Source organism: Gossypium hirsutum, chromosome A13 (assembly GCF_007990345.1).
Source record: "Gossypium hirsutum isolate 1008001.06 chromosome A13, Gossypium_hirsutum_v2.1, whole genome shotgun sequence".
Lineage (NCBI taxonomy): Eukaryota > Viridiplantae > Streptophyta > Magnoliopsida > Malvales > Malvaceae > Gossypium > Gossypium hirsutum.
In genome coordinates this window covers 58,315,677-58,387,765 of record NC_053436.1, presented here as the reverse complement: position 1 = coordinate 58,387,765, position 72,089 = coordinate 58,315,677, and the positions used below count along the sequence as shown (strand labels likewise).

The 72,089-nt window shown below is 35.9% G+C and overlaps 1 protein-coding gene across 1 annotated transcript; it reads left to right on the top strand.

The window, feature by feature from the left end:
• The first annotated feature begins 42,213 nt into the window (after positions 1-42,213).
• On the top strand, positions 42,214-42,903 carry LOC107894686 (uncharacterized). Its single transcript, XM_016819938.1, has 2 exons — positions 42,214-42,634; positions 42,782-42,903. The coding sequence occupies exons 1-2, from the start codon at positions 42,214-42,216 to the stop codon at positions 42,901-42,903; spliced, it is 543 nt and encodes a 180-aa protein (XP_016675427.1).
• Positions 42,904-72,089: the final 29,186 nt, after the last annotated feature.

The window sequence follows — 72,089 nt, the reverse complement described above, 5'->3', positions numbered from 1 at the left end:
TGGTTAAATTAATATATATGAATTTGATTCTATAAGATTTAACTAAACATAATATACCAAAATCCTTGTTATAATTATTGTAATTATAATTTACAATCGAATATTATTATAATTATTGTAATTGTAATTTTTCTGTCAAACATTAATATAATTATGGTAATTATAATTATTATATTCAGTTAATTATTATAATGAATTTTGATTCATATTAAGATATCAATTATTCTCAAATCAGGAAATATAGGGTTTTTAAGAAAAACCTTATATACTCAAAATATAATGTATGAGGTCTAGCAGTCGTCAATGAGTTTTTCTCTTTGAAAAAGTTTGAGGGAGTTTTTACCATTCGTTGTTATACTGGGTGGATTACGTAGAGGCCGAAACTTTTTGTAGTGGCTTGGAATTTAATACAATTACGTAGTCAATTTCACAATAGTTATCTTTGATTTTCTAGATGATTAAAGGTAATCGTTCATACCCTTCTCACCTCTATTCATTCCTCGCACATGGATCCCTGGATGTGATCACCAAATTTATTTTTTCATTGCACCATGGGGTGTACCGGTGTTCCAACAGGAGTTGTGTTTGCACAGAAAGATCCTGTCAAGTGTGTAGGTAAACTGTAGGAGATTTAATTATCTATAAGACCACGCCAAATGAGAGTCTTTCCAAGATATAGTACACCCAGTTTGTCTTGGTATTGTTCAATTGAATCTCATATCGAGTTAGATGGGAGTTGTTGGGATTCTGCAACAATAGAATGCATAGATCAATGTAAAGAGTAGAGTAGCAAAATGAATGAAAGATTACGTGTACTCAATATCAAACCAACTAAACCAATCATCATGTGCAACATGGTTGTCATTTTTCAACAGGAGTAAATTAGATTGAATTGACCTCCCCATGACTGGTCAACATTGAGGTTAATCTTCGTCAGATTTTCTTTTAACTACCCTGGATTTGGTAGAGTAATAATGGACCAATAATATATTTGTTTGAAGTGGGCACTTCGAATGGTTTTTGGCTATCTGCTTTATGCTCAGGTTCTTTCTAACCTCAACATTCTCTTCTTCCTCTTCATTAAAGTAGAACTAAGATAGATGGTTCAGCCTTCTGGTAAGTCTTATAGCTCTGCATGATACAACTATAGAAGGGAAGAGTGTTATAGGAAGACCCTACATAGGGGTCGCTTGTAGTTGAAATATTGGTAAATGTTTGTAATGAGGATTCTAATGGAAATCTTATGATCATTTAAGTAGTTGCTGATGTTGGATCGAAAAGGACTACTAAAGCAAAAGCTCTAGGCCGAGGTAAGGTAGGTCTCTGGTGAGTCTCTAAACTTAACTCTTTCATGTCATGCAATTATGCGAATGCAAGTCTCTAAGAGATGTCTACAAATATGTAAATGAGGTAAACAATGTAAAGCATGATATGTCATTGTGTGGTATAAGGTGTTGTCACAGGCATTTGTGTAGTCCTTGTCTAATACTTCTTTATTATATGTGTTTAGTACCTGACAATTTCGGGTTATGTAAAAAGGTAAGAAAGAGATCCATTTGTGTTGCATCCGTTAGGATAGGTATATTGCTAATTGGATAGGTAGATCATTGTGAAAATGGAGATTTATTTTGTAGCGCCCGGTAAAGTAACTGTAATGCTAATTGAACTCGCAGATCACGAAATAAATTTATGGAAAGTCCATGGCCATGACATCATATGATAATCTATCAATATGGCGTGAAGGTATAAGACCATGTGGGAGAAGCCCCATGGCATTCACAGAGATCGTTCATTGGGACAGTAAACATGGATTTTTGAAATGCCTTTGTGGCACATTATTTGAAAAGCCTTTGTGGAGAATACTCTGGAACGCCTTTGTGGCGAATTCTCTGGAACACCTTTGTGGCTAATTCTCTGAAAAGCCTTTGTGGTGAATACTCTGGAACACCTTTGTGGCGAATTCTTTGGAAAAATTTCGCAGCAAACTCTTTCTGGAAGCCTTTGTGGTGTGTTACTTGGGAAATCCGTAAAGTGCATTTTATAATGATCAAGTGGAGAGAGACTAGTTTGCCTTGGGTGAGATCTGGGTATGATGGTGAAGCATATTATGACAAAATACTTGATAGAGTAACCACCTGATGAATCCACCTTAGTGATCTGCCATGACAAGGAACTTGGAACATCTGGAATGTAGGTCGTAAAAGGTTCCACCATATCTAAGAGCTATCGAATTCTATAAGGAAGTTATTTGGAGTTTTTATTATGAGAATTAAACTGATATATTCTTCCAATAAGTCTGTTTGTATTGGCTGATTCTAAGGTATAAGGCACTAGGTATTCTAGTAATTGTTGAAGTATGTAGAGGAATCCACTAAGAATAGTATCCACTAGGTATAGGTCTGAGAAATGTATCTAACTACAAACTACAAGGGAATGGTGTAATGGGATTCAAAATTATGGTGTAAAGTCTGAGATCTGGAAATTGAGTGAAAGGAGAATAAGACAGTTAATTGCAATGATTGACATAGGGTTACCTACCAACCGAGAATCAGAATTGTATCCACCAATGTTTGAAAAGGAACTCAAACTGTAAAACTTCTGACCCGTATTTGTTGCCAGAATAGGGTTACGAGACATCACTGACCAAAGCACCTTTCAAAACAGTCATAATTCACATGCTTTAAAACTTCACTATTCAAATCATATATGTGTACTTATCATTTATGGCACTTGAATAATCTAAATATAAAATAACTTATTATTTTACAAATTATATGTGCATACTTTAAAACATGCAAACATACAACATTTCATTTCATATAACTAACATGTACAATTATGTCTATTTTATCTGTCAAATATTAACATACCATTTATTTATTCAGTACATAAGTTTATTAAAATAAATAAATCATTTCACACCAACTAATATTTAAACTCATACACAACCTTAATGTATTCAATTACCAAATCAAATTACCTATATATCTAACTTTTCATTTCACTACTTATTCGACTAACTAATTAACCTATCATTATAACAATTGTTTACCTAACTACAATAATTGCATAACATGGAAACATATATAATATTCTACCTAGCATGTGCCAAATATATCATCAACTTAACCAATTAAACTACCCAAATAAACTGACCAAAACATTCAAATAGTATACTCATTATTTGTCTTAACCATTTGTACCTAATTAGTCAACCACCAACCAATTAATTGAATACATATTCGGTCATTCATGTTAACATTCAAGACATAATATAATTATAAAATTTTACTATATACCAAATCACATACATATCTATATGAATCTGAAACCTTAGCCAAATATACATATACACATTATTTATCATTTCTAAACCAAAATATCCAAGTAAACATGCCATTTGAACCAACACAAATACCACATTCATTAATCAAATTTTCATAGCCTAACTTAGTCCACAAATATTCCATACCATATTTATACATTAACATATAAGTAAACACTTAATGACATGATTTAAACACACTTACCGAATCACAAATAGCTTATAACCCTCACCTATATTTCAAGTTATGCATCTCAATAACAAGTCATTAACAATCCATAACTTAAACACATTCAACAACCACATGTATCAAGCTTTCCAAATGAACTAATCATAAGTCATATATAATTACTTCGTGCCAAAACATTTATATATATATAGCATATCATACACTTATACTATGAAACATAATACCCGACATGAACTCATAACACATCACAACCAAAAATGCATAAACTTAAGCATCATTTCAAGCCATTTTTGCATGGCTCATATATTTACAATCTTAAAACCAACCAAAACTAATATATCAAGCCTATACATGCCATATGTTCAAAGTTTCAAACTTATAAATTACCGAAATAACGATCAATAGTGTGACGGACTTCCTTGACAATCCCTGAGCCTGTAATTAGCTTCCACAATCTATAAAACAGATGCAAACATACACATACAGTAAGTTATCATAACTTAGTAAGTTATAAGAAAATAAACAACTCAATTTAACTAAACCAATTTATAATAGCATAATCATATTTAATCTCAAGCTTAAAGTTTCATGTATAACATATACTTTCATAGATGAACTTTATCTTGGCCGAATATACATATATCTATTATCAAAGTATCATACACTTTGAAAGCCATATTATCAATATATATAACCGCATATTTAAACACTTGTATGCATATACTCATGAATCAAACTTTAATATCACATACTTATACATAACATGTGGCTGAATATACTTTACAATTACAAATATATTCACATTAGCATCATGTATATTTTGCATCACATATCAAATAACCAACTTACCTTATTTTCAAATAGATAATCAACTATCACATACCTGATCACTTAGTTCGATTTACACATTTGATCACAACTTATCATTGCCCGTTGAACCACTCAGAATTCAATAGGATACTTGAATAATCACACATATCGTACAATGCCAACGTTCCAGACGTGGTCTTACTTGTAATCATATATCGATGCACTGTCCCAGACAGGGTCTTACATGAATCAAATACAATGCCAATGTCCTTGACTCGTATTGAGCTCTTTTGATTATAAATCACTATCATTGATCTAAGCTGCACAAATTTCTTGTAGAAACGTTAGTCTGGCTCTTAACTCTTCCAAAACTGAACCATCATCTAACAAGGCCAACTGTGTGTTCAAGGTTCTCAAAGCAAACAAGGATTTTCTGCTTAGTGCATCTACGACCACATTCGCCTTTCCCGGGTGGTAGTCAATGATCAGTTCATAATCTTTAATCAGCTCTAACCATCTCCATTGTCTCAGATTCAATTCTTTTTGAGTCATCAAATATTTCAAACTCTTGTGATCTGTAAATATACGACAAGTTTCACCATACAAATGGTGTCTCCAAATCTTCAGGGCAAATACAATGGCAACTAGCTCCAAATCGTGTGTTGGATAATTTTTCTCGTGTGACTTTAGTTGCCTTGAAGCATATGCTATTACTTTTCCCTCTTGCATAAGCATACAACCCAGTCCATTTAAGGACGCATCACTAAAGACTACGAATTCCTTTCCAAGCTCTGGTTGCACTAAAACTGGAGCTTCGGTTAGCAACATCTTCAATTTTTCGAAACTCTGCTGACACTTCTCTGACCATTCAAACTTAACATCTTTCTGCAGCAACCTCGTCAAAGGAGTTGCAATCATCGAAAATCCTTTTACAAAGCGTTGATAGTAACCGACTAAGCCCAAAAAGCTTCTAACCTCAGTTATGTTCTTCGGTGGCTTCCACTCAACAATAGCAAATATCTTATTTGGATCAACTCGGATACCATCACCTGACACAATGTGATCGAGGAATCCAACCTCTCGGAGCCAAAACTCACTCTTGCTAAATTTAGAATACAATTGTTTGTCCCGTAAGATCTGTAAAACTGTTCTCAAATGTTTCACGTGCTCAGTCTCGTCCTTGGAATAAATCAGGATATCATCAATAAACACAATGACAAACTTGTCTAAGTGTGGTAAAAAAACACGATTCATTAAGTCCATAAACGCAGCTGGGGCATTCGTTAGACCAAAAGACATGACCAGAAACTCAAAATGACCATACCTCGTCCTAAAAGCGGTCTTAGGCAAGTCTGACTCTTTAACTCGCGACTGGTAGTAGCCGGATCTCAGGTCTATCTTAGAAAACACAGTGGCTCCCCTCAATTGATCAAATAGATCATCAATCCTCGGCAATAGATACTTTTTCTTGATAATTACCTTGTTGAGTTGTTGGTAGTCTATACATAGCCTCATTGAACCATCTTTCTTCTTTACAAATAATATCGGAGCACATCGAGACAAAAAACTCGATCTTGTGAAACCTTTATTCGTCAGTTCTTGCAACTGTGCCTTTAATTCTTTCAGCTCGGTTGGTGCCATCCTATACGGAGCAATAGAAATAGGAGCTGTCCCAAGCACCAATTTAATACCAAACTCCACTTCTCTAATGGGAGGTAATCTGGGTAATTCTTCCGGAAACACATCCGGATACTCACATAATATCGGTACCGATTCCAATTTCAACTCAGATTCTTTATTATTCAACATAAAAGCAAGGTAGGCTTCATATCCTTTTCTCATATACCTTTGAGCCATCATTGAGGTAATCACAATTGACGGAGTATCCCACCTGCTTGAATCAATCCGAAGAATCTCACCATCTGATCATTTCAATTAAATATACTTGCTACCACAATTTACAATCACATCATGCACAACTAACCAATCCATGCCAAGTATTACATCAAACTCATCGAATGTCAATAGCAAAAGGTTAGCTAGAAAACAATGACCTTGGATTGTCAAGGGACAATTCTTACAGACTTTATCAACTATGACCGACTTGCCTAAAGGGTTTGACACCTTAATCACAAATTCTGTAGGTTCTACAGACATATTCATACTAGACACCAATTTCATGCAAATTTACGAATGGGTTAACCCTGGGTCAATTAAGGCAATGGCACAAGTATTATAAATAAAAAATGTACCCATGATTACATCGAGAGTAAATGCTTCCTATCGAGCACGTATTACATAAGTTCTTACAGGGGCTCGAGCCTCCGATTTTGCAGTAGCATCCTTGGCAACAGTTCGACTGCCACTTGCACTTCCGGGATGTCTAGGAGGTCTGCCTCAAGAAGTAGGAGCATTTCGTTGTGGAGCTAATTCAACATCTTTATTAGCTTGCTCCGGGCAGTTTTTGAGAAAATGGTCAAGAGACCCACATTTGAAACACGCAACATTCTTTATTCGGTACTCTCCGAATTGAAATTTTTTACAGCTTTTACACTTCGGCTTTTGATCATTTACGCTTCCCACACTAGTTACCATAGGGGAAGAAGACTACGGGTTATGTCGCTTGGAGCTTCTTGCTCTACTCGAATAGTCTATTGATGAAGTGGAATGTTCTTGGTGACTTCTCAATTTCTTTGTGGGGAAGGAGTGTGCTCTGCCACTAGACCTCTTATTCGAAACTCGAGCCTCTCTCTTAGCTTGCTTTCTTTCATTATTTAGCTCTTTGGCCTTCTTGGCCCGATCAGCTAATGTGGGAAACTCTCGTATCTCAAGGATCCCGATCAGCAATTTAATTTCCTCATTCAAACCTTCCTCAAAGCGCTTACACATTTCTATCTCTGATTGGATCCACTCCGTTGCATACTAACTTAGCCTCAAAAATTTCCTTTCGTACTCTGACACAGTCTTATTTCCTTGTTTGAGTTCTAGGAACTCCTTTCGCTTTGAGTCTAGAAATCTTTGACTGATGTATTTCTTTTTTAAACTCAGCTTGGAAGAACTCCCATGTAATGTCTTCCTTCAGTATCATTGAGGATACAACCTTCCACCAATGATATGCTGTATCTTTCAGAAGAGATACAACACACTTCAAGCATTCCTCGGGTGTACATGACAATTCATCCAAAACTTGCACAGTATTCTCGAGCCAGAATTCAGCTTGTTCAGCATCATCATCAACCTTAGCTCTAAACTCTTCAGCCCAATATTTTCTAAGCTTCTCCACTAGGGCTTTACCAATTCTCGCGGGTGCCATACCCTGTGGCACTTCTCCCTCAGGCCGAGTAGGGGGTAGAGAAGGTCGTGGTATATTGGGGCGGTTTCTCAAATATTCCCCAAACTATTCATCCATCATCTTGAAAAAGGCAGCTTTTGCATCTTCCTAGCCTTCAGACATAGGCCTTCTGCTATTACTAGAAACAACTCGTTGTACAGAAGCTGGAGCATGCCTCTTGGCTCCTTCAGACTCATCTTGAGCTTGATTGGAAGACATTAACTATATTCAAATACAGTTAAAAATGGTTAGGAGAAGTCACACTATCATAACTTGTATAATGACATGTATAGATATACTTAAAACATGCTACGTTAGTCAGAGAATCGACTAAATCATAGCTCTGATACCAGTAAATGAACACCCCTTACCTGTACCCGAGACTGGGACAAGGTTCGACGCATTACCAGACACATACTCAAATTATTTTAGAAAGATACGGGTTATAAAATTTCATTTTAATTTAAAACCGATCAAACAACATCATAGTGTTCCGATTATGGACCTACGAGGCCCAAAACATACATTAAAACTGATCTGGAACTAAACTTAGAACTGTAAAAAGTTTTAGTAAAATTACTAGGGTTATGCCTCACACGCCCGTGTGGAGGCAAAGCACACGCCCGTGTGCTTAGGGACATGCCTGTGTGTCCCACCTGTGTTGAATTATTTGGATTTATTTTCCATTTCAAACCTATAGGGGTTTTCACATGACCAAACACACGCCCGTGTCCCTCACACGGTCTAAACACGCCAGTGTCCAAAAACTCAGACATTATGTTTATGATGTCATCATTCATTTTGAGGCACACGGTTAAGGCACATGCCCGTGTGCTAGGCTGTATCCTCCACACGGTTGAGACACATGGCTGTGTATGTACCCGTGTGTTTACTACCATGCAATCTGACCTAAAAGTTTACGTGCAGGGGACACACGGCTAGACAACACGCCTATGAGGCTGACTGTGTGTCACACATGGCCTCGATACACACTCGTGTGTCTACCCGTGTGGACCTGTTTAGGGCTATTTTCCAAGCCTTTGGTCACCCACTTTCATCCATACACACTTAGAGACTTCAACAATATTTAACATGGCCTAATTATACTCTTAAACAACGTTGACATAACTCATTGCATGTTAACCTCATCTCATCGGTTTAGTACATACTAAATTATCCTTTTCGTATTAGAGATTAACATAGCACATTTTACATTTAGGCCATGTTGTAGCCATATACCATTGTATGCTATGTCCACTCTCAAATTATTAGGTTCCATTCAATCATTCGTTCATAATAATCCTCATCATCACATCTTATGAAACAATTAAACTTAGACATGCATCATTGGTAGGTTTACTACCCACATCAATATGAGACATATCTCATGGCCATATACAAAAGAATAAGTATACCATTTAGGCGCTTAGATTGGCTACCCAAAAGACACATATAACAAAATAACCAAAAACCCTATGCATGCCATTACCCAAAATGAAAGTATCTATATACCAATGCAGGACAAGTCGATAGCGTGTTGATTCTCCAACTGTCTTCTAATCTTCACGAGTCCATGAGCTCTGTAAGATAGGGAAAAGAGAAGGGGGTAAGCATTTATATGCTTAGTAAGTCCGGATAACTGGAAAGTAAACTTGCCGGTTAATTAGCATACAACCATAGTTAGACAATAATTCCAACAAGCATGAAATAGTTTCCCTATCACATACACTCAATCATCAAGTTAGTCTTATAACAATACATCATGTCATTAGTATTAGATGAGCTCATCAACTCAATATTTCCATTTCTATTTCTCATGTTAATCCCGTTAAATTCCTTGGAAATCTCAATGGATAGCCCAGTTACTGTCAAGTCATACAAGTGATCATCTCAAGTACGCACTTTCATGAACCTTATATCTTACGGCGGGATTACCAGTCTAGGCTAAATCCCATGTAGTAGTTACTCATAGAGCAATGCGGGATTACCAGTCCAAGATAAATCCCTCTTAATGAAAATTACTCTCATAAGCTTGAATCTGAATTGCCAGACCAGGCTAAATTTAGTCCTCAAATTGAATTACCCGTCTGGGATAAATCCTTAACGCATCGATCACTTAAGGAACACCCGTCTGGGCTAGATCCTTTCTATTTTGAGATCATCGGATTACCCGTCAGGGCTAAATCCTTTTCTACAGCACATGCAAGATCTCATGTTATGTAAGCCATAATTTATCCATCAGATCTCCCTTTCTATTTCAACTGGGACATTTATCATCTTTTCAATTTCACTACCACATTTCATGGATTATCATGCAAAAAATATCTAATATTTCATACATTCAAGAACATATATATTTAAGTATATTAAGAGTTTACTTTGGGTTATACGAACGTACCTGGTAATTGCTTCGGTTTCGTATTTTGGTTATTCTGAAACCTTTCATTTTCCACGGTTGACCTTTGGAATTGGTTCCTTGGGGTCTATATCAATAAAATTTGACTATTAATACATTGCATTTTCATTTTAGGATTTAAAACTCACCCTCAGAAAAAATGACCAATTTGCCCCTAACCTTTCACACTTTTACAATTTAGTCCTAAGGCTCGTATAATGAAATGCATGAATTTCTAAGTTACCCAAGCCTAGTCGAATAATGCATGAAATTTCTAAGTTACCCAAGCCTAGTCGAATATTTTTCTTGCCTATAGTAGCCCATATTTTCTTTCATTTCACATTTTTCTACCCATTTTCACAACTTTTACAAAATGGTCCCTTAAGCCATTTCCATGAAAAACTACTTAGTAAAAGTTGTTTACTATCCTTTAAACTCTCATATTCCTCCATAAATCATCAGAACACAAACATCTCATGCATTGGTAAATTTTTTAACATGAACACTAGCTTGAAATATGGGTAGAAATAAAGAGAACATGTTATGAGGATCTCAAAAATACGAAGAGTATTAAAAATGGGGCTAGGGAGCACTTTCTATTGAGCTTGAAATGTTGAAAACCCTAGCTATGGAGAGCATGCAAATTTTGGCAACATGGAGAAGATGAATGACATGATTTTGGCTTATTTTTTCCTTTTTATTCTTTAATTAACCAAATGACCAAAATGCCCTTCATTACTAAACTTCCAAAATTTTCCATGCATGTCCATTTTTGTCCAAAAACTTAGAAATTGGGCAAATTACTTTGTAAGGACCTCTAATTAATATTCCAAAGCAATTTCATACAAATTTCTTCTAGAATCCAAGTTTTGCAATTTATTCAATTTGGTCCCTAATTTCCAATTGGACACCTTACACATAGAATTTCTTCATGAAACTTTAACACATGCTTATTTTCATATTATAGACCTCATAATGATCATAAAATAATTATTTTAACGTTATATTTGTGGTCCCGAGACTACTATTCTGACTAAGCCTTAATTCAAGATGTTACAAAGGTGGTGTTTGCAAGTATACGAGCCAGGTTGTAATATAGTTGCAACGAAGTAGGTGAGTAATCTAAGGATCGTATCCAAGAGAGGCGAGTACTAAATTAATAGTAACCTAAATGAAAAAATATCTAATTAGTACTTTAAATAAATTATATTACGATGACCATAAAACAAAGAAATTATCTATAAATCTAGAAAGAAGAAATAACATGCAGAAAATAATAACAAAGGAAATCTTAATCTTTAAACTCAACCAAATCTAAGCATGGCTGATTAGCTCGCTTCAGTGATCATGACTATTTTCTATTTCGGGTTTCTACTCAACAAACTAGTCATTATGTAACACTCATAACCTATCTTTATTATTGAATTAGGGTTACGACACACATTCAAACAAATGACATCATAAAATCATTCAAATATTACTTTAAATATCAATTTTCAATCCTCACATTAAGCATAGTTTGGAAAAAATCAGAGACTAATTTGAAACAAAATAGAAAAACATGGAAAATTTAAAAATTTTAAAAACAGGGGTCACACGGCCGTGTGACAGAGCCCAGGTCGTGTGGCCAAACTGTGTACAATTTGAAATTTGGGTCACACAACCATGTCGTAGACTATATGCCTGCCCATGTGCAAATCAAAATAGGGTCACACCACCGTGTCGTAGACCATGTGTCAGACCGTATGCGATTCGTAATAGGGCCAAACGGCCGTGTCATTAGAATGTTTAACAACCTATGATCGTATGAGATAAACCTGCAGCAAAATTAAATAGTCTACATTGCCGTGTGGTGTGACCGTATGTGGCACGTGGCCGACGGACAGCCCATGTCCCATGCCATGAGCACCTAAAATTGCTTCCAAAACATGGCAAAATAATACTAATTCCTTAGGTACCAAGCCAAACCAAAATCAACCATCAATATGTTATAAAAAACACATCCAAACGAGCATAAAACATACCGAAACATACAACCTAAGTGCCTAACCAATATGCCTTCAATGGCACCACATTTCATACATCAACCAATTCACATTCAAAGTTCAGAAGTTCTTACCATAAACACATGCCAAACTTACCAATTCACCCATTCTGTTCAAATACATTTCTACTATAATTTATTCACTCACAAGAAGCATAAAAAAATGGCTAAAAGATATATACATTTATATGGACCTTTGACCGCCTCCAGACGTACCAACGTCTAGAGTAGAAATCCTGCACAAAAGATAGGAGAAAACAATATCCGCAAGTATACAAGTCAGGTTGTAATATAGTTTACAATGGAGTAGGTGAGTACTCCAAGGACCGTACCTAAGGGAGGCGAGCATTAAATTAATTTTAACTTAAACATAAATAGATCTAATTAGTACTCTAATCATATTATAGCACGAAAGATAAAAAAGAGAAGATTTTTAATAAACTATGCTGAAAACATAAAAGGAAATTAAACAAACGAAAGGCAAGAAATCAAACAAGGAAATATGTATCAAATCTGGGCATGGGTGATTAGCTAACTTCGGTAATTTTTAGCAACTGTCACTTGGGTTTTCTTGTTCAATCAACTAGTCAATACCCTAGTAGGATCTTCCAATACGTCTACTGAAATACTGAGTCGACAAAAACTACTTATCTTCTAACCTCACAATCCAGACCAGTTCAGGTTTAAGGTGTTCACGGATAGACCATACAAATTTTGGGTTAATTCTCACCTTGATGACTTCCTAGGGTTGTCAAGCCTAGGGTTTAGGTTTTTCCTTTCCTGAACAATTGACTCGTTAAGAAATCCCTACAAAATAGTTAATTATTCATACTTCCACTCGCTAATCTCCCATAAGAGGATTAGTTCCTCGTGAATCTAATAAACAATGTAAACTTGAATGAAAGAATGAACATAAAGAACAGTTTCAAGAGTAAAGTTTAGAAGAAGCCTGATTGTATTGAATAAGTGCAAAATCCTCATGGAATTGATAAAAATTCTAGAATCTGATTTCTTCCCAACAGAAAATAACAAAAACGAAAATCTAAAACATAAGAAAAGAGAAAATCTAAAGTCTAGATCTAAAGAGAAACTTATACAAGGTAAAAAGGTGTCCATAACATGTGTTAGCTGAGCCTATTTATAGACTTAGAATGACTGTCATCCTTAACCCTGGTTAGTTGATGTTCCCGATCTTAAAGTTGGATTGTGAGAACCAAAACACCATTGACTCGTATTAATTTCTAGTATAGAGGCGATGTCGCGATACACAAGGTCCTATTTCGCAACACCGAGGGTAGTATGTTCAACTTTAGGGTGTCTTCAGGGGTATGTTGTGACATCCTCAGGCTGTGCCACAACATTGAAGGCATTCTTGGGTTTCTTCAGCTCTGCTCCTTATGTTGTGACATCTAATGGTCCATGTTGCAACCTAGTGACCGATATTGAGTTATCATGCCTTTTAATTATCCCTTGCACGCTCACAAAGTGTATTAACTCATCCTGAGGCCTCTTTTAGCCTCTAAGGTTAATAAAAGACTCGAATACCACATCTTATTACACTTAACTGAACTTGCTAAAAAATAATTAAAACATAACTAAAATGTTTTAAGTTCAAGCTTCTAAAGCATGAAAACTAGTTTATTCTGCTACACTAAATTACGACATATCAAACTCCCCCACACTTAAGTCATACTTGTCCTCAAGCAATACAAATAAAAAATGAAACAATGAACCTTGAGCAAGTATGGTACAATTGTTAGCTTCGGAGCACATGAATAGGCATTTCATACTCATATATAATCTTGGCATGATATATAACTGACTTACCACTTTTGATATCAAACATATAAGTTCAGAATATTACAAAAGTACACAAGCATTAAGAGTCTTTAAATGTAGGAATCCATCAATAAATTATACAAGTAATTTAATTATCCTAGTAGAATACAAATAGTCATAAATGAAATTGTTCAATATGATTTCAAATTGTGAATAAGTTTGAGCCCGGTTTAGGCCCTAGTCGGAATAGTAGTTTCGGGACCACAAATTCGAGTCAAAAATATTTGAATATTATTTTCTATGCTTATAATATGTGAATTAATATGTGTGAAGTTTTCGTATAAAAATTTGATCGTTTGTGTGCTTAATTTAGAAAAAGGACTAAATTGCAGAAAATGCAAAAGTTGTATTCTATATGATAAAGATGTCTATTTGTTATGAGGCATTAAATGAAAGGTTTTTATGTTGTAATTAGACCATGTATAAGGTTAATGGACATTAATGACCATCCATTAAGTGATTTTAAATGGTTTAATAAAGGTTAATTTGGTAATTGAGTTAATAATTTATATTAAATAAAATAAAATGAATTTTGGTTGTCATTCTTTCACCATATTGCCTAAATTAAAAAAGAAAAAGAAGGAAAAAGACTAAGCTAGGGTTCGACACTCATTTTGCCCAATTAAGGTATGAATTTTGTTCGATTTTTAATAATTTCTACGTTTTTGATATTGTTGCTTAGTAATCTATCAAGCCCATGTCTAAATTTCTAAATTTGATGATGAATTTGAGTTATGCCATTGATGAAATTGTGATATTTGTGATGATAGTTGATGGAAAATGAAAGATATGTGTTGGGTTAATATGTTTTGTATTTGAATTTTTTGATAAATTTGTGAAATTTGGACTAATTTGTGAAAATGAGAAATTTAGGGGCTAAAAGGGAAAATTCGGCTAAGCATGTGTATATAGAAATTATGCATATTTTAGTGATTTTATGAAATAGGGACTTGAGTGTCAAAATGTGAAAATATGAGGGCTAATTTGAAAATGCCATAAATATGTATATAAGAATTAAATTGAATGATTTTTTTTTGAATAAAAGAGTTAAATTTGAATGTGTATAGATCAAGAACCAAAGAAAATGGAATTAGATCGGGGAAAGTCAAAAGTAGTTGAATAGCCATTCATTTCCATTCATTTTCGTACAAGGTAAGTCTATATACAAATAAATGTGATTGAATTGATTTATTCATGCTTATATGATATTGAATTGTGATGGATGGTTATAGAAGCTGAATATGTGAAATTGAGAAAGTTTCGATAATGTGACGACGTCCGAAAGCCCCGTACAAACCATAGGAATAATTAGGATACATATGTCATAACATAGGATTCCGGTATGTGATTTTGTGTAAGACCACGTGTAGGACGTTGGGATCGATTTGAGATTTACGTGTAAGACCATGTCTAGGACATCAGCATCGTATTTGATTTCGTGTAAGACCCTGTCTTGGACAGTGGCATCGATATTTGATTACATGTAAGAATGTCTGGGACGTTGGCATTGTACGAGCTTTCTAAGCTATCTACGTATACTATTTGAATCTGTACGATTCAACGGGCGTTCTTAGAAACGAATAATTATGTGAATTTGTATCCAATTCAGGTACGTTTGAAAGGTATATCATGTTTGAGAATGAAAGGTAAGTATAAGTACATTTGTGAACATATGATATATGTAAATGAATTATGATCAAATGAGCTATATGAGAGATATGGCTATGTGATTGTATCTTCCCATGAACTACATGAATGAATTGGTTTAGAATTATGTTAAGTGATAAGTTTATTTGTATATGGCTTACTAAGCTTTTAAAAGCTTTCTTTGTGTGTTTTTAATTATTTTATAGATTATCAAAGCTACCGTGAGCTCGGGGATCGTCGAGGATCATCACCACACTGCTGAAATCTATTTTGGTACCTTTTGAAAATGTTAATATTGAAGTATGGCATGCATAGGCTAGGACTACTGTGGTATGCTTTGAGATGTATATATATATATCATGCCATGAGATATTGCTTGATTATGGTTGAACTAATGGTTTAATTTTGGTATATGATATGTGATGCAAAAATGGTATTTTTGGTGTGCATAAATGAACTATTTTGTAAGGTATGTTATGATCTTGAAATGGTTAAAAATGTGATACGAGTCATATGTTTATGGTATGATTTTGGTACATGAAATTATTATGTTTGAGTTAGAATTGTGTATAGAGATGATTAATGATATTGAAGCATAAATGATGCTTAATGTGATAATGTTTTGGTTGCATTTTGGTTGTGAATTATGTGCCATTTTGAGCTTGTAGGTATGACCCAAAATGGGTGGAAATTTGGCTATTCAAATGGCCTATTTTTGGCCACACGGGTAGAGACACAGGCGCGTGTCTCAACTGTGTGTGACACACGGTCATGTTGCATGGCCGCGTGTCCCCTGAGGTAGTCCTACAATTTAAAGTCAATCTCAAGCACGGTCTAAACATACTAGCGTGTGGTTAGCTGTGTGACCCAAGTCAGTTTCGACCATGGCCAAGGCTGTGACACCCCTAATGTGACCCAAGTCAGGAAGTGGTTTCGGGACCACAAAACCGAGTCATAAAAATAATTAACCGTCATATTTGATGCTTATTATATGTATATATGCATGTGTGAAAATTTCATATTTGAATTTTGTTAATTGTAAGTGAATTTTATTAAATAGGACTTATGTGAGAAAGTTTAGAAATGTGCTAGAAATGTAAAGTGGCCTATTAATGCATGTTATAAAAATGAAGGGTTTGCATGTCAAATTACCCAAAATTTGAGCTAGTGGCCGGCCATGCTATGGGGTAAAACATATTATAAACATTTTGTGTTAATATGTTGTGGGAAGAATAATAAAATATGAGGGGAGTGGGAGGAGAAACCAAAGTTGTTTCATCCTTGCTCCCCCATTTTGCCGTGACTTGAGGAAGGAAGAAGAAAAGGAGTTCTCTTGCTTCATGTTCGGCTTGGATGAGGATTTGGAAGAGGTAAGTACCTTGAAATTCTTGGAAAATTATGTATAAAGAAGGTGGTTAGTTCAAGTTCTAATCATTCCATTGCTTGAGTTTTGATTGTTAGGAGGTTTGATATTCGGCCAAGTAGTTTGAAGCTCTTAGTACATATATTTTTCTTCTTTCTTGAAGGTTGAAATAGGGTTGTTCTTAAGGAGGTGCCGAATGTGGTCATTGAAGGGCCTTGAGGAACAATATGTGTGGCTTGGGTTATAACATTCGGCCATGGTAGAAAATGGAAGAGATAAATGGTTGTTAATTGTGATAGTTTAAGGAAATTGTAAGTAGTTTGAATAAATGAATAATAATAATAATAAATCATCTAGTGAATTGGTGTAGTTGCCGAATTTGAACTAGGAAGTTATTGAGTAATGTGTGTATTTTAAGTGATAGAATAGAGTGAATGCTTGGAATGTGATATGTACGAATTATATGTTAAATTAAGGTTTGCTAAGCAGCTATTAAGGTGAAGTGTAAATGTTAGTATTTGATTGCTAGTGTATATATATGTAATAGCCGAAATGAAGATGCTTGATGTCATGAATAAATGTTGTTTATATGTTTGGGAATTGAGTAAAAATTTGATGTTTAATCACTTAAGGATTCGACATTGTTTAAGATAATTTACTTAAAATGTGATTTTGAATGTTATGAGTATTGGGATGTAAGTATATGTGTGTGTTTGATCATAGGAGTTTGCTATGAAATTTTGTTTGGTTGAGTGACGAATGGCTGAATGAACTATAGGCTAGGGTGGATAAATTTTTGTACATAAGTAGTGTGTGTGACTATTGGTTAATGAATATTCGGCATAATGGGGTTTATGAGTAAATGGCTAATGTGAAATATGTATGAGATATATATATATATGTGTGAATATGTGGTAGTGCATAAAACAAGAAATCGATTAAATTGGGATGGTCACACATAGGTATATTCGGCTTGTAGTTTTATAAATGTGATATGAGTATTTTGTTTGTAAATGAGTAGTAAATATGTTAAGAATGGTTCTAAAATGTATATGGATGCCGTGTCTTTGTGTTTGATTGAGAAGTAAATTGTTTGATTTAGCTCAAGAGCTTAGAGGATCAAAGTCGGATAGGGGAAAAGAGAAAGTAAACGAATAGCCGTGGATATCTAGTCGTCGACCACTTCCGAGGTAAGTTTTAAGTGATTAAACGTTGAGTAAATTCAATCATAATAGGACATAATGAGTTGATTTAATAAGATATGATGTGGCCATGATATGTCTTAAACTCAAATGGTAAGTTCATAAGTGATTGGACTTGGAAATTTAAGAGCAAATTGTAATAATTTGCTTAGGACAGCAGCAGTAACGTGATTTTAGAAAATCACTATAAATTGTTGGTGTGGAATTATAGGCTGAATAAAATATGTAATCAAAGCTTAATTAGTCTACTCTCTTATAAAAGAGACCGTGTAAGAAAAGAAATTTCCTATAAAGAGATATTTAAAGTTGTGTGAGACAGTGTCAGAATGACTCCGAAATCCCCAGTTCTGTTTTTAGAAAATCATTATAATTTGTACAAAAATGGTTATAAGATAAAATTTATATGCTTAGACTCCTTAATGAGTCTAGTTTCAAATGAAATCACATAGAACATATTTTGAATTCTGTACAATGAGAAATTTGATTCGTAGTGAAGAGTGGTCAGATTAATCAAACAGTGAAACAGGAGAAACTTTAAGAAAAATCTGGTATTGATTGGCCAAACCTAAAATTCTGAAAATTATATGGATGGAAGATATATGAGTCTATATTCAGGGAAAATTAACGAAAATTGATTTTGAGTTTTGTAGCTCCAGTTATAAATAATTTAGTGACTATTGCTCAGGAAAATAGCTTGTAGTGAATATGTGAATTTGTTGTAAACATTGATGAAACTATTTGAGTTGCTTATAAGCTATTGCTGAAATTGATGTACAAGATAAATATATGTGTGTGGTAAAGCCGAATGGCTAATGTGAAATATTTATGAGATATGTATATGTGGTAAAGCCGAATGGCTAATGTGAAATATGTATGAGATATGTATATGTGGTAAAGCCGAATGGCTAATGTGAAATATGTATGAGATATGTATATGTGGTAAAGCCAAATGGCTAGTGTGAAACATGTATGAGATATGTATATGTGGTAAAGCCGAATGACTAATGTGAAATATGTATGAGATATGTATATGTGGTAAAGCCGAATGGCTAGTGTGAAATATGTATGAGATATGTATATGTGGTAAAGCCGAATGGCTAGTGTGAAATATGTATGAGATATGTATATGTGGTAAAGCCGAATGGCTAATGTGAAATATGTATGAGATATGTATATGTGGTAAAGCCGAACGGCGACTGTGAAATATATATATGAGATATGTATATGTGGTAAAGCCGAATGGCTAGTGTGAAATATGAATGAGATATGTATATGTGGTAAAGCCGAATGGCTAGTGTGAAATATGTAGGAGATGTGTTTATATTGTGGCCGAATGACCAAATGTGAAAGGTGTGTATTATTGGATATTTGATGAGGCAAATGAATTACAAATATGACAGTCGATGTGAATGTTGTAACATGTGATTAAATATATTCCGGGTAAGACCCGATGACTACGTGTGGAGATTATGTCCGGGTAAGACCCGATGACTACGTGTGGAGATTTTGTCCGGGTGAGACCCGATAACTACGTGTGGGGACTATTCGAGCTAAAGGTGTCGTTGAAGATTCTAGTAAAGCATAAGATTATACAACTTCACAGTAACAATTGGTAATAAATACATTCAATGCGTTAAGCTGGTCAGGTATGTATTTTAAGATTATATTTAAGCTTGATTTGGACTAAATCACAAGGTCGTTATGTGATGCATATGTGAGTAAAGCAATAAGACTGTCTTTAGTATTTACCTAAAGGAACGTTCTTTATAAAAAAAAATTCAAAATTTTTACTGTTCGGATATGAGTTTCAAGTCCGGTAATGCCCCTTTACCTATTCCGGCGATGGATATGGGATAGGGGTGTTACATTTTATTGGTATCAGAGCTACGGTTTAGTCGATTCTAAGACTAACGTAGCACGCGTGAGTCTATTTATACATGCCATAAAGTGATAAAGTGATAGTGTGATGATTTTTGACTATTAAAATGTGTTTGTTGTATTGTAATGAATTTTGATCCCGATCGAGCTGTAGCAGGTTTCTGACTATGAGAATTTGCGATATAACTTCACTTGGATATGCTTAAATGTTTAAGTTGATCAGGTACGTATCATGTACTCGTATTTGAATTTTGATTTGTATTGAATTATAAGGGTATAAGTGATGCAATTTTGAAAGAGTGTTACGACTATAAATGTGATCTTTGTATGTGGCTATGGAACTGAAAGTTGAATGGTCGATAAACATGTTGTGTTTGTATTCAAGTAATGTGAATGATATACTAATGTGTATTGTTATATATGTATATGTACATGAGAATTGAGAGTTATATAGCCGGGCTAAGTCCCGAAGAGCATTCGTGCTGGTGTTATATCCGGGCTAAGTCCCGAAGAGCATTCGTGCTGGTGTTATATCCGGGCTAAGTCCCGAAGAGCATTCGTGCTGGTGTTATATCCAGGCTAAGTCCCGAAGAGCATTCGTGCTGATGTTATATCCGGGCTAAGTCCCGAAGAGCATTCGTGTTAGTGATGTATCCGGGCTAAGTTCCGAAGAGCATTCGTGCTAGTGATGTATCCGGGCTAAGTTCCGAAGAGCATTCGTGCTAGTGATGTATCCGGGCTAAGTTCCGAAAAGCATTCGTGCTAGTGATGTATCCGGGCTAAGTTCCGAAGAGCATTCGTGCTAGTAATGTATCCGGGCTAAGTTCCGAAGAGCATTCGTGCTAGTGATATATCCGGGCTAAACCTCAAAGGCATTCATGCTGGAGTTATGAGGCACTGTGTGTGCAAGTTCTTCAACTGAGCACTATGTAACACCGCGAACCCGAGACCGTCACCGGAGTCGAATACGAGGTGTTAACAGACTTTTAAAAATTTTCCAGACACTGCCAATCTGCGTAATAGTCGCTTTAAAAATCATATCTTGAGTTCAGAAACTCGGAATCCAGTTCCGTAAATTTTTCCTGAAACTAGACTCATATACACATTTACATATTTTTTCTAGAATTTTTGGTCGGGCCAATTAGTACAGTTTAATAGTCAAAATCTCCCATGTTACAGGGATCGACTACCCTGACCTTTACGCATTACGACTTGGATATCTCCTTGTACAGGGATCCAATACTGATGTCGTTTGTTTCTATAGAAACTAGACTCAGAGAGGAATCTATACATATATGGTATGACTCCTAATTATCTCTGGTTAATTTATAATGAATTTCCAAAGTCGGAACAGGAAATCCAGAAACCGTTCTGGCCCTGTCTCACGAGAACCTGAATATCTCTTAACATACTGTCCGTATGATTGTTTCGTTACTTTCCTATGAAAGTAGATTTATCAAGGTTTGTTTACATAATTTATTTACTATTTAATTCCATTCCTGCTATTTTTAGTGATTTTCCAAATCTACCTCACTGCTGCTGTCAGCATCTGCCTTTAAGGTAGACTTTACCAATTTCATGGTTTCCATGATTCAACTAGCCCTTTTTGCATAAATAGCACAATTTATGAAAGTGATTAACCATTCCCATGGCCAATCCTTGTCAAGCATATCCACACCAAATGATTATAACATTATACTCAAACACATATAAGCCATTTTCGCATGGCTATCCAAAATTATACAAGTCCAAAGGGTCCACGACCCACAACAAACAGGTAGTCCTATACATGCCATTTCGAAGTTCAACCAAAATTGTACCAAAAGGGGGCTTTGATAGTGTGGGCGACTTTGACCTCAAGATCCCGAGTCCGATAGCTGGAGAACCAAATCTATAAAACAGAGGAGCAATGAAACGGAGTAAGCAATTCATGCTTAGTAAGTTTTGAGCAAGGAATTCCAGCACAACAAAAGTATAGCATTCATATGGCTAAACGGATAATTTCATATGCACAAATTTTCGATATCATACTTGCTTCACATTACCAACCCTTATGTACATACACAAAAGATCAACTCAGCCAAAGGCCGGTAGCTCGTTTATCAACTGAGCGAACACTTATTTGTAAGGGCTCAACTAAATTCAAGCACATACGAAACATACCTCAATGTTGGGATGTTTCGAGAGTATTAACTGGAATTTTACAGCAAGTTCATTCATTCCCAAATCACGTACCTTCGGAATTTAACCGGATATAGCTCCTCGTTCAAATGCCTTCGGGACATAGCCCGGTTATAGTAATTCGCACAAATGCCTTCGGGACTTAACCCGGATTTAGTAACTCACACAAATGCCTTCGGGACTTAACCCGGATTTAGTAACTCGCACAAATGCCTTCGGGACTAACCCGGATTAGTAACTCGCACAAATGCCTTCGGGCTTAGCCCGGAATTAGTATCTCGCACAAATGCCTTCGGATCTTAGTTCGGATATTGTCACTTAGTACAAGCCTTCGGGACTTAGCCCGGACATCATTCAAATAACCATGCACATTTAACAATAAATCATGGCCCATTCGTATTTCATTTTCGTTAGCAAAACACAAACACAAGACATTTATCATTCTTGCAAATTCGGCTCAATAGCCACACAAAGAGCATGATTTTAATTTGCTTAAAACATGATCTAATCACATCATAATTTAAGCTCTTTACTCAAGAACTTACCTCGGGTGTTGTCGAACGATTCCGATAACTATTCGACCACTTTTTCCTTCCCTTTATCGGATTTAGTTCCCCTTTGCTCTTGAGCTTAATTAAACAAATAAATTGATTTAATCATTTGAGCATCGAAAAGAGGAACACAAGGCACTTAGCCCATATTTATACATTAGACATTAAAGTCACATATGTACGGAATCATGAATCAAACTCAACATTTTAGCTAATTTTTTTCCCCTTGGCCGAATATGCATGTCTATTTTGGGGCCGATTTCAACACTTAATACATTCTACAAGTATGGTCACTTGTATTGACTAAACACCCTTTTGTTTCAAGTTCAAAACTTGGCTAATACACACATATACACACTAGTAAAGCATCCTCTCCCTTTCCATCAATTTAACACATGCATTGCTTATTAACATGCAAAGTTATATTCGGCCTTAGCACACAACTTGCTAGCCGATTCTTCTCCATTTAGCAACCAATGCACATATGTGCTCACTCAAAAATGCTAAAAAGGAGGTTCAAGAATCATCAAGCCACCATCACATGCATCATTAACAAGCTTTATATTTAGCATGCAATGGCATTAACACAAAATCCACCTAGGCCGAATCTTAGCTCATCTTCATGCCTCATCACCACAACATCAAACATCAACCAAGAATGATGCATCCATGGCCGAGTGTCATTTCCATCACATAGCAAGATTTAGACCATGGGCTAGGTAGAACTCAAGCTAACAACTAAATATGCATGAATCTCAAAGAATAATATCAAACATACCTCAATCTAGTTACATGCATGGCCAAACTTCCTCCTAATCCTCTTCCAAACCAAACATGAAGCAAGAACTCCTTCCTCCTTCCTTAGAATTTTCGGTCAAAGAGGATGAAAAAGGATGAACAAGTTTTTCTTTTCCTTTCTTTAGCTCACGGCAATGGGGGGGGGGAACAACTACACACATTTTTTTTGTATTCATCATACTCCTTTTCATTATTTTATGCCCATGCCCCTTATTTTATTTTTTTCCTACATACCTCACTAGGCCAACATGTTCCCAACATGTTTCCACCCATAGCATGGCCAACCACTAGCTCAAATTTTGGGTAATTTGACATGCAAACCCATCATTTTCACAACATGCATTAATAGACCATTTTAAATTAGCCTATCATATTTTCACCATGTCTCATATCAATCCCTATTTAATAATTTCTCATGCAATTGGCAAAATTGGAGAATGAAACTTCCACATACTCATGTACACACATAATAAGCATAGAATATGGAAATCAATTATTTTTTATGACTCGGTTTTGTGGTCCCGAAACCACTTCCCGACTAGGGTCAATTTTGGGTTGTCACAACTCTCCCCACTTAAGAAATTTCGTCCCCGAAAATCTTACCGGTAAATAGGTTTGTGTATCGTTCTTTCATCGAGCTTTCGGTTTCCCAAGTAGCTTCCTCGATCCCGTGTTTGAGCCATAACACCTTCACTAACGGAACCCTTTTGTTTCGCAACTCCTTCTCTTCACGAGCTAGGATACGCATCGGTTCTTCTTCATAACTCATATCGGCTTGAATTTCAACCTCTGATGGGCTAATTATGTGCGATGGATCAGATCGATAGCGTCGAAGCATCGAAACATGAAAGACGTCGTGAATCTTTTCAAGCTCAGGGGCAAAATCAATCTATACGCAACCGGACCAACTCGTTCAGAGATTTCGTACGGCCCAATGAATCTCGGGCTCAACTTGCCCTTACGGCCAAACCTGAGTACCTTTTTCCAAGGCGAAACTTTAAGGAACACTTTATCTCCCACCTGATATTCAATGTCCCTTCGTTTCAAATCCGCATATGATTTTTGACGATCTGTGGCTGCTTTCAGACTTTCACGGATTACCCTTACTTTCTGTTCGGCATCCTTAATCAAATCAACTCCGAAAATTTTACTTTCACCGAGCTCGGTCCAAAACAATGGTGTACGGCATTTACAACCGTACAAAGCCTCGTAAGGTGCCATCTTAATACTTGATTGAAAACTATTGTTGTAAGCGAATTCAATCAAAGGTAAATACCGTTCTCATGAACTACTGAACTCGAGGATGCAACATCTCAACATATCCTCAAGTATCTGAATTATCCGCTCGGATTGACCATCGGTTTGGGGGTGAAAAGCAGTGCTAAAATGCAGCTTGGTACCCAAAGCTTCTTGCAATTTCTTCCAAAATCGTGAGGTGAATCTCGGATCTCTATCTGACACGATAGAAATAGGTACCCCATGTAATCTCACAATCTGAGAAACGTACAATTCAGCTAGTCTATCCAATGAAAAATCCATACACACGGGGATAAAGTGAGCCGACTTAGTCAGTCTATCGACAACAACCCAAATCGCATCCTTCTTACTTGTTGACAATGGCAGTCCGGACACAAAGTCCATTGTGACTCGATCCCATTTCCACTCGGGTATCATGATCGGATGAAGTAATCCTGAAGGCACTTGATGTTCCGCTTTCACTTGTTGACATATTAAACATCTCGAAACAAGGTTGGAGATGTCTCGTTTCATACCATGCCACCAAAACCAACGTTTCAAATCGTTGTACATTTTCGTACTCCCCGGGTGACTTGACATTCGGCTACAATGGGCTTCGTTCAGAATCATCGAAATGAGTTCCGAACTCCTTGGAACACACAAACGACTTCTGAACCTCAAACAATCATCATCATCAATTTGAAACTCCGATTCCTTGTTCGGAGCACACTCAGCCCGTTTTGCAACCAATTCATCATCAACTTTCTGGGCTTCACGAATTTGATGAATCAATAATGGTTTGGCTTTTAATTCAGCAACTAACACATTGTCAGGTAGAACAGACAAATGCACATTCATTGCTCGTAAAGCAACCAATGACTTCCGGCTTAAGGCGTCCGCAACCACATTAGCCTTTCCCGGGTGGTAATCAATGACAAGCTCGTAATCTTTCAACAACTCAAGCCAACGTCTTTGTCGCAGATTTAAGTCTCTTTGAGTCATCAAATATTTGAGACTTTTGTGATCCGAAAATACATGGCACTTTTCACCAAATAAGTAATGTCGCCATATTTTTAAAGCAAATACGATGGCAGCTAGTTCAAGATCATGGGTCGGATAATTTTTCTCATGTGGCTTTAATTGTCTCGACGCATAGGCCACCACTCGACCTTCTTGCATCAATACGCAACCCAACCCAAGTAGGGATGCGTCACTATAAATGACAAACTCTTTGCCTGATTCGGGTTGCACTAAAATTGGAGCTTCAGTCAAATAAGTTTTTAGTTGATCAAAACTTTTCTGACATTTCTCCGTCCATTCGAACTTAACATCCTTTTGAAGTAGCTTCGTCATTGGTGTGGCTATCATCGAGAAACCTTTGACAAATCGTCGGTAATAACCAGCGAGTCCCAGGAAGCTCCGAACTTCGGTAATATTTCTTGGAGGCTTCCAGTTAAGTATGGCTGAAATTTTGTTCGGGTCAACTCGAATACCCGATGCGGATACCACATGACCCAAGAAGCTAACCTCTCTTAACCAGAACTCACACTTACTGAACTTAGCATATAACAGCTTATCCCGCAAAATTTGCAACACCAGTCTCAGGTGCTCAGCATGTTCGGTCTCATCTCTTGAATAGACCAAGATGTCATCAATGAACACAACTACGAACCGATCCAAATATGGTCTGAAGATCCGATTCATCAAATCCATAAATACCGCAGGGGCATTAGTGAGCCCAAACGGCATCACTAAGAACTCGTAGTGACCATATCTCGTTCTGAAGGCAGTTTTGGGTATGTCCGAATCTCGAATTCGCAACTGATAATAGCCCGATCTCAAATCTATTTTTGAGAACACTGAGGCTCCCTTCAGTTGGTCGAACAAATCATCGATACGTGGTAACGGATATTTGTTCTTTATCGTCACTTCATTCAGTTGACGATAGTCAATGCACAACCTCATGGTTCCGTCCTTCTTTTTCACGAACAATACTGGTGCACCCCAAGGTGAGAAACTTGGTCGAGCAAAACCTCTATCCGTCAATTCTTGCAACTGAGCTTTCAACTCTTTTAACTCGGTTGGTGCCATACGATACGGAGCTATCGAAATCGGCGTAGTCCCAGGTACAAGCTCAATACCAAACTCTACCTCCCGAACAGGTGGTAAACCCGGTAATTCTTCAGGAAAAACATCCGGGTATTCACAAACCACCGGCACAGATTCGGGTTTCTTTTCTAATTCTTTGTCATCAAGTACATACGCAAGGTATGCTTCGCACCCTTTCTTACATATTTCTGGGCCAACATTACTGATATTACAGCTGGCATCCCCTCAAAGTCCGTAGACTCAACTCGGATTACTTCGTTATTTGCGCACCTCAAATCAATAGTCTTGCTTTTGCAATTCACAACCGCATCATGCGCGGTCAACCAATCCAAACCAAGAATAACATCAAATTCATCAAACGGAAAAAGCATCAAGTCCGCCGGAAAACAGGAACCTCGAATTTCTAGGGGACATTTCTTACACACTTTGTCGACAAGCACGTAACGACCGGTAATAACATCAGGCGAAGAAGCATCCTCGCGGGCACGTATAGCATAAGCTCTAGCAGGCGCACGAGCCTCGGATCTGGTCGTAGCATCTCTAGATCCTCTCTGACCACCACTAGCATTGCTCGTATTTCCAGATGGTCTACCTCGAGCAGTGGTAGCACCCGGTTTCCCACTCTGATTTTCATTCTGTTCAGACAACCTCGGGCAATCTTTAATGAAGTGGTCAACTGATCCGCACTTGTAATAGGAGCGGTCAAGGAATCTACAACTCCCCGAATGCCATTTACCGCAATATCGACATTTCATTCTGTCTCGACGTTCATTCCCAACACTGGCGACCGAAGTGCCTCGTGTACCCTCAGGGGGTCGATCACGATCTCGTCTAAAAAGGCCCGAAGTACCTCTCGACCAGCCCACATCATCTCGAAATTTCTTCGATGCCTGTTGAAGAGACTTTCCCGAAGATCTTTTACGAAACTCTCCAGTTCCCTCATCAACTTTTTGTTTTTCTTTTCTAAGCTCTTCGGCTTTACAAGCTCGCTCGACAAGTACTACGAACTCTCGTATTTCAAGAACGCCAACGAACATTTTTATATCTTCATTCAGCCCATCCTCGAAGCGTTTACACATAATAGCCTCGGATGAAACACATTCCCGAGCGTATCTACTAAGTCTAACAAATTTTCGCTCGTAATCAGTAACTGACATAGAACCTTGCTTAAGCTCAAGAAATTCCTTCCGTTTTTGATCAACAAATCTCTGACTGATATACTTTTTCCGAAACTCAGTTTGGAAAAACTCCCAAGTTACTTGCTCTCGGGGCACAACAGAAGTCAGAGTACTCCACCAATAGTAGGCAGAATCGCGTAGCAAGGAGATAGTACACTTTAGGCATTCATCGGGTGTACAAGATAGCTCATCGAGTACCCGGATAGTGTTGTCCAACCAAAATTCAGCTTGCTCGGCATCGTCGCTATCCGTAGCCTTAAATTCAGTAGCCCCATGTTTTCGGATTCTGTCAACTGGGGGCTTATTTGACCTTATTTGGTCAGTTACCGGAGGTATTGTAGGTGCGGGGGGTATTAGTCGAGAATGGAGGTTGTGGAACAGCCGTATTAGTTCGAATGTATTGGTTGATCCAGTCATTCATCACGCTATAGAAAGCTTGTCTAGCTTCCTCATTCGGGTTACTAGCATTAGGTTGAGAGTCCGCCGGCGCTGTCCCTTGTGCGGGAGCAGGCGCTACACTCTCAAGATCATCAGCTACCTCTCGGTCGGGATCAGGATCCATTACTATAAATAAACACATTTACAATTGTCAGAAATCACCACACTATCAAGTAATCACATAAAATGGAATGTATAGCTAGACCCAACACATTACGGTAGTCCTAGAATCGACTAAACCGTAGCTCTGATACCAATCAAATGTAACACCCCGAACCCGAGACCGTCACCGGAGTCGAATACGAGGTGTTAACAGACTTTTAAAAATTTTCCAGACACTGCCAATCTGCATAATAGTCGCTTTAAAAATTATATCTTGAGTTCAGAAACTCGGAATCCAGTTCCGTAAATTTTCCCTGAAACTAGACTCATATTCCCATCTACATATTTTTTTCTAGAATTTTTGGTTGGGCCAATTAGTACAGTTTATTAGTCAAAGTGTCCCATGTTACAGGGATCGACTACCCTGACATTTGAGCATTACGACTTGGACATCTCCTTGTACAGGGATCCAATACTGATGCCGTTTGTTTCTATAGAAACTAGACTCAGAGAGGAATCTATACATATATGGTATGACTCCTAATTATCTCTGGTTAATTTATAATGAATTTCCAAAGTCGGAACAGGAAATCCAGAAACCGTTCTGGCCCTGTCTCACGAGAACCTGAATATCTCTTAACATACTGTCCGTATGATTGTTTCGTTACTTTCCTATGAAAGTAGATTCATCAAGGTTTGTTTACATAATTTATTCACTATTTAATTCCATTCCTGCTATTTTTAGTGATTTTCCAAATCTACCTCACTGCTGCTGTCAGCATCTGCCTTTAAGGTAGACTTTACCTATTTCATGGTTTCCATGATTCAACTAGCCCTTTTTGCATAAATAGCACAATTTATGAAAGTGATTAACCATTCCCATGGCCAATCCTTGTCAAGCATATCCACACCAAATGATTATAGCATTATACTCAAACACATATAAGCCATTTTCGCATGGCTATCCAAAATTATACAAGTCCAAAGGGTCCACGACCCACAACAAATAGGTAGTCCTATACATGCCATTTCGAAGTTCAACCAAATTGTACCAAAAGGGGGCTTTGATAGTGTGGGCGACTTTGACCTCAAGATCCCGAGTCCGATAGCTGGAGAACCAAATCTATAAAACAGAGGAGCAATGAAACGGAGTAAGCAATTTATGCTTAGTAAGTTTTGAGCAAGAAATTCCAGCACAACAAAAGCATAGCATTCATATGGCTAAACGGATAATTTCATATGCACAAATTTTCGATATCATACTTGCTTCACATTACCAACCCTTATGTACATACACAAAAGATCAACTCAGCCAAAGGCCGGTAGCTCGTTTATCAACTGAGCGAACACTTATTTGTAAGGGCTCAACTAAATTCAAGCACATACGAAACATACCTCAATGTTGGGATGTTTCGAGAGTATTAACTGGAATTTTACAGCAAGTTCATTCATTCCCAAATCACGTACCTTCGGAATTTAACCGGATATAGCTCCTCGTTCAAATGCCTTCGGGACATAGCCCGGTTATAGTAATTCGCACAAATGCCTTCGGGACTTAACCCGGATTTAGTAACTCACACAAATGCCTTCGGGACTTAACCCGAATTTAGTAACTCGCACAAATGCCTTCGGGACTTAACCCGGATTTAGTAACTCGCACAAATGCCTTCGGGCTTAGCCCGGAATTAGTATCTCGCACAAATGCCTTCGGATCTTAGTCCGGATATTGTCACTTAGCACAAGCCTTCGGGACTTAGCCCGGACATCATTCAAATAACCATGCACATTTAACAATAAATCATGGCCCATTCGTATTTCATTTTCGTTAGCAAAACACAAACACAAGACATTTATCATTCTTGCAAATTCGGCTCAATAGCCACACAAAGAGCATGATTTTAATTTGCTTAAAACATGATCTAATCACATCATAATTTAAGCTCTTTTACTCAAGAACTTACCTCGGGTGTTGTCGAACGATTCCGATAACTATTCGACCACTTTTTTCCTTCCCTTTATCGGATTTAGTTCCCCTTTGCTCTTGAGCTTAATTAAACAAATAAATTGATTTAATCATTTGAGCATCGAAAAGAGGAACACAAGGCACTTAGCCCATATTTATACATTAGACATTAAAGTCACATATGTACGGAATCATGAATCAAACTCAACATTTTAGCTAATTTTTTTCCCCTTGGCCGAATATGCATGTCTATTTTGGGGCTGATTTCAACACTTAATACATTCTACAAGTATGGTCACTTGTATTGACTAAACACCCTTTTGTTTCAAGTTCAAAACTTGGCTAATACACACATATACACACTAGTAAAGCATCCTCTCCCTTTCCATCAATTTAACACATGCATTGCTCATTAACATGCAAAAGTTATATTCGGCCTTAGCACACAACTTGCTAGCCGATTCTTCTCCATTTAGCAACCAATGCACATATGTGCTCACTCAAAAATGCTAAAAAGGAGGTTCAAGAATCATCAAGCCACCATCACATGCATCATTAACAAGCTTTATATTTAGCATGCAATGGCATTAACACAAAATCCACCTAGGCCGAATCTTAGCTCATCTTCATGCCTCATCACCACAACATCAAACATCAACCAAGAATGATGCATCCATGGCCGAGTGTCATTTCCATCACATAGCAAGATTTAGACCATGGGCTAGGTAGAACTCAAGCTAACAACTAAAATATGCATGAATCTCAAAGAATAATATCAAACATACCTCAATCTAGTTACATGCATGGCCAAACTTCCTCCTAATCCTCTTCCAAACCAAACATGAAGCAAGAACTCCTTCCTCCTTCCTTAGAATTTTCGGTCAAAAGAGGATGAAAAAGGATGAACAAGTTTTTCTTTTCCTTTCTTTAGCTCACGGCAATGGGGGGGGAACAACTACACACATTTTTTTTTTGTATTCATCATACTCCTTTTCATTATTTTATGCCCATGCCCCTTATTTTATTTTTTTCCTACATACCTCACTAGGCCAACATGTTCCCAACATGTTTCCACCCATAGCATGGCCAACCACTAGCTCAAATTTTGGGTAATTTGACATGCAAACCCATCATTTTCACAACATGCATTAATAGACCATTTTAAATTAGCCTATCATATTTTCGCCATGTCTCATATCAATCCCTATTTAATAATTTCTCATGCAATTGGCAAAATTGGAGAATGAAACTTCCACATACTCATGTACACACATAATAAGCATAGAATATGGAAATCAATTATTTTTTTATGACTCGGTTTTGTGGTCCCGAAACCACTTCCCGACTAGGGTCAATTTTGGGTTGTCACACACTATGTGTGCCAGATCAGTAGCTGAGGCACTATGTGTGTGAGTTCTTCAATCGAGCACTATGTGTGCGAGATTGGTAATTGAGGCACTATGTGTGCGAGTTCTTTAATCGAGTGCTATGTGTGCGAAATCAGTCAGTGGGCACTGTGTATGCTAAGTGTGTTTCATGTATGACCTCGTGTGAGACGATGGCATTGATTTGTAATAGTAAGTAAAACCTAAAGAGAAAATTCGTTAAACGGACTAAACACTGGTGAACTAATTAGAGTCGGAGATTATACAACATTGTGCTAAATTGGTAATGAAATAAGTTCGAGACATTAAATTGACAAGGTACGTGATATATATACATTATGAATATGAGATTCTCGGTATATGCAGTTATATGTGCTATTGTGAATAAACACTATTTTGTTAATCATGTTCAAAAAATTATTTTGACTAAGTTTCGACATTTGAAAGTTGGTAAGAATTTCTGATGAATGGTGATAATTTTTGATATTTGAGTTATTCAGGCCTTGTGCCTAGTAGATTTGGGACCGGTGAAGTGTATACTAGGCTAATAGCCTAATTAGTTGATGGCTATCGAGTCTATTCGGACTTTAGGTTAAGTAGGCTAGAACCTGTGTGTGGGGTTCGAGCCTATACCTAGTGGGTTCAGACCGATGAGTAAATTGTGTTATACTTATGTGTGTTATTACCGAAATGAAAAGTAAGTGAGTAAGTGTCAATTTTGTGGATCTCTGTGAATTATTATGATCAAACTAAGAAAGTTTTGTTAGTTAAAGCACTGAAGCGTAAGTTCGGAGTTGAGGAAACTAGGTGGGATCTAGAGAACTCAACGAGAGAAAGTTACCCTATCCTATTTGCCGGTAAGATTTTCGGGGACGAAAATCCCTAAAGGGGGAAGAGTTGTGACACCCCTAATGTGACCCTAGTCGGGAAGTGGTTTCGGGACCACAAAACTGAGTCATAAAAATAATTAACCGTCATATTTGATGCTTATTATATGTATATATGCATGTGTGAAAATTTCATATTTGAATTTTGTTAATTGTAAGTGAATTTTATTAAATAGGACTTATGTGAGAAAGTTTAGAAATGTGCTAGGCAAATGTAAAGTGGCCTATTAATGCATGCTATAAAAATGAAGGGTTTGCATGTCAAATTACCCAAAATTTGAGCTAGTGGCCGGCCATGCTATGGGGTAAAACATATTATAAACATTTTGTGTTAATATGTTGTGGGAAGAATAATAAAATATGAGGGGAGTGAGAGGAGAAACCAAAGTTGTTTCATCCTTGCTCCCCCATTTTGCCGTGACTTGAGGAAGGAAGAAGAAAGGAGTTCTCTTGCTTCATGTTCGGCTTGGATGAGGATTTGGAAGAGGTAAGTACCTTGAAATTCTTGGAAAATTATGTATAAAGAAGGTGGTTAGTTCAAGTTCTAATCATTCCATGGCTTGAGTTTTGATTGTTAGGAGGTTTGATATTCGGCCAAGTAGTTTGAAGCTCTTAGTACATATATTTTTCTTCTTTCTTGAAGGTTGAAATTGGGTTGTTCTTAAGGAGGTGCCGAATGTGGTCATTGAAGGGCCTTGAGGAACAATATGTGTGGCTTGGGTTATAACATTCGGCCATGGTAGAAAATGGAAGAGATAAATGGTTGTTAATTGTGATAGTTTAAGGAAATTGTAAGTAGTTTGAATAAATGAATAATAATAATAATAAATCATCTAGTGAATTGGTGTAGTTGCCGAATTTGAACTAGGAAGTTATTGAGTAATGTGTGCATTTTAAGTAATAGAATAGATTGAATGCTTGGAATGTGATATGTATGAATTATATGTTAAATTAAGGTTTGCTAAGCTAGCTATTAAGGTGAAGTGTAAATGTTAGTATTTGATTGCTAGTGTATATATATGTAATAGCCGAAATGAAGATGCTTGATGTCATGAATAAATGTTGTTTATATGTTTGGGAATTGAGTAAAAATTTGATGTTTAATCACTTAAGGATTCGGCATTGTTTAAGATAATTTACTTAAAATGTGATTTTGAATGTTATGAGTATTGGGATGTAAGTATATGTGTGTGCTTGATCATAGGAGCTTGCTATGAAATTTTGTTTGGTTGAGTGACGAATGGCCGAATGAACTATAGGCTAGGGTGGATAAATTTTTGTACATAAGTAGTGTGTGTGACTATTGGTTAATGAATATTCGGCATAATGGGGTTTATGAGTAAATGGCTAATGTGAAATTTGTATGAGATATATATATGTGTGAATATGTGGTAGTGCATAAAACAAGAAATCGATTAAATTGGGATGGTCACACATAGGTATATTCGGCTTGTAGTTTTATAAATGTGATATGAGTATTTTGTTTGTAAATGAGTAGTAAATATGTTAAGAATGGTTCTAAAATGTATATGGATGCCGTGTCTTTGTGTTTGATTGGGAAGTAAATTGTTTGATTTAGCTCAAGAGCTTAGAGGATCAAAGTCGGATAGGGGAAAAGAGAAAGTAAACGAATAGCCGTGGATATCTAGTCGTCGACCACTTCCGAGGTAAGTTTTAAGTGATTAAACGTTGAGTAAATTCAATCATAATAGGACATAATGAGTTGATTTAATAAGATATGATGTGGCCATGATATGTCTTAAACTCAAATGGTAAGTTCATAAGTCATTGGACTTGGAAATTTAAGAGCAAATTGTAATAATTTGCTTAGGACAGCAGCAGTAACGTGATTTTAGAAAATCACTATAAATTGTTGGTATGGAATTATAGGCTGAATAAAATATGTAATCAAAGCTTAATTAGTCTATTCTCTTATAAAAGAGACCGTGTAAGCAAAGAAATTTCCTATAAAGAGATATTTAAAGTTGTGTGAGACAGTGTCAGAATGACTCCGAAATCCCCAGTTCTGTATTTAGAAAATCATTATAATTTGTACAAAAATGGTTATAAGATAAAATTTATATGCTTAGACTCCTTAATGAGTCTAGTTTCAAATGAAATCACATATAACATATTTTGAATTCTGTACAATGAGAAATTTGATTCGTAGTGAAGAGTGGTCAGATTAGTCAAACAGTGAAACAGGGAAAACTTTAAGAAAAATCTGGTATTGATTGGACAAACCTAAAATTCTGAAAATTTTATGGATGGAAGATATATGAGTCTATATTCAGGTAAAATTAACGGCAATTGATTTTGAGTTTTTTAGCTCCAGTTATAAATAATTTAGTGACTATTGCTCAGGAAAACAGCTTGTAGTGAATATGTGAATTTGTTGTGAACATTGATGAAACTATTTGAGTTGCTTTTAAGCTATTGCTGAAATTGATGTACAAGATAAATATATGTGTGTGGTAAAGCCGAATGGCTAATGTGAAATATGTATGAGATATGTATATGTGGTAAAGCCGAATGGCTAATGTGAAATATGTATGAGATATGTATATGTGGTAAAGCCGAATGGCTAGTGTGAAATATGTATGAGATATGTATATGTGGTAAAGCCGAATGGCTAGTGTGAAATATGTATGAGATATGTATATGTGGTAAAGCTGAATGGCTAGTGTGAAATATGTATGAGATATGTATATGTGGTAAAGCCGAATGGCTAGTGTGAAATATGTATGAGATATGTATATGTGGTAAAGCCTAATGGCTAGTGTGAAATATGTATGAGATATGTATATGTGGTAAAGCCGAATGGCTACTGTGAAATATATATATGAGATATGTATATGTGGTAAAGCTGAATGGCTAGTGTGAAATATGAATGAGATATGTATATGTGGTAAAGGCGAATGGCTAGTGTGAAATATGTAGGAGATGTGTGTATATTGTGGCCGAATGACCAAATGTGAAAGGTGTGTATTATTAGATATTTGATGAGGCAAATGAATTACAAATATGACAGTCGATGTGAATGTTGTAACATGTGATTAAATGTACATGAAACTTGGAAATATATTCCGGGTAAGACCCGATGACTACGTGTGGAGATTATGTCCGGGTAAGACCCGATAACTACGTGTGGAGATTATGTCCGGGTAAGACCCGATGACTACGTGTGGAGATTTTGTCCGGGTAAGACCCGATAACTACGTGTGGGGACTATTCGAGCTAAAGGTTTCGCTGAAGATTCGAGTAAAGCATAAGATTATACAACTTCACAGTAACAATTGGTAATAAATACGTTCAATGCGTTAAGCTGGTCAGGTATGTATTTTGAGATTATATTTAAGCTTGATTTGGACTAAATCACAAGGTCGTTATGTGATGCATATGTGAGTAAAGCAATAAGACTGTCTTTAGTATTTACCTAAAGGAACGTTCTTTATAAAAAAAAATTCAAAATTTTTACTGTTCGGATATGAGTTTCAAGTCCGGTAATGCCCCTTTACCTATTCCGACGACGGATACAGGATAGGGGTGTTACAAAGGCACACGGGCATGTCTTGTGGCCGTGTGAGCAAGTCAGTATGTATGCTCTGTTTTGACATGGCCTAGACACACGAGAGTGTCTAATGCCGTGTGAGGCACACGGTCTGTTCACATAGGCGTGTGACCTTTGTAACTTAGAAAAATTGTTTAGTTTTGAAAAATTTTGTATGAGATTGGTTTAGTCTTGACCCCTTCCTAAAGCATGTTTAAGGTCTTGTTGACCTAATAAAGGGACTTTATGATGATGTTTGACTATGATACTATGATGTGTGAATGATATTTGTGAATTGATTATAAAATGTTCCAATATGTCCGGTAATACCTCATAACCCTACTTCAGCGATGGATACGGGTTAGGGGTGTTACAAAGTCTACCTAGATCACATAGGACTTTTCGACTTGTAACATACTAAGGCTTGGGACATGTATGGATTTCAAGAGTGATAAGGATAAAATAGTTTTGAGCATGAAGTTAGTTTGGCATATCATATTGTCCTTTATTTTTCCTCTTAGTAACCCTTTCCCGCTCATCGCCTTATGTCTTATTCTCTCACCTTCCCTATTTCTCCATATAAGAAGTCACAGCATAAGCTAACAATCATGGTTAGCTCACGAGTTTTTTGTGTACTAATGAACGAGCTTTTCTACTTTTGTGACATTGCCCCATTTTCTTTTTCTAATACATCTCACACACAAATGCCTTTTCTTTTCTAGCACTTTTTTCACTAGTTTTGATTTTCTTTTTGAATTTTTCTTTTGTTGCATATTTTAGGTAACCTATAATCACTATAACTCACTAATCCCTCCTATTTCACTCTATTTTTACAAAATCCACCATAATGTATCTACTTCACCCTCAATAAATATGGCCAGATGTCTATAGTCGTGCAGTTCAGGACTAACAAAAAGGGATGAGTGCAAATTTATATTTTGGCTCGGGTTTTGTATAATGGTTCATCAAGAAGTGATTTTTGGCTCAAAAGAGAGGTACTACAGATAAATAACAAGGTTAGCTTTCTGGCTCAGGGTGTATTCCAAACAATGTCTTAGGTCATCCCTAGGTATCTCAACATTAAAAAATCTAATCAACCAAATAACCACGAATTCAATAATTTATCATTCATACTAGCATACTCATGTCCCTATATTTTCTGTATCATTTGGTACATTCAATTGCTTTAATGCCTATTTACAGTGTAATATATAAAACTTAGTAGTCTAATAATAAAAAATATAAAATCACCTATCCTTATGCCAAAGTTAATGTAAATACAAGCAACTTATGTACATGCTCCAATCACTTGTATTTCTACAAGCTCAAGCACACAAATGACAAGAAAAATCAAGGAAAAACACAAAAAGTTAAAAAAATTTTCTATGTTACCCCTAAACTTTAGATGACACATTGTCCTTAATGTGTAGCCCCTAATAAGATAAGGAAAGAAGTAACTCAAATGATTATGATGGTTCCATTGGCCAATGGTGGGTACTTCCTCCATTGCTCATAGACAACTCTAATTATTGTGCATCTACTTTGTAGGGGTATTTTATAAATAATTTAATCTCGTTAATTATAACAAATTACAATGCCATAAATTAACAAAAACAAATAAAATACTAAAAAAACTGCTTTAAATTTCCTAATGCTCACCCACTCCTTTTTAACCATTGTAGATAAGTAGTGCCAGTGTGGTCTCGAAGGGTGATTCAAGCCAGAGCTTTATTTGCTATTAGTAGGTGCTCTTTTATTATTTGTGTTTTTGGGAATAAAAGGAAATGTGGTGGATTTGATATTGGTTTTGTTATGGTTTTTAGTTGATTGCATGCCTATTATTCTTAATGATTTGTGGACTTAAAATATGATGTTTGGGACTACTATATGATACATTTTGGTGTTTAGTTTATGAGGCAATTGATGCATGTTGTTTAGAACTATTTTGGAATGTTTTATATATGGTGTTTTTAAGGTTTGAAGTAGAGATATCGATATCAGGTTTTAAAAATGATACATCTAAAATTTTTGAAGTGTAGCATGTCAGTTTTGCTAGCTGGTATCAATATTTTATCACAAGTATCGATACTTGGGGTGAAATTATTGATACCTATTCTTTAGTACCAATATTTTCCAATTTTTGTGTTTTTAATACGAGAAACAATAAGCTAGTTTGGTATAGATTTTCCGAGCGATATCGATACCACTTGAGAGAATTATCGATACTGCCTTTTTAGTATCGATACCTAGATAACAATTTTGGGAAATTTTGCTAAATGGTCCTTACTCAAGTTTAGTACTTATTTTATGTTTCTTTAATGAATGCTTGACATGTTTTATTGATAAAAATTAAATGCATGACTTACGATTCATGTGAATGCTATGATAATAAGAAAAATATGCATGCGTAATAATATGAAGATTTGAGATGAACATGATGCGAGACAGTGATGTAACGTCCTAGTATTCGGGCTCAGCAATCGGGTTGGGTATAGAGTGTTACATTTGGTGGTATTAGAGCCTAGGTTCAATAACATTTGGACCTAGGTGATTGTTGATGATATGCTAATTAGGGTTTCGTAACCCATGGATTTATATATCAATGTAATTAAATTATTTTAAACACTTGAATTGCGTGAGATATCTCTTGTTGTGATGTATGTGGGGTAGGAATGGGAACACATTACCTTGAATCATAAAATTGGTTGTAGGAGCAAGACTTAGATCATTGCCTCCGCCACTCAGACCTTTTTTTTATTTGTTTGTGTATTTAGATTAGTTTGATATGTGTTCTAGACGTGTGAATTCAAGAATTAGTGCTCAAGAGGATGATACATCCTCTGTACCTCTTGTGCTATCGCGTAGAGTGAACATCCTTGATGAGGGTGTAGGCCTTCTGATGGAAGCGATAATTAGAGCGTTTCAGCAGATTGCTGGTGCTAACTCTACTCATACACCTGTGAATCATGGGTTGCCGCTTGAACGTCTTTGGGCATTAGGTGGTAAAGAGTTTTATTGAGTTAAAAGGACTGATTCGACCGTAGCTGAGTACTGGTTGGAGGGATTTGAAAGGATCTTGGAGCAGATGTGATGTTCTGATGAAGAGAAATTGGGTTGCATAGTGTCCTCACTCAATAGTGAAGCTTAAAGTTGGTAGAATACTGTCAAGAGAGGTACAACTGCTGATCGTCTAAGTTGGGATTATTTCTTTAAGGTTTTTAGGAGGAAGTTCATTGGCGAACAATATATATAAGCTCGTAAGTAGGAATTTTGTGGACCTTGTACAAGGTGGTTTGTTTGTGGCCGACTATGAGGCAGAGTTTGTGCAACTTAGTCAGTATGCTCCTGAGATGGTTTTTCTGAAAAGGATCATTGTAAGAGGTTCCATTTTGGGCTCAATTGTGAGATTTGGGTTTACTTGGTGGCCCAAAATGTTGAGTTGTTTGATGAGCTTGTGGAAAAAGTCAAAGTTGTTGGGGAGACTTTGGCTGAGTCAGCTTGTTCTGTGGTGCCTGAGACTGGTAAGAGGGCTTTTTATGGTGCTTTGGGATGACCGCCCAAGAGAAGGTGACATAATTATAGTTTCGATAGGGGTGTGAGACATGGGTCTCAATCTAGTCAGTCTAAACAGTAGAGTAACATTGTGGCTAACACTGGTGGTTTGACCGGTGGTTCTGGATAGCCGTTTTGTGCTTATTATGAACGTAGAAATCCTGAAGAGTGTCATAAGTTGATGGGTGGATATTATAATTGTTGTTTGGAAGAACATTTTCTGAGGGATTGCCCGAATAGAGTTAAGGTTTCACAGACTCAGAGTTCGGCACATGTTTCTACGCCTGCTAGGGGCCAAGGTCGTGGTAGAGGTAATGGGAGACTGATTGGACAGCGAATTTTTGCTCACACTATTACTTCATAAGTTGATTCTGGAGGTCCATCTTGGGTTTAAGCTGTTAGGGAACCTGAGGATCAAGATCTAACTGATGTTATTATAGGTACTTTCACTTTGTAATCAATTCCATTGTTTTCTTTGATTGATTTTGGTTCTACACATTCGTATATTTTGAGCAAATTCACTTGTAAGTTAGGGATTCTTGTAGAGATGATTGATTTGGGTATGACTGTAATTAGTTCCTTTGGGGATAGTGTTATTATGAATAAATTTTATTGTAGATGCCCCATTTTGATACAAGGGCACGTTTTCTCAATGGATCTCATGGAACTACCATTCTATTTTTTTGATGTATTCTGGTATGGATTGGTTAACTAAACATAAGGCTAAGGTAGGGTCTGAGATGAAGCGAATTACTTTGAGGAATAGTGATGGGGTGGAAATTGTTGTGGTTGGTGAAAGACTGAGATTTTTGTCTAATGTAGTTTTGACAATGAAGGTTGAAAATATGATGGGGAAAGGTTGTGAAGCTTACTTAGCTTACGTGATGAATTCGATTAGTAAGGAGTTGAGATTTTAGGATATTCGCACCATTAGGAATTTTCCTAATGTGCTTCTAGAAGAGCTGCTTAGCTTACCACCGGATCGAGAAGTGGAGTTTGGAATTTAGCTTTATCGTGGTACTACATTGGTGTCTATTGCACTTTATCGCATGGCACCAAAAGAGCTTAACGAGTTAAAGATTCAATTGCCAGAGTTGCTTGATAGAGGGTTTGTTCGACCGAGTGTATCACCGGTGGGTGCATCGATTTTGTTTGTGAAGAAAAAAGATGGTACAACGAGGATGTGTATTAATTATAGGCAGTCGAATAAGTTGACCATTAAGAAAAAAGTATCCTCTCCTCGAATTGATGACTTTTTTGATCAGTTTCAAGGTACAATGGTGTTTTCAAAAATTGATCTTAGATCTAGGTATTATCAGTTGAAGGTAAAGGAGTCTAATGTTTTAAAAACTACTTTTAGTTATGGGCATTATGAGTTCTTGGTGATGCCATTTGTTTTAACTAATGCCCCTACTGCGTTCATGGATTTGATAAATTGAGTGCTCCACTCGTACATGAATTAGTTTGTGGTGGTCTTCATAGATGATATTTTGGTGTATTCTCGTTTTGAGGAGGACCACGACGAGCATCTAAGGGTTGTTTTGTAGATTTTGAAGGATAAGTAGTTGTTTGATTAGTTAAATAAGTGTGAATTTTGGCTTAAAAAAGTGGCTTTCTCAGGTCATGTTGTTTCAACAGAAGGGATTTGAATGGATCCTAAAAAGATTGAGGCAATTTTGGAATGGAAACCGCCTAGGAGTGTTACAGAAGTTTAGAGTTTCTTAGATTTGGCTGGTTATTATAGTAGATTCATTGAAGGGTTTTCCATTATTGCTACACCCTTAATGAAACTACTTCAATTAGATGCAGTGTTTGAATGGACTAATGAAAAGAAAAAGACTTTTGAATAGCTTAAAGCAGTGTTGACGAAGGCACTTGTGTTAATTCAACCAGAACCTGAAAAATATTTTATGGTTTATAGTGATGCTTCATATTCGGGTCTTGGTTGTATTTTGATGCTAGAGGGTAAAGTTGTGGCTTATGCTTTCAAGTAGTTGAAGATGCATGAGCACAACTATCCTGCCTATGATTTGATATTAGTTGTTGTGGTGTTTGCAATTAAGATTTGGCTTCATTATTTGTATGGAGAAAAGTGTGTGATTTACACGGATCATAAGAGCCTTAAGTACCTCCTCACCCAAAAAGGAGTTGAATTTAAGGAAAAGGTGTTGGATTGAACTTTTGAAGGACTATGTCTCTGTGATTGAGTATCATCCTGGCAAAGTAAATGTTGTTGTTGATGCATTGAGTAGGAAATCGATGACGAAGTTGAGAGCTATGTTTGCGCGCTTGATTTTGGCTAGTGATGGTTGTTTGTTAGCTAAACTTCAAGTGAGGCCGACTTTGGCTCAACAAACTAAGGAGAAGCAACCTTTAGATGGAGATTTGTTGAAGAGGATTCCTCAAGTTGAGCATGGTGTTAAGGAAGATTTTGATGTTGATGCAAAAGGTATCTTGAATTTCTGTGGTAGATTGTGTGTGCCACAAGATGAGGATTTAAGACAAGTGATCCTTACTGAGGCACATAGTAGCCCTTACACTATACATCCCTGTAAAGGTAAAATGTGCCATGATCTTCGTAAGATTTATTGGTGGCTTGGGTTGAAGCGTGATGTTATGGATTTTGTGGCTCGATGTTTGGCTTGTCAAAAGGTGAAAGCTGAACATCACTTTCCTTCGAGTTTGTTGCAACTAATTTCAATCCCTGAATGGAAGTGGGAAAGGATTACTATAGATTTTGTTTCGGGTTTTCCACTGACTCCATTGAAGAAGGATTCTGTTTGGGTTAGAGTAGATCAATTTTTGAAGAATGTGCATTTCTTGGCAGTGCGTACCAATTATTCTTTGTATAAGTTAGCAGATTTGTACATTGCAAAGATTGTACGTCTTCATGGTGTTCCGATATCTATCATCTCTGATAGAGATTCACATTTTATATCAAGGTTTTGAAAGAGCTTGCAAGAAGGGTCAAAACTTACTTATAGCTTATCACCCCCAAACTGATGGCCAATCAAGAGGGTAATTCAAGTGTTAGAAGATATGTGGCGGAGTTGTGTGATCGAGTTTAGTGGTAGTTGGGAGCAATATTTGCCTTTAGTAGAGTTTGCATACAACAATAGTTTCCAAGTGAGTATTTTTGAGGTGTTGTATGGTATGAAGTCTAGGACTCATTTGTATTGGACAGAGCTATATGAAAAGTAGGTTGTTGGACTAGAATTAGTTTGAGAGATCGAAGAGAAAGTGAAGATGATATGTGAAAGGTTGAAAGTAGAAACTGATAGGTAGAAGTCTTATACGGATTTGAAATGTTGAGACATCAAGTTCCAAGTTGGTGATAAGGTGTTCTTGAAGGTTTCCCAATGGAAAAAGGTTTTAAGATTTGAAAGAAACAGTAAATTAAGCCCAAGGTATGTTGGGCCTTATGAAGTTGTTGAGAGGATTGGACCAGTAGCTTATCAAGTAAAGTTGCAATCGAAACTTGAGTGAATTCATGATGTTTTCTATGTGTCTATGCTTTAGAAGTATCGTTCAGATCTGTTGCATATTGTGCTAGTTGAGGAGATCGAGGTTTGATTTGATCTCACATATGAAGAGGAACCAATAAAGATCTTAGCTCGTGAAAAGAAGGTTTTGCAAAACAAGAGAGTTCTATTGGTTAAGATTTTGTGGTGCAACCACAAACGGAAGAGGCTACTTGAGAAACTGAGGAAACAATGAGACATCAATATAATTATTTTTTTAGCTCAGGTAAATTTCAAAGACGAAATTCTTTTTAGAGGGGGAGAATTGTACCACCCCAAAATTGGGTTAGAAGTTTCAAGTGTATTTTAGGAATTTTAGCTTATATGTGCTCAGAATTTCGTAAGTTTGGTAATTGATAATGTTCTCGACAATATATATTAGGAAATTAAGTCAATTTCTAAAAATTAATTTTAAATACATTTAATTTTGAAAATAGGACTAATTTGTAAAAGAGTCAAAACTGAGAGTTTTTATGAAGCAATTTACCTAGAATTTTAAATTCAACTTAAAAACTCCAGTTCTCGGCTTATTTTTTACGATAGCTTTCTTATTCTCCATAGTGTTTTCGTCCCTTGCTCTCCCAATTGATTTTTATTTCCAAAATTACATTACTTTGATTTCCATCATTCCCAAAGCCCTAAACCTTCATAAATCTTCAAGAAAACATCCTAAAACCTAATTAATTTCATCTTCTTCAAGAGCGGGTTTTCTCGGATTTGCATCAAAGCTCGATTTTCTTGCATTGAAGGTAACCATTTGTCTTTCTAATAGTACTAAATGTTATTTAGTTATTTAAACTGAATTATTAGCCATTAAAAAACATGTTTTAAATAAAACCAAAAAAATTTGTTGTTAATGATGAATTTCAGGATTGTGGATTAAAATGTGGTTTTAAAGTGTTTGTAACTTGTTTTAACATGATTAGAAGGTTTCTAAAATTACACTGACATTTCATTAAGAATTTCTTAAGCTTTAATGACTTTTTGTCATAATGGCCAAAACTTGTCGAAAAATGTTGATACCTTAAAATGTGTTTTTTTGTGTAGTTTAAAGGTTGGGAATTAGTCGTAGATGAATATGTAGATGAACGGAATTCATTTAATGCAAAAACATTAATTGTAGGCTGGGATATTCGAATTTAAAGTTTTTTATGTTGAAGGTTTCGGTTAATAGTGAATGTAGTTTAGGCAATTGTTTTTATTAGTTAAGGTGAGTTGATGACTGATTGTTAATTGTATGTTTGTGTGGTTTGTCTTGTTGAAGTTTTGGAGTCAATAGGACCTTCAACGAGTAGAGACAAGGAAAATAAAATCTTGTCTAAGCTTTGATTTTTCGGTGAAAGTATATTTCTAGTGAGTGTTTTGGAATGGTTCCTCTTAGATGATTTATTGTGTAATTGGGAATTTAGAGTTACCCTAAACCCCTACTATGAATTTCAAGAGTAAGTGTCCTCACACATGTGATAAAATGTGATATATGTATGCCTGTGAAATTGTGAAATTGTCAAATTATGAACATATAAGAGATGCTATGACATATGCTATAAGCTTATGATGAATGATGTGAAAGTGAATATGAGGGTGTGTTGTTCATGACATGTGACGGTAAATATGTGGGTATGTCATTCATGCCATGTGATAATAATTACATTGTGCTACTAATGTGAATATGCAGTGAATATGTGTGGAAAATCGGTAAGTAAATATGTGATAATAATATGGATAATTTGGCCTTGTGATGTTATGAGACCGTTGGATATAGTTTGCATGCCATAATATTGTGAGTACTCACCTTTGTGTTGTGATATATGGGGTGTTGAGGCCTAGGGACAATTTTCATAAAGATAAGGGAATGTGAGCTAAGCTTCATTCACCGTGATATGTGTGTTTGGTGCGTTGGAGAGTGTTAGCTATATGCTTCACTTATGGGACATGTTTGACTCTTTGAGTCATTTTGGTGTGTTGGAGATCCGTGTATATGATGTGTGGCGATAGACTCCACATTATGTTTCATATCCTTAAGAGTCAAACTATCATAAAACATGACTGAAAGTGACTAAATGTGATTAATATGTGTTGTGATATATGTTTAAATATTCACGTGAATAATGCGTAAATATTCATAAAAGATGATTAAATGTGTAAAATAGGACATAGGAATAGAATATGTTATAATTATGTTGCATGTCTGCTTTTTTGATGCATAATGACTTGTTTGCATTGTGGTTGTTCTGAGCATTCACTGAGCTTGTTAAGCTCACTCACTCCTTTTTAACCATTACAGATAAGTAGTGTCGGTGTGAGAGGTGTGGTTTCGAGGGGTGATCTAAGCCAGAGCTTTAGTTTCTATTAGTAGGTGTTCTTTTATTATTTTTGTTTTTGGGGATAAAAGGCAATGTGGTAGATTTTATATCGGTTTTGCTATAATTTTTATTCAATTGCATGCCTATTAAACTTAATGATTTATGGACTTAAAATATGATGTTTGGGACTGCTATATGGAACATTTTGGTGTTTATTTTATGAGGTAACTAATGTATGTCATTTAGAACTATTTTGGTATGATTTATATGCTGATATATGCTGTGTTTTTAAGGTCTATAGTAGAGGTATCGATATTCGAGTTTTAAAAATGATACCTCTGAAATTTTTGAAGTGCAGAACGTCAATTTTGCTAGTTGGTATCGATATTTTATCACGAGTATCAATACTTGGGGTGCAATTATTGATACCTATTTTGTAGTACCGATATTTTCTAATTGTTGGGTTTTTAAGACGAGAAACAATAAGCTAGTCTGGTATTGATTTTCCAAGCGACATCGATACCACTTGAGAGAATTAGCGATAACATCTTTTTAGTTTGATACTTATGTAACGGTTTGGGAAATTTTGCTAAGTGGTCCTAATGCAACTTTAGTACTTATTTTTATGTTTATTTAATGAATGTTTGACATGTTTTATCGATAAAAAGTAAATGTATGACTTACAATTCATGTGAATGCTTTGTTAATAAAAAAATGGATGCGTAATAACGTGACGATTTGAGATGAACATGATGCAAGACGGTGGTGTAACATCCTACTATTCAAGCTCAACGACTGGGCTGGGTATAGGGTGTTAGACGAGGAGTCAATGCCAATTTCCTCACACTTTTTCAAATTTTTATGCCATGTCATAATTTCCTTTAAGTACTTGGCATATTTTGAGAATTTATCGATTAGCTCTTAGAGTGGTAAATTGGCATTTAGGGATTTAAATAAATTAAGAAATTTTATAAAATCTACCTTGTCAATCTTTTTCTTATACTCTAATCTCATTGAGAATGGTACTTTCGTCATGCTTGGATATCCGATAACTGATTCAAAACTGGTTTGGTTGTATCCTCAATCATCTCATTACGCTCGACTTCCTCCTCCATGGGTTTGTCGACCTTTTCAGGAACATTCTCCTCTTCATGGATGGGCTCTTTCAGCTTTTCAAGTGTCTTCCTCAAGCGCAAGGTGATCGCTTTTATGTGCTCCTTCCCATCTCTCCGAGGATTGTTCTTCGTATTACTGGGGATGCTCCAGCCATTTTGCTTTTGGATCATATTCATTAGTTGAATCATTTGGTCATAGAGACTATCCTTTTGGGATTTGAGTTCGACATGTGGCTTGGACTTGTCAAATGTTCGTCTTCATTGTTTGCATATCCTTACTAGTTGATCGAATCTTTGACCAAATGCAACATGGACATTCCCCACGGTTCTTTGTTGAAATGGTGGAGGTTGGTAAGGAGGTTTTTTTGGGTTTGCACTTCATTGGTTGCCTCCCCATTTGAGGTTCGGATGATCCCTCCAACCAGGGATCTCAACCCCTATTGCCAATGTAACTTACCTCTTCTAATTGGGCTTCAGAATATGGCTCCATTCTCATCGACTTAACAATCATCTCTAAATGGTTAAGCTTTTCTAGGATTCTTGTATCAATCTTTGTCGTCATCCTTATTTACAGCTTTTACTATTGAAGGCTTTGATTTGTACATGAATATTTCATTAGGCCATATATACAAATTCATAGCCATATCATCAACGATATTATAGGCTTGTTCGTTGTAACAAACCAATTTTAGTGAAATCGGAACAATGGTTTCGAGACCACAAATATGAATCAAAAGTAAATTTTATTTTTTATTTTATTACATGGTCCGTAATATGATAGAAATGTCATGTGAAAACCCCGATAAGAAAATTTTATTGATTTTGTGCTTAATTACGACAAGGACTAAATCGCATAAAATGCAAAAGTTGAATTCTAGTAGCTAAAAGTATTAAATAGCAATGAAATTTAAAACTTGAGGTGCTTATATGGTAATTAGACCATTAAGGAAAAGTATGTAGATATTTTGGTGACTCATCTATGTAAATTTAGAAAAAGGGTAAGGACTAGATAGGGAATTGATAAATATTTAATTAATTAAAAGATGATAAAAGATATCATCTTATTTTTTTATGTCATTTTCAACCTAAAATACATGGAAACCCTAGGAGAGAGAGAAGAAACTTTCATGGTTTAATTAGGTAAGTTTTCTTGTCCCATTTTTAGTAATTTTAATATTTTTGAAACTGGGATAACTTAATCTATCTATTTGGGGGATCAATTTGAAAAGTTATCAAAGTATAAAAATTGGGTCATGGATGAATATGCTAAAAATTAGAAATTTATGGCAGAAAATGAAAGGTTGTTGATAGATAAACAACTTTTACAAAGTGATTTATGATGAAAACATGATTTAGGGACTAAATTGTAAAGTTGTGAAATTTGATGAAAAATTTTGAATTTTTATGAATACATGTGCTGTAAATTTTGTGATGGGATTTTGGTTAGGCTTGGAATAGGGAGTAAATTGCACAAATTTCATTTTCCAAGCCTAGGGAAGAAATTGGAATTTATGGAAAATTAGAGGCAAAATGGTAAGTTTGCCTAGGACATAAATTGAGTCCAATTGAATATGAAATGTGTGAAATTGATGGTTAAAATCATTTATATAGATCCAGACAACATAAATTCAAGATTAGACCAAGGAAAAGAAAAGGTTTTGGATTAGTAGATTATATACGCGAACAAGTGTCGAAGTAAGTTCGTGTAACTTAATTGAGCATATGAATATGCTTAATTGAATGTTTGTTGCTATGGAATGTGACTTATATTGATGTGAATTATTTGATTGCTATAATGAAAATTTGAATACATGCTTGAAATGGTGAAAAAGGTTTAAGTCTCGTTCGAATATTGAATTCCGATGAATATATGTGCTTTCCCGAAATGAATGAGGTCCTGCATTTGTTGCTGATGGAATTTAGCTCGGATGAGTAATCCTATTGACCTCATTATAGAAAGGATTTAGCCCGGACAGGTAATCCTGAGACGATAACTCTCGAGTATATGTTACAATTAAGATTTAGCCTGGACTGGTAATCCTAATTGAGCTCTTCTGAACATACGTTACATAAAGGATTTAGCCCGGATTGGTAACCCTGTTATACGATATGTGGCTCGAGAGTGTGTTCTTTGATTAAATTCCCTAATGAGTACTCTTAATAAGAATTAACGGATTATTGAATCGTACACTTCGAGTGTACTACTTGAGCATCCATCGGAATTTCAATGATTCAACGGACACAAAACTCTTGGCACGATAAGGGATTTATGAGATGAAATGAATAATGGCTTGAGAGAATATTGCATGATGAGCTCATCCATCCTTACTTGATATATATATAAATTTTTTGACTAACATGTTTGATTGAATGCATGTGTGTAGGCAATTTTCCAAATGGAAGGAAAACATGATATTGTATGCGTAGATTTAATAAACGGGATTGACAAGTTTAGTTTCCGTTATACGAACTTACTAAGCATGTAATGCTTATTCCATTTTATTTTCTCCTATTTTATAGTGCTCGGATGCTCGCGAAGGTTGGAGATCATTGGAGCATCATCACACTATCCACTAGCTTATTTTGGGTATATATAGTATAATCATTTTGGTATAATGGCATGTATAGGCGAACTTGACCATAGATGGCTTAAGTATGGTTTGTAATCTAGCCATTGGAATGACTAGTAATGGTTGTTTTTGATATACTTGTAATGTCATACTATGGTAGTTATATACATGTTAAAAGGTTGTTCAAATTATGCCTATCATATGGAATATACCAAGGTAAGATTATAAACATGTATGCATGCAATGATATGCCATGTTGAACGATAGAGTTTGCTTAATTTGAATGCTTGAAATGGTTGGTATTTGGATATGAGTTTAATCGTAGATCATTGGTGTGGTTTTAGGTAAGAAATGAAGCTAGAAATGGCTTTATTTTGTCCATACGGGCAGACACACGGGCATGTTTCTAGACCGTGTGTGACACATGGCCTGATACATAGGCATGTGGTTAGGCAGTGTGTCCCCAATACCTTACATTTTGAGAAAATAGAATACTTAGTATTGAGCACACGGGCAGAGACAAGGGCATGTGTCTCAGCCGTATGTGCTACACGGCCTAGAACACGGGCGTGTGTCTTGGCCGTGTGAAACCAACACCTAATTTCGAAAGAATTTAATTAACCACACGGTCCAGTACACGGGCATGTGTCACGGTTGTCTGTACAAGTCAGAGAGTTACATGGGGTCGAACACGGCCTGTAGCACAGGCGTGTCCCAGGGTCACACGGACGTGTGAGCCCTGTAACTTAGAAAAATTTTGAAATGTAGTGAAAAATTATTAGAGTTTCCGATTAAGTCCCGACTTGATTTTAATACTTATATTCGACCTCGAGGGTCTATTTAAGGAACATTTTGAATAATCTCAAAAAATGAACCGTGGTTGACATGATTTATCTGTGAATGTTTTAAAAGTTCTGGTAATGCTTCGTAACTCTAATCCAGCGATGAATACGGGTTAGGAGTGTTACATTTAGTAGTATCAGAGCTACAGTTTAGCTGATTCTCAGATTTAATGTAGCAAACACGAGTTTAGCTAGACATGCCAATATATAATTTGTGATAGTGTGATGTCTCCTAATCATTTTAAATGTGTTTTTCATATAGTAATGTCATCCAACCAAGCTAAAGCTGAATCCAAGAAAGCTGGGAGCAATACTTTAGCTTCAGTTCAAAGAGTTGCATCTGCATCTAGCAGTGAAAGGCCCGTATCTAAGGGCCAAAGTGAGGAGGCAAAATAGGCCTTCTTCCAATTGATGAATGAATGGTTTACTGAGTATTTAAGAAAAAACCCCGCTGTACAACGACCTCCATCACTTGCTCCTCAACCGATTTCTGAGATGCCACAAGGTGTTGAACTGGTTTCTGGTAGATAAAATCCGTACGAATGGGGCAGAAGAATTTAGAGCTATTACAGATAATGATTTGAAAAGGGCTAAATTTTGGTTGGAAAATACCATCCAGGTTTTTGATGAATTATCCTGTAACACCTTTTACCCGTATTCGACGCCAGAACAGGGTACGAGGCATTATCGGACTTAAACACAAGCAAACGTACATTTCTGAGCCATGAATTCTCGTCCAAATTAAAACTTTTTGTATTTAACCAAAATGTCCCTATTATGAGCCTATAAGGCCCACAACATGCTCTGGAAGTGGTTCGGGTCTAAACCGAGAATTTTAGAAAATTTTACAAAACTTAGAAAATTTTTCATTAAATAGGGGTCACACGCTCGTGTGGATATGGGCCATGTCCATGTGGGCAGGCTGTGTGGTCACACACACCCGTGTCCCAACTCCGTGTAACTCTTTTTTTGTCACCCAAGAACAAATTGAAGACACACGACCAAGTCACACGCCCGTGCCTGAGGCTATGTCATCCACATGTTTGAGACACACACCCGTGTCTCTGCCCTTGTACCTAATTCTTAGCATTTTGTTTTGCAAAAATTAGGGTACTGGAGACACACGGCCTAGACATTGCCCGTGGGGCAAGTCGTGTGTCGCACACGGCCTAGACACACGCCCGTGCGCCTACCCATATAGATAAAAATAAGGCTATTTACCAAGTTATTTTTCCACCCTTTGTTGCACATACCTACACAACATAGCATAGCACCGATTCAAACATTTACATACAACCAAATCAACCACAACCAAGACATCAACACATCATTCACAGGCTACCATCTATCATACACAAACATCACATACCCATCAACTTAAATCATGCAAATTCCCATATCCATGAAAGGCATCATTATATAAATTACTTATACCAATAGTAGCCAATTTCAAATGGCCTCATACAAATTGGAATTTCCAACAATATAAGCCAACACATTTGGCCAAATCAATTATGACACATAACAAAATGACCAAGTCCCTTATACATGCCATAACTCAAAATGTTGAAATCATTGATACCAAAATAATTGTTGATAGAGTGAGTGGATCTCTGATCCCCGAGCTAGCTTGGTGACACTATAAGACAAGGGAAAGGAAGGGAGTAAGCTATAAAGCTTAGTAAGTTCCTATGCAAATAATAAGCATCATAACCATACATTTAACATACAATTAACATAATGAAAATTGACATCGATTTTATTAAAATCTTATAGTCATAACTTACTATAACTTACTCAATCACCTCCTTACCAAGGTTTCATCACATATCGAACTCATTATGTATGAGTGTTACGTACACACCTGTACCAACTTGCAACATAATCATAGTCTTTCGCAACTTTGACATTCCCGTTGAACACTCAGAATATTAACGGATACTTGAAAATTTTGCACATAAGTGTCATATATGTAGCCAAAGTTACCTCACATCTCATAATACATATAGGCTCATTTTTGAGCTATTCACGAGCTTGCTCACACTAGCTACCAGTTAAGACATGGCTACATAGTGCTTCTTACACAAACTTTCATGAACACCCCTTACCCGAGACCGTCGTCGGAGTTGAGCACGAGGCGTTACCAGACTTATCTTACCTGTTCGGGCATAAAAAAATTTACTTTTAAAAAAATTTAATTTGCTCACATTCATCCAATAAATCCCTAAAAAGGGACCTTGAGGCCCTAAAACGTGCAATCGGAACTGTTCTAGACCAAACTGGGAACATTAAAAACTTTCCAATTACTTACACAAATCAAAACAATTTATTTCACTATTCATAATAAAACTATCCATCTGCGTAACAGTCACTAATTTAATTACAACTCGAGTTACAAAACTCAAAATTTAAATCCATGAATTTTCCCTAAAACTAGACTCATATATCTTCTTACCATAATTTTTCTATAATTTTTGGTTTGGCCAGTTAGTACATTTTATTCATTAAACTTTCCCATATTTTACAGTTCAGTGGACCTGACCTCTCTTCACTAAAAATCGATTATCTCATTATACAGAATTCAGATAATGTTTCCATTTATTTCAAATGAAAATATACTCACTAAGTAATCTAGAAATATAAACTATGACTTATAATTATTTTTGTAAAACTTCTTGTTATTTTCCAAAGTTAGAATAGGGGATCACAAAGTCACTCTAAACTAGTCTTACAAAAATTTAAATATCTCAAAATATAGACTTCCTTTGCTTTCTCTATTTCTTTCCTATGAAAATAGACTCAATAAGATTTAATTCTATATCTCATTAACCATTTAATTCCATTTATATAATGTTTAGTGATTTTTCAAAACCACGTCACTGTTGCTATTTCCTAACCATTCCATGGCCAACTCTTACTCATCCATAATTTCTTTGCATCAAACCTCATTTAGGCATACATAATACCAAAACATGTTCTTATTTAGCTATATCATAAGTTAATCATTATCAAGTATTCACATGTCATTCTTTAATCATATCATAAGGACATACACACAAAATAGCCAAGTCCCTATACATGCCATAACTTAAAGTATTTCTAGTCACAAAATACCGAGATAGCTCGTTGATAGTGTGAGGCGATCTTCGACATCCTTACGATTTTTTCAAGTTGGCTTTGCTATACTATAAAAAAGAGAGAAAAGAAAGGGAGTAAGCATAAAGCTTAGTAAGTTTGCATGTAAATAAATAACAACATTCTAAATGAATTATCAAGATATTCTGAACCTTCCGAACATGGACTTATCTTACCTTCCCTTTGGTACACTCTTTAAATTTTCCATTAAACCACTTGGAATACTAAGGATACACGGGTACCTTTCCTTTTTAAACTTACAATTGTCATGTCTTGACATGGTCTTATGTGGTATCCTTGCCTTATGAAATCATCATTGCCATGCCTTGGCATGGTCTTACATGGGATCCTTGCCTTATCGTAGTTTATCAATGCCATGTCTTGACATGGTCTAACATGATTTCCATGGCTTGTAAAACTTACCAATGCCATCCCTTGGCATGGTCTTACTTGGTATCTTTAAACCCTAATGTCATGACATTTGTATCCTACACATTCCTAAGGTTCAACCAGGACTTTTAAGTATCATTTCTCCGTCAATTCTTGCTTGAATCATCAAGGAATAAATTTACAAAATAAATATATAGATGCTGAAAAATAACATCATTAATTATAAATAATAAAACATTGCATTTATTAACCACAAACTTACCTCGATACAAAATACGATCAAATATTTTGATTTAGTCCTCAACCCTTTTCTTTCCTCGGTCTAACCCCGAATTTCGTTCTTCTTGATCTATAATAGAAAATTTAACTTATTTAATACTCACATTTATCAAAACATTCCTTGACTCTAACTTTTGAAAAATTATGATTTTGCCCTTAAACTTTTGCATATTTACACTTTTGTCCTAAGGCTCGAAAATGAAACTTTATCCCTAATTCTTATGTTTTATGACATGCTGGTCATTTATTTACCTACGGAAACCTCAAATTCCCACTCTAACATGTACTTATGACCATTAGGTATTTTTACCGATTATGTCGTTTTACTAGTTTTCGCTTAAAATCGCTTAGCTCAAGTCGTTTAACATAATTTCAAGCTTCATATTCTACCATAAAACATATAAACAGAGTTCACCTATGGGTATTTTTCCAAATATGAACCGTAGGTTAAATTATTGCTAGAATAAGCTAAATCAAGTTACCGGGACTTCAAAAACATAAAGAACATTAAAAACGGGCCTTGGAATCACTTACTATGAAGCTTGGAAGCTGGAAAAAACCCTAGCTATGAAGAACCCTTGAAATTTCGGCTTAATGAAGAAAATGGGCACATTTTTCCATTCTTTTCCCTTTTTTAATCTGTTAATTACCAAATGACTAAAATACCCTTTATTAAAACTTTAGTTATTTTTATATATGTATGTCCATTTTTGTCTATGAAAACCTAATGGTCTAATTACCATTTAAGAACCTCTACTTCAATTATACTCTTCAATTTAATCCTTTAGCATCTAAAAGTCATATTTATCAACTTTTGCAATTAAGCCTTAGTAGGCAAATTAAGCATGCTATCTATAAAATTTTCCATCGATACTCTAACACATGCATCTAATCACTCGGTAAATTATAAAAACTAATCAAAATAAACTTTTCTATCTTGGATTTTTGGTTTCACAACCACTGTTCCATTTAGGCCCTATTTTGGGATGTTACATTTCTCCCCCATTTAGGGATTTTCGTCCTCAAAAATCTTACCTGTGATAAGATTTGGATACTATTTTTGCATAACCTCTTCAGGCTCCCATGTAGCCTCGTCTACCCCATGCCTATTCCATAATACTTTCACAAGTGCAATACTTTTGTTCCTTAGTTGCTTGACCTTTCGAGCTAAAATCTTTACCGGTTCTTCACTATAAGTCATATCTTGCTAAATCTCAACCTCTGTTTGTGAAATCACATGTGAAGGATCAAAATGGTAACGATGTAACATGGACACATGGAACACATCATGAATCTTCTCTAACTCTGGAGGCAAAGCTAACCGATATGCTACTGGTCCAGCTCTTTCAGTCACCTCAAATGGTCCAATAAAACGTGGACTTAGTTTGCCTTTCTTTCCAAATCTAAAGACTTTCTTCCACGGGGATACTTTCAAGAACACTTTGTCACCAACTTGATACTCAATCTCTTTTCTTTTCAAGTCTGCATAAGACTTCTGTCTATCTGAAGCTGCTTTCAAGTAATCTCTAATAACTTTCACTTTCTCTTTAGTTTCTTTAACTAAATCAACCCCGTAAATCTAATTTTCTTTAAGCTCTGTCCAATACAAAGGTGTACGAAATTTATGTCCATACAAAGCTTCATAAGGTGCCATTTTCAAACTCGACTGGTAACATTATCATAAGCAAACTCTACCAACGGTAAATATTTCTCCCAACTACCTTGAAATTCTAAGACACAACATCTGAACATATCCTCAAGGATCTGAATAACTCTCTCTGACTGACCATCTGTCTGAGGATGGAAGGCTGTATTAAAACTCAACTTTGTGCCCAAAGCTTCCTGTAACTTCTTCCAAAATCGCGAAGTGAATCTTGGGTCTCTATCTGAAATAATCAATAACGGTACTCCATATAGTCTATCTCTGAAATATATAACTCGGCCAACTTGTCAAGTGAATAATCTACACAAACTGGAATAAAATGAGTTGACTTTGTTAGCTTATCAATCACAACCCATACTGCATCTTTCTTTCTCGGTGTCAATTGCAATCCTGTCACAAAATCCATGGCAACTCGGTGCCATTTCCACTCAAGAACTAACATAGGCTACAATAAACCTGAAGGTACCTGATGTTTGGCTTTTACATGCTGACAAATTAAGCATCTAGAAATAAACTCTGAGATATCTCTCTTCATTCCTACCCACCAATACATTTTCTTCAAATCATTATACATCTTTGTACTACCTGGATGAATAGACAAGGAACTGCTATGTGCTTCCTCTAAAATCTTTCGAATAAGCTCATCATTCTTTAGTACACATATCTGATTTATGAACATGAAACAACTGTCAGAACTAATCTGAAAATTTGACTCGATACCTGACTCACACTGAGCTCTTTTGGCTTGCAACTCACTGTCATCTTTCTGAAATTCACAAATTTCTTCAAGAAACATTGGCTTAGCTCTTAATTCAGCTAAGATAGAACCATCATCCGATAAGGTTAAACTAGTGTTCAAAGCTCTTAATGCAAATAAAGGTTTTCTACTCAAAGCATCAGTAACTACATTTGCCTTACCCGGGTGATAATCGATCACTAGTTCATAATCTTTAATCAACTCTAGCCATCTTCTTTGCCTCAAGTTCAAATCTTTCTAAGCATCAAGTATTTCAAACTTTTATGATCAGTAAATATTTGGCACTTCTCACCATACAAGTGATGTCTCTAGATTTTCAACGCAAATAGAATGGCAGCTAGTTCTAAATCATGTATCGGATAATTTTTCTCGTGTGGCTTTAGCTGTCTAGAGGCATAAGTAATTACCTTTCCTTCCTGCATAAGTACACAACCTAATCCATTCAAGGACGCGTCACTGTAAATCACAAACTCTTTACCCGGTTCTGGTTGTACTAAGACAGGAGCTTCAGTCAATAATACCTTTAACTTGTCAAAACTCTGCTGACACTTTTCAGTCCATTCAGACTTGACACGTTTTTGTAACAATCTTGTCAATGGAGTAGCTATCATGGAAAATCCCTCTACAAATCGTCTATAATAACCGGTGAGGCCAAGAAAACTTCTGACCTCTGATACATTCCTGGGAGGCTTCCAATCAACAATGGCTGAAAGTTGCTCGGATCAACTCTAATACCTTCACCTGAGACTATATGTCCAAGAAAACCACTTCCCGTAACCAGAACTCACTTTTGCTAAACTTTGCATAAAGCTGATTATCTCTCAAAGTTTGTAAAACTGTTCTTAAACGCTCTGAGTGCTCAGTCTTATCATGAGAATAAATCAAGATATCATCAATGAACACAACTACAAATTTATCCAAGTAAGGTCTGAAAATTCGATTCATTAAGTCCATGAAAATGGTAGGAGCATTAGTCAAGCCAAATGGCATCACAAGGAACTCATAATAGACATACCTACTTTGAAAAGCAGTTTTCGGAACATCTGACTCTTTAACTCGCAAATAATAATATCTAGATCTCAAATCTATCTTGGAGAACATAGTAGCTCCTTTCAATTGATCAAACAAATCATCAATTCTAGGCAATAGATACTTGTTCTTAATAGCCATCTTGTTAATCTCCCGATAATCTATGCACAATCTCATCGAACCATCTTTCTTTTTCACAAAGAGCATTGTTGCACCCAACGGTGAATAACTAAGTCTCACAAAGCCTTTCTTTGTTAGTTCCTGCAACTAAACTTTCAATTCTTTCAATTCCATTGGAGCCATTCTATAAGGAGCAATAGAAATGGGTGTTGTACCCGGAACCAATTCAATACCAAACTCAACTTCTCTGATAGGAGGCAAACTTGATAGTTCTTCCGGAAACACAGCAGGAAACTCACATACCACAGGCACTGATTCAATTTTCAACTCTGGATCTTTAGTATTCAACACAAAAGAAAGATAAGCTTCATATCATTTTCTCAAGCATTTCTGAGCAGACATAACAAAAATCATGGCAATTGAACTATCTGACTCATCTGAATTAACCCGAAGAATTTCACCATTTTCACATTTCAACACAATGAATTTCTTTCCACAATTAACTATCACGTAATGCGCAGTCAACCAATCCATACCAAGAATCACATCAAACTCATCAAATGGAAATAGCATGAGATCAACCAAAAAATAGTAACCTCTAATCATCAAAAGGCAATTTTTACATACTTTGTCTACTAATACATAATGACCCAATGGATTTGATACTTTAATTATAAATCCCGTAGACTCTATGGACATGTTCATACTAGGCATCAATTTCATGCAAACATAGAAATGGGTCGAACCGGATCAATCAAAGCAATAACATTAACATCCTAAAGAGAAAATGTACCTGTGATTACATCGGGGGAGGATGCCTCTTCACGAGCATTGATAGCATAGGTCCTTGTAGGTGCTCTAACATTGGGTGTCGCTGCTGAATCTCTAGATGCACCTCTACCTGCCCCTATTCTGAACTTCTCTAAGGTCTGCCTCTAGTGGGGGCATTGCCTGATCTTACACTCGGTATTACTTCTCTTTTAACCATCTCAGGACACTCCTAAATGAAATGATCCGATGCTCCACATTGGAAATAACCAGTCTTAGTTGCTCGACATTGACCTAGATGACGTCGACCACATTGAGGACACTTGGGTCTATCAGGCTGAATACTAGCAACACTCGCAATTGAAGTGGTCTGAGCTTTCTGACCCATAAATCTTTTACCTTTGTTTCGACTATAATATCCTGCTAAAAAATTAGATCTCGTAGAGAAGTCTCTAGGCCTCTTGAATGTAGACTAAAACAACTTGCTCATCGTCTTTTCTTCGTGTCTTGCATATCAATTTTAGCTTTACCCTTTCCTTTCAAAAACTCCTCTGCCTTACAAGCTCTTTCAACTAAAATGACGAACTATTTTATTTCTAAAACACCGACTGACAGTCGAATATCATCATTGAGCGCATCTTCAAATCTCTTACACATAATAGCTTCAGTAGACACACACTCTCGAGCATAATTACTGAGTCTGACAAATTTGCTTTAGTTCAAGGAATTCTTTTCTTTTCTGGTCGATGAACCTCTGACTAATGTATTTCTTACGGAACTCCTCCTAAAAGAAATCCCAAATAACCCTCTCTTTCAGTACTACTGACACAAGTTTCTTCCACTAATGGTAGGCCGAGTTTCGTAAAAGTGATACAACACACTTCATGCACTCCTCAGGTGTGTAGGATAACTCATCAAAGACCCTGATAGTATTCTCGAGCCAAAATTTAGCTTTCTCTGTATTGTCATCTTTAGTAGCCCGAAACTCTTCAGCCCCTTGTTTTCTAATTTTATCAACTAATGGCTTCTCTCTTCTAACTGTATCTATGACTAGGGAAGCTACATGGGTAGTCAGAGGATCATGAGGGGGTGGAGGTCTAACGGCCAGATTCGTACGAACGAACTCGGCAAACCATTCATTCATAGATTGGAAGAAGGCTTCTCGAGGCCGTCCTCCCTGACCAACTATAACGGGCCTTTCACTACTATCTGGTGGCATCGTCCCTTCTGCGGGACCGGGCACGTTACTTTCTACATCATCTACACCAACTCGTTTGGGATCCATAACTATAAAAGAAAAACATTTTAAAATCTTCAGGAGTCGTCACACTATCAAAATATAAGTATGGCATGTATAGCTAGACTCTTACTCATACTGAATATTTCGAGAATCGACTAAACTCTTACTCTGATACCAATAAATGTAACACCCCTTACCTGAGACAGTCGCAGGAGTCGAGCACGAGGTGTTACCAGACTTATCTTACCTGTTCGGGGCATAAAAAATTTTACTTTTAAAAAAAATTTTAATTTGCTCACATTCATCAAATAAATCCCTAAAAAGGGCCCTCAATGCCCTAAAATGTGCAATTGGAATGGTTCGAGACCAAGCCGGGAACATTAAAAATTTTCCAATTACTTATACAAATCAAAACAATTTATTTCACTATTCATAATAAAACTGTCCATCTGCATAACAGTCACTAAATTAATTTCAACTTGAGTTAAGAAACTCAAAATTTAAATCCGTAAATTTTTCCTAAAACTAGACTCATATATCTTCTTACCGTAATTTTTTCAAAATTTTTTGTCTGGCTAGTTAGTACAATTTATTCATTAACGTTTCCCCTATTTTGCAGTTCAGCGGACCTAACCTCTCTTCACTAAAAATCGATTATCTCATTATACATAATTCAGATAATGTTTCCATTTATTTCTAATGAAAATATACTCACTAAGAAATCTAGAAATATAAACTATAACTTATAATTATTTTTGTACAATTTCTAGTGATTTTCCAAATTTGGAAGAGGGGATCACAAAGTCACTCTAAACCAGTCTTACAAAAATTTAAATATCTCAGAATATAGACTTCTGTTCTTTCTCTGTTTCTTTCCTATGAAAATAGACTCAATAATCTTTAATTCTATATCTCATTAACAATTTAATTCTATTTATATAATTTTATTGATTTTTCAAAACCACATCACTGTTGTTGTTTCCTAACTGTTCCATGGCCAACTCTTACTCCATAAATTTCTTTGCATCAAACCTCATTTAGGCATACATATTACCAAAACATGTTCTTATTTAGCTATATCATAAGCTAATCATTACCAAGTATTCACATGCCATTCTTTAATCATATAATAAGGACATACACACAAAATAGCCAAGTCCCTATACATGCCATAACTTAAAGTATTTCTAGTCACAAAATACCGAGATAGCTCATTGATAGTGCGAGGCGATCTCTGACGTCCTTATGATTTTCTGAGTTGGCTTTGCAATAATATAAAAAAGAGAGAAAAGAAAGGGAGTAAGCATAAAGCTTAGTAAGTTTGCATGTAAATAAATAACAACATTCTAAATGAATTATCAAGATAATCTGAACCTTTCGAACATGGACTTAACTTACCTTCCCTTTGGTACACTCTTTAAATTTTTCGTTGAACCACTTGGAATACTAAGGATACACGAGTACCTTTCCTTTTTAAACTTACCATTACCGTGTCTTGACTTGGTCTTACGTGGTATCATTGCCTTATGAACTCACCATTTCCATGCCTTGGCATGGTCTTACATCGGATCCTTGCCTTATCGTAGTTTATCAATGTCATGTCTTGACATGGTCTTACATGATTTCCTTGGCTTGTAAAACTTACCAATGTCATGCCTTGGCATGGTCTTACTTGGTATCCTTAAACCCTAATGTCATGACATTTGTATCCTACACATTCCTAAGGTTCAACCAGGACTTTTAAGTATCATTTCTCCGTCAATTCTTGCTTGAATCATCAAGGAATGAATTTACAAAATAAATATATAGATGCTGAAAAATAACATCATTAATTATAAATAATAAAATATTGCATTTATTTACCACAAACTTACCTCGATACAAAATACGATCAAATATTTTGATTTAGTCCTCAACCTTTTTCTTTCCTCGGTCTAACCCCGAATTTCATTCTTCTTGATCTATAATAGAAAATTTAACTTCTTTAATATTCACGTTTATCAAAACAGTTCTTAACTCTAACTTTGACAAAATTATAATTTTGCCCCTAAACTTTTGCATATTTACACTTTTGTCCCAAGGCTCGGAAATGAAATTTAATCCCTAATTCTTATGTTTTATGACATGCTGATCATTTATTTACCTATGGAAACCTCAAACGCCCACTCTAACATGTACTCATGACCATTAGGTATTTTTACCGATTATGTCGTTTTACTAGTTTTCGCTTAAAATCGCTTAGCTCAAGTCGTTTAACATAATTTCAAGCTTCATATTCTACCATAAAAAATCAAAATAAACACATTTCACGTATGGGTTTTTTTCCAAATATGAATCCTAGGTTAAATTATTGCTAGAATCAGCTAAATCAAGTTACCGAGACTTCAAAAACGTAAAGAACATAAAAAAAGGGCTTGGAATCACTTAGTATGAAGCTTGGAAGCTTGAGAAAACCCTAGTTATGAAGAACCCTTGAAATTTCAGCCTTATGAAGAAGATGGGCACATTTTGCCATCTTTTTCCCTTTTTTAATCTTTTAATTACCAAATGACTAAAATACCCTTCATTAAAACTTTAGTTATTTTTATCTATGTATGTCAAAAACCTAATGGTCTAGTTAGCATTTAATGACCTCTACTTCAATTATACTCTTCAATTTAATCCTTTAGCATCTAAAACTCATATTTACCAACTTTTGCAATTAGGCCCTAGTAGGCAAATTAAGCATGCTATATATAGAATTTTCCATCGATACTGTAACACATGCATCCAATCACTCGGTAAATTATAAAAATTAATCGGAATAAACTTATCTATCTCGGATTCATGGTTTTGCAACCACTGTTCCATTTAGGCCTTATTTTGGGATGTTACATGTCAGGTATCCGCAACATATGCCGGTATACCCAGCCACTGGTAGGACATACAAGACCAACACCCGGATCACATAAACATATGGGTTTCTAGTGACATGTCACTCGTATCCTATTCTATTCCTAAGGCTCAAACGGGAATTCTCTTTTGTCGAAACTTTGTCGAATACATCCCAGAGTCAATCATAATTCATACAATATTAAAGAATTTAAAACATAAATATAACAATGCATTATTTACATACGAACTTACCTCAGTACAAAAATAGTAGAATTTGACCTAGTCGTCAAACACTTTCTTTTTCCCCCGATCTAGGTCCGAACTTCGCTTTTTTGATCTATAATAAGAAATTTAACTTATTTAATACACACATTGTTCAATTCAGTCCAAAAATCATATTATGGCAAAATTATATTTTTACCCCTAATGTTTCACATTTTTACAATTCAGTCCCTAAGCTCATAAATTGAAATGTATTCAATTTCTTCAAAACCTAAGCCTAGCTGAATCATTTTATACTTATACTAGCCCACATTTTCCACTTAATCACACTTTTACTACTTATTTCCTAATTTTTACAAATACGTCCTTTTTGACATTTCCATCAAAAATCACCTAGCAAAAGTTGTTTATCTAACACCGAACATACATTTTCTACCATTAGACATCAAAATACACAAATATCTAACATGGGTAAAATTTTAAACTTCATCTTTCTTTCAAATTAGTCATTGAATAAGCTAGATTGGGTTGCAAGGATCTCAAAAACATGAAAATCATTAGAAACGGGGCTAGAACGAACTTACAATCAAGCTTGGAAGCTTGAAAAACCCTAGTTATGTCTTCCTCTTCTAAATTTCGGCCAAGGGGTAGAAGATGAGCAAAAATTGGCTTTTATTTTGCTTATTAATTCATTTATTAACCAAATGACCAAAATACCCCTATCTTAAAACATAAAAATTCTCTTACTTCATGTCCATTTTTTTCCACCAACTTAAGTAATGGTCTAATTATCATCTAAGGACCTCTAATGTAAAATTTCATAGCAATTAGACACCTCTAGCTTACAGAACTCAAGTTTTGCACTTTTTACAATTTAGTCCTGTTTACTAAATTGATTGCTCAAACGTCAAAAACTTTCGAACTAAATTTTCATAGAAACATTTCATAAAATTCTAGTCCATAAATATATAAGAAAAATAATTTTTTTTGCGTCGGATTTGTGGTCCTGAATCCATTATTCCGACTAGGCCCAAAATCCGGCTGTTACGTATCCTGCACACCTGCTGAATGTCTGAAAAATGTAATATCTCTACTAAAAGATACAACTTATCATTGGTGGAATACCATAACTTCAGTTGTATTGAGAGAGAACATTTCATGGGAATTCTTCCAGGCCTAATTCAGGAAGAAATATGTTAGTTAAAGATTTATGAATCAGAAAAATAAAGATTTTTAAAACTTAAGCAGGGAGACATGACTGTATCAGAGTATGAAAGAGAATTTGTTCGGTTGAGCAAATATGCCAGAAAATGAGTTCTAACTGAGGCTGAGATGTGTAAATGCTTTAAAAAGGGTTTAAATGAAGATATCAAGTTATTGATCAAAATTCTCGAAATAAGGGAATTTTCGGTGTTAGCCGGTCGAACACACAAAGTTGAGGAATTGAGTAAAGAAAAGAAACAAGCTGAAAGAGAGGCTCGGGTTTCTAGAAAAAGGATTATGAGAAGGTCACAATCATCTGCTTCTAAGAAAATTAAGAAGTATTATGACCGTGTTTCTACCTCTATGGGGTATTCTGGAAAAGAAGGAGGCTCTCAACGCTCTAACTCAAGGTCTTCATCACCATCTGTAACCAGTATGGGTAGTGTCAGTAATCCCAAACCAAAGTGCAAGCATTGCAACAAATTTCATTTTGGGGAATGCCATTTGAGAAGTGGAGCTTGTTATCGATGTGGTTCATTTGACCATTTTCTCAGAGATTGTCTAGAAAGAGTTAAAAAAGAAATAGAACTAGCTCCAAAGTCTAGTGATCCTATTTCTAGGGGTAGACCACCCTGTCACCCTGGCAGTGTTAGTGGTAGTTGAGGTACTACCAGGGATCAGCAGTTAAATCTAAGTCACGAGCACCTACAAAAACATATGCTATTCGTGCTAGAGAAGATGCTTCTGTACCAGACGTCATTATTGGTACATTTTCTCTACTTGATACTGATATTACTATTGATCCTGGTTCCACACATTCATACATATGCACAAACTTAGTGTCCGTTAAAATTTACCTATTGGATTCATTGAATTTGTAGTTAAAGTTTCAAACCCTTGGACATGTGTTATGGTGGATAAAGTCTGTAAAAATTGTCTATTAATGGTAAAGGGTTATTGCTTTTGGGCTGACTTGATGTTATTGCCATTTGATGAATTTGATGTGATTTTTGGAATGGATTGGTTAACCCAATATGATGCAGTGGTGAACTGTAAATAGAAATATATTATATTGAAATGTAAGAGTGGTGAATTACTTCATGTTAAATTTGATAAACTAGATGAATTATCTAATGTGATTTTAGCAATATCAGCATAGAAATATGTCAGAAAGGGTTATGATGCTTATCTCGCATATGTGTTGGATACTAAAGATCTGAGTTAAAGATTTAGTCAGTGTCGGCTGTATGTGAATTTCCTGATGTTATTCCCAAAAGAATTACCTAGTTTACCACGGGATAGAGAAGTAGAATTCTCTATAGATCTTGTTCCGGGCACAACACCAATATCTATAGCACCTTACAAAATGACTCCTATTGAATTGAAAGAGCTAAAAGTACAATTGCAATAATTGATTGACAGAGGTTCTGCTTAACCTAGTTTCTCACCTTGGGGTGCGTCGATTCTGTTTGCAAAGAAGAAAAATGGATCGTTAAGTCTGTGCATTGATTATAGACAGCTCAATAAAGAACAAGTATCCATTGCGTCGTATTGATGACTTGTTTGACCAGTTAAAATGTGCCACTGTATTTTCAAAGATTGATCTCTATTCTGGTTACTATTAACTATGGGTAAAAGATTCGAATGTGCCAAAGACAACTTTTAGAACCAGGTATAGACACTATGAGTTTCTTTTGATGCTACTCGGTTTGACAAATGCACCTATAGTGTTTATGGATATGATGAACAAAATTTTCAGCCTATATTTAGACAGGTTTGTAGTGGTATTTATAGATGATATTTTGGTTTACTCCCGAGATGAAAATGAACATGCAGAGCATTTGAGAATAATGTTGCAAACTTTGCAAGAGAAACAATTGTATGCCAAATTTAGTAAATGTGAATTTTGGCTACGGGAAGTTAGTTTCCTTGGGCATATGTATATGCTGAAGCTGTCAGGGTGGAGTCGAATAAAATTTCAGCCACTGTTAATTGGAAGCCACTGAAGAATGTGTCTGAAGTCTAAAGTTTTCTTGGACTGGCTGGTTATTATCGGAGGTTTGTAAAAGGTTTTTCAATGATAGCTTCTCTGATGACCCGTCTATTGCAAAAAGATGTGAAATTTGAGTGGTCTGATAAATGCCAACAGAGTTTTGACAGATTAAAAGCTTTATTGACAGAAGCTTCAGTGTTAGTTCAGCCAGAATCTGGCAAGGAATTTATAGTTATAGTGATGCGTCATTGAATGGTTTAGGTTATGTTTTGATGCAAGAAGGTAAAGTAGTAGCCTATGTTTCAAGATAGCTAAAACCACATGAAAGAAACTACCCGACACATGATCTTGAATTGGCAGCCATAGTGTTTACATTGAAAATTTGGTGGCATTACCTGTTTGGTGAAAAATGTCATATATTCACGGATCATAAAATTTTGAATTACTTGATGACACAGAAAGATTTGAATTTGAGACAGCGCAGGTGGCTTGAATTACTAAAAGGCTATGATCTTGTTATTAATTACCATTCGAGAAAAGCCAATATGGTTGCTGATGCTCTGAGCAGGAAATCCCTATTTTTCTTATGAGATATGATACTCGATTGTCATTATCTAATGATAGTTCAATTATAGCTGAGTTAAAAGCTAGACCAAAGTTTTTGCAACAAATCTCTGAAGCTCGGAAAAATGATAGTAAGTTGCAAGCAAAATGGATACAAAGTGAATCGATTCCTGACTCAAAATTTTAGATTGAGACTGATGATTGTCTATTATTTAAAGGCAGAGTATGTGTACCGAAAGGTTCAGAACTCGTACAGAAGATTTTGAATGAAGCTCATAACGATAACATATCTATTCATCCTGGTACTAATTAAATGTATAATTATCTAAAAAAGATGTACTGGTGGCCAGGAATGAAACGAGACATTTCTGAGTTTGTATCTAAATGTTTGATATGTCAGCAAATAAAAGCTGAACATCAGTTGCCTTCGGGATTCCTACAGCCAGTCACAATACCGAAATGGAAATGGGAAAGGATTACCATGGACTTTGTATCTGGATTACCTCTCTCTCCAAAGAAGAAAGATGTCATTTGGGTGATTGCTGATCGATTGACAAAGTCTGCACACTTTATTCCAGTACGTATAGATTACTCTTTGGACAGATGGCCTGAATTATATGTCTCTGGGATTGTTAGATTACATGGAGTGCCTATCTCCATTATTTCAGATAGAGACCCTCGGATTACATCTCGATACTGGAGCAAATTGCAAGAAGCTCTGGGTACTCAGTAACACTTTAGCACTACATTTCATCCACAGATAGATGGTAAATCTGATCATGTTATACAGATCTTAGAAGATATGCTTTGATGTTGTATACTTGAGTAACTGGGAAAAGTATTTACCTTTAGTTGAATTTGCATAAAATAACAGTTACCAGTCTAGTATCAAAATGGCACCATATGAAGCTTTGTATGGTCGCAAATGTAGAACTCCATTGTATTGGATAGAACTTAATGAGAAAAAATTACATGGAGTTGATTTAGTCCGTGAAACTGAGGAAAAAGTGAAAGTAATTCGAGACAGTTTGAAAACAACCTCTGATCGTCAAAAGTCCTATATTGATCTTAAAGGAAAAGAAATAGAGTTTCAAATCGGTGACAAAGTATTCTTGAAAGTATCGCCTTGGAAGAAAGTTCTCCAGTTTGGTCGTACAGGAAAACTGAGTCCACGGTTCATTGGACCATATGAGATTACAGAAAGAATTGAACCGGTTGCATATCAGTTAGCTTTAGCACCAGAACTTGATCAAATTCATAATGTTTTTCATGTGTCTATGCTACGGCAGTATCGATCTGATCCTTCACAGGTTATTTCTCTGACAGAGGAAGAGATTCAGCTTGATATGACATATAGTGAAGAATTGATCAAAATCTTAGCTCGAGAAACAAAAGAGTTAAGAAATAAAAAGGTAGCTTTAGTAAAAGTTCTTTGGCAACGACACGGCATAGAAGAGGCTACTTGGGAGCCAAAGGATACAATTTGGAAGCAATGCCCAAATCTTTTTACTAGTAAGATTTTCGAGGACAAAAATCCTTAAAGGGGGAAGAGTTGTAACAACCCAATTTTAGTGAAATCGGAACAGTGGTTTCGGGACCACAAATCCGAGTAAAAAATAAAGCTTATTTTTATTTTATTACATGGCCCGTAATATGTTAGAAATGCCCTGTGAAAAACCCAATAATAAAATTTTATTGATTATGTGCTTAATTACGAGAAAGACTAAATCGCATAAAATGCAAAAGTTGAATTCTAGTAGCTAGAAGGATTAAATAGCTATGGAATTCAAAACTTGAGGTCCTTATATGGTAATTAGACCATTAAGGAAAAGTATGTAGATATTTTGGTGACTCATCCATGGAAATTTAGAAAAAGGGCAAGGACTAAATTGGAAATTGATAAATATTTAGTTAATTAAAAGATGATAAAATATATCATCTTTTTTTTATGTCATCTTCAACCTAAAATACATGGAAACACTAGGAGAGAGAGAAGAAACTTTAATGGCTTAATTGGGTAAGTTTCCTTGTCCAGTTTTTAGAAATTTTGATATTTTTGAAACTAGGATAGCTTAATCTATCTATTTGGGGGATCAATTTGAAAAGTTATCAAAGTATAAAAATTGGTTCATGGATGAATATGCTAAAAATTAGAAATTTATGGTAGTAAATGAAAGGTTGTTGATAGATAAACAACTTTTACAAAGTGATTTTTGATGAAAAAGTGATTTAAGGACTAAAATGTAAAGTTATGAAATTTGATGAAAAATTTTGAATTTTTATGAATACATGTTCGGTAAATTTTCTGATGGGATTTTGGTTAATCTTGGAATAGGGAGTAAATTGCACAAATTTCATTTTCCGAGCCTAGGGATGAAATTGGAATTTGTGGAAAAGTTAAGGGCAAAATTGTAATTTTTCCTAGGACGTAAATTGAGTCCAAATGATTATGAAATGTGTGAAATTGATGGTTAAAATCATTTATATAGATCCAGACAACACAAATTCAAGGTTAGACCAAGGAAAAGAAAAGGTTTTGGATTAGTAGATTATATACGCGAACAAGTATTGAGGTAAGTTCGTGTAACTTAATCGAGCATGTGAATATGTTTAATTGAATGTTGTGTTTGTATGAAATATGAATAATATTGATGTTAATTATTTGATTTGTATAATGAAAAATTGATACATGCTTGAAATGTTGAAAAAGGGTTAAGTCTCATTCAAATATTGAATTCCGATGAATATATATGCTTTCCCGAAATTAATAAGGTCCTGCATTTGTTGCTATTTCTAATTGAGATCTTCTAAACATACGTTATATAAAGTATTTAGCCTGGATTGGTAATCCTGTTATACAATATGTGGCACAAAAGTGTGTTCTTTGATTAAGTGCCCTAATAGGTACTATTGAGTAAGAATTGACGGGTTATTGAATCGTACACCTCGAGTGTACTACTTGAGCATCCATCAGAATTTCAATGATTCAACAGACACAAAACTCTTGGCACGATAAGGGATTTATGATATGAAATGAATAATGGCTTGAGAGAATATTGCATGATGAGCTTATCCATCCTTACTTGATGTATATATAAATTTTGTGACTAACATGTTTGATTGAATGCATGTGTTTAGGCAATTTGCCAAATGGATGGAAAACATGATTTTGTATGCTTAGATTTAATAAACGAGATTGGTAAGTTTAGTTTCCATTATACGGACTTACTAAGCATGTAATGCTTACTCCGTTTTATTTCTTCTATTTTATAGTGCTCGGGAGCTCGTGAAGGTTGGAGATCATTGGAGCATCATCACACTATCCACTAGCTTATTTTGGGTATATATTGTAGAATCATTTTGGTATAATGGCATGTATAGACTAACTTGGCCGTAGATGGCTTAAGTATGTAGTTTGTAATCTAACCATTGGAATGGCTAGGAATGGTTGTTTTTGATATACTTGTAATGTCATACTATGGTAGTTATATAAATGTTAAAAGGTTGTTCAAATTATGCCTATCATATGGAATATACCAAGGTAAGATTATAAACATCTATGCATGTAATGATATGTCATGTTGAATAATAGAGTTTCCTTAATTTAACTGCTTGAAATGGTTGGTATTTGGATGTGAGTTTAAGTGCAGGTCATTCATGTGATTTTCGGTGAGAAATGAAGCTAGAAATGGCTTCATTTTATCCATACGGGCAGGCACACGGGCATGTTTCTAGACCGTGTGTGACACACGGCCTAGTACATGGGCGTGTGGTTAGGCCGTGTGTCCCCTGCACCTTTAATTTTGAGAAAATAGAATACTCAGTATTGAGCATACGGGCAGAGACACGGGCATGTGTCTCAACCGTGTGTGCTACACGGCCTAGAACACGGACGTGTGTCTTGGCCGTGTGAAACCTGCACCTAATTTTGAAAGAATTTAATTAACCACACAGCCTAGCACACTGGCATGTGGCATGGACGTGTGTACAAGTTAGAGAGTTACACTGGGTCGAACACGGCCTGCAGAACGGGCGTGTCCCAGGGTCACATGGGTGTGTCTCTTGGACCACACGGTCCTGTGAGCCCTGTAACTAGAAAATTTTTGAAATGTCCTGAAAAATTCTTATAGTTTTCGATTTTTTCCAAAATTGATTCTAATGCTTATAGTGTGCCTTGAGGGTCCATTTAAGGGACGTATTGAATAATCTCAGAAAATAAACAGTGATTGATATGATTTATTTGTAAATGTTTTGAAAGTTCCGATAATGCTCCATAACTCTGTTCTAGCGACGGATACGGGTTATGGGTGTTGCATTCGTAATTTTGGAACATGAGAGATCTTCCAGCCGCTCCTTCTAAGCAAGATCTAATGTTACCATCAACACCGTTATAAAATATTTAGATCTGGAGTTAGGCATGTAATCCATGGTGTGGGCAATTCCCAAGCATCAACTTGTAGCGTTCTAACCGCCTCTGAATGTACTAACATCTAGAAAATGAATACTGCAACTAAAAAATATGAAATATTGAAGTGGTGTCCACAAGTATACGGGTCAGATTATAACGTAGTTACAATGGAGTGGGTGAGTACTCCGAGGATCATACCAAAAGGAGGCGAATTACTAGATTAATGCTTCTTTTTACAAGCCGATCATTATTCTCTTTTTACAACATCCATGAATATGGCCAATTGACTAATGCTTTTTTTTATCTAGATGATGCAACTGATGAATGGTACAACTGAATGTACCGTAACAAATAGTTAGTTGGCTGGTCTCATTTCACTTAAGCCATCATTAAAAGATTCTAGCCCTGTGATTTAGAATGGTACAACTATCGTGCTCATTTTAAGGCGATCACGAATCGAATCATGTTTTTACCTACTCTATTTTTGGTGCATTTTTTTTATTTCGAGGCTCCGACTAGATCTTAAAACTGTCGTGCTCATCCACAAACCAACTAAGCTCGAGGATGCCATTGGGCTTGCCTAGTTGTATGACCAACGTTTTGCCTTGGAAAAAGGCTTTACCAAATCCACATTGGGCCATGACAGGCCTATTTTGACTACTCCTTAAATGGTTCCATCGTCTGCTACTTTTGTTTCCCCTACTTTTACACTAACTAATATCGCCACTCTTTCCAATGGTGCCAAGGTTCCCTTCTGTCATCTTTCTCCAACCAAGGCCACTGACCATTGATCTTAGGGTCTTTGCTACCACTATGACGAAAAGTATACTTAGGACCATAAATGTAAGTCCAAACTGCAACTTCTTCTCTTCGATGATGAACGTGGTGTCCAATATTCTGCCTATGATGAACAACAACGGATCAAAGCCTTAGATACTTACCTCGTTGATCTTTAGAAACTTCAAAAGGTTCTCACAGCCTCATCGACAACTGTTCCACCCCTACTCTTTGTTTTATCAGCCACGTCAATGGTAAGTTGATACAGATAATTTTGGATGAGGGTAGCACCAACAATTTCATCTAGATTTGGGTGGCTACTTTCTTGCACTTTCCAATTGAAGTGACCACTCAATTTTATG

Excerpts from the sequence above, each read along its gene's own strand:
- LOC107894686 (XM_016819938.1), top strand. The coding sequence starts at position 42,214 with ATGACGAAGTTGAGAGCTATGTTTGCGCGCTTGATTTTGGCTAGTGAT. Across the intron at positions 42,635-42,781 it reads TGAACATCACTTTCCTTCGA|TGCGTACCAATTATTCTTTG; the intron begins GTTTGTTGCAAC and ends ATTTCTTGGCAG.